This window comes from Hylobates moloch, unplaced genomic scaffold, assembly GCF_009828535.3.
Source record: "Hylobates moloch isolate HMO894 unplaced genomic scaffold, HMol_V3 SCAFFOLD_9, whole genome shotgun sequence".
Lineage (NCBI taxonomy): Eukaryota > Metazoa > Chordata > Mammalia > Primates > Hylobatidae > Hylobates > Hylobates moloch.
Window position 1 is genome coordinate 23,344,267 of NW_026652284.1, and position 63,302 is coordinate 23,407,568.

Consider the following 63,302-nt stretch of genomic DNA (forward strand, 5'->3'; position numbering starts at 1 on the left):
CCAGCCTGGGCAACAGAGCAAGACTCCATCTCAAAAAAAACAATAATAAACAAATAAATCTGTTTCTACTGGCCAGGCACTATGCAGGCAAATCCACAAGTTTTACAGAAATTAAACTAGTTGTTACAAGTTTAGACTCTGGTATCAGACTGACTGGGTTGAGTTCCGGCTTTACCACTTGCTAGACGTCGGACAATTTGCTTAACCTCTTTTGTCTCAGTTCCTTCATCTATAAAATATGGAGGATGATAATGAACCCCATAGGGTTTTGTGAAGATTAAAAGATCCACATGAAATGCTTACGTGCTGGTAACAGAGTCATCACTCAACAAAGGGAAATACTATTATCATAACTGCAACCAGCTTCTGCTTTCGAGGAACTTAGAGGTACGTCACAGACAAAATGATATGCCAGAAATGAAGCAAGCATCCATGAGTGTTTCAAATGAATGAGGGACTCCGTGCAAGATGAAAAGTGCCCTGGTCGTGAGAAAGGGGGAGATGGGTGCTCAAAGGCAGAAGGAGGTTGTGGGTGCCCAAATGAAGGAGAATTACTTCCTGGCTGAGATGCTCGTGGGAGGCCTCCTGGAGGAGGTAGCTTTTGGGCCAGCCAGTGAGGGGTGGAGAGGACCTTAGCGTCTGTGATAGGGAAACCACCCTCTGGGCGGTGGGGATGGAACAGCATGAGCACGCAAACCCAGGCCCTCAGGAGCCCACGTGCACACCGGCTTAGTTGGAGCATTGAGTGTGGGAGGGGAGAGGAGAGACAGAGGTATGGGGCCAGATCATGATTTCATGACTTCCTATGTTTATCTACTTGGTGGAGCCTCCAAGCAGAGCCAGGCATGTAGGCCAGGGAGGCTGTCCAAAAAGGGCCTTCCCGCGGGAGAGGGAATGGCAGAAATCAGGCCCTGGCCCCACCCCTGACTCAGCACCCAGGGGACCAGAGGCCCAGCCAGCCAGGACTGTGGTTCCTTCTTTGTGCTCTCGGTTCATGGTGCTGTGGAGACTGCGTATTGGAGGCACCCCTGGGTATCCATTCCATCTAGCTCCTAGGAGGGCTGGGCACTTGCTGGAGAACCAACGTGGGTTCCACACGCTCATTCCTCCACCTTCCTCGGCACCTACCACTTCTCTGCTTTTGAGGCCACTTTTAAAATATGGCCATCGCCTCTCAACCCCCTAAATCCTCCTTGGAAGACTTCTTTTTTTTTTTTTTTTTTTATACAGCGCCTTGCTCTGTAGCTCAGGCTGGAGTGCAATGGTGCAATCTCGGCTCACTGCAACCTCCACCTCCTGGGTTCTAAGCGATTCTCCTGCCTCAGCCTCCCCAGTAGCTAGAATTATAGGCACCCACCACCATGCCCAGCTAATTTTTGTATTTTTAGTAGATACAGGGTTTCACCATGTTGGCCATACTGCTCTTAAACTCCTGACCTCAAGTGATCCACCCGCCTCAGCCTCCCAAAGTGCTGGGATTACAGGTGTGAGCCACTGCACCCAGCCCCTCCTTGGAAGACTTCTATCAGCTAAAACAGAGACAGTGGGTGATCCTGATTAAGAGGGATGCCCTCCCTACCTCCCACCCAGGCCATGGGGTGACATGGAAGGCACCAGTCCTCCATCCTTCAGTGAGCTGGTTCCCCATGCTCTGCCTCTCTCGACTCACGGAGCCTAGGTTCAGATCCCAGCTCTACCATCTTCTAGCTGTGTGATTCTGGGCAAATCACACCATTTCTCTGGGTCTGTTTCCTGATCTGGAAAATGAGGAGTACAACTTCCCCGATTCTTCTGTAGGGATTGAATGGAAAAATAAAGGTGAAAGCTCAGGACATAATAAATGCACAATAAACATGAGGGATTAGGACCTTCCATAGAGGCTTCCCTCTTCCCTCCTGAGCCCCCTGCCTCACACCTGGAGCCCATCTCTTGCTGTTCTGTCCGGGATCCCTGAGCACACCCTCTCTGATCTCCTGGCCCTGCCTGGCCAGCCCATTGCCCTGGGGGCTGCCTGGCCAAGGGGCCCACTTCTTGCTCGGCTGCCAGAGGGGCCTTGAGTGTTGAAATCCTTCCATTCCACAAGGCCAGAAACTTGATTATGGTATTAATTAAAGCAAGATGCCGAGTCTGGGAGATTTATTTTCTTTTCCATATCTGTGGCTGTAAATGCCACTCAGGGAGCTCAAAGGCCCGTGTCAGCCTGCATCAGGCTCCTGAACAGACGTTCTGTTCCCAGTTTGGTCACCTCGGCCCCTCCTTCTCAGCGCCAGGAAGGAAGGGTGTGTTGTGATACCCGCCCCTCACCCCAATTTCCCCTGCTCCTTCTGCACAAGGCGAAAAGGGGGAAATACCTGGGCAATGTGGGGTGGGGATGAAATTTTCCAAGAAATTTGTTTTAAGTTTCTGCCTCATCATTATAGGACTTTCACGTTTCTATTTTTAGTCGTGCAAACGAGCCAGGCCCACATTCCCCTCATCTCCCCCTGCCCCAACCTTTATTTATACAAAGCACATGCTGGAATCATTATTTAAAAACCTCCAAACCCATAATTGCTCAGGTAGGTGAAGAATGCAGCCTTTATGGCTGTCGCTTGCGGAGAGGGCTGCAGTGTTAGTGGGGGACTATGGCTTATTCATATGTGTACCACCCTGTACCTCACCCACCCTGAACCCCTGGAATGCCCAGAAGAATCAAGTAACTTAGAAGCATTCGTGATAATAGAGTTCGAGCATTTTACAAGAGGAAACAGCCCTAGAGTACAGACGAAACTTGTCCCAAGGCCCCTCCAAGATATTGGTGTCATCACTGGGATTCGAACCCAGAGATGTCTCGACTTCCAGCGTGGTACTAGTCATTCTACCCTACCATGAAAATTAGCGGAAAGCTGGACTGCCTGAGTTTGAACCTCAGAGTGCCACTTTATTTATTTTTATTTTTTTGAGGAGTCTTGCTGTTTCCCAGGCTGGAGTGCAGTGATGTGATCTCGGCTCACTGCAACCTCCGCCTCCCAGGTTCAAGCAATTCTCCTGCCTCAGTCTCCCAAGCAGCTGGGATTACAGCCGTGCCACCACACCCAACAGCGTTTTTTTTTTTTCTTTTTTGAGACGGAGTCTCACACTGTCGCCCAGGCTGGAGTGGTACAATGGCGCGATCTCAGCTCACTGCAACCTCCGTCTCCCGGGTTCAAGTGATTCTCCTGCCTCAGCCTCCCGACTAGCCGGGATTACAGGCGCCTGCCACCACGCCCGGCTAATTTTTTGTACTTTTTGTAGAGATAGGGTTTCACTATGTCGGCCAGCTGGTCTCGAACACCTGACCTTGTGATCTGCCCACCTCAGCCTCCCAAAGTTCTGGGATTACAGGCGTGAGCCACTGCTCCTGGCCTAATTTTTGTATTTTTAGTAGAAACAGGGTTTCATCACGTTGGCCAGGCTGGTCTTGAACTCCTGACCTCAGGTGATGTGGCCGCCTCGGCCTCCCAAAGTGCTGGGATTACAGGCGTGAGCCACCGCATCCAGCCAGAGTGCCACTTATTAACTGTGAGACTTTGAGCAACTTTTATCAAAGCCTTCTGTATCTCAGTTTCCTTATCTATCAAGTGTGGATTACAAAAATACCCACCTGATAAGATTGCGTAAGGATTTAATGAGTGCCTTGAAGACAGTAAGCCTGAGGTCCTAGCTCGGATTTCCCCAGAAAGCAGAGCCAAGCCATTAGCCACGCCCAGGAGTCATGCGTTCCCACACAGGGAGTTGCTTTTCTCTCTGTGCAGTGGGGACCGTGGAGTATCGCTACCACAGCTCCGTTCCTCTAGGAGGATTTACCTTCACCATTGTCTTCCAGGGTCACCCCAGGGGGTGATAACTGTCCATGTTTTGCCAGTGGTATATACGGCTCCAACCTACCTGTGAACCAGCCGAGTTCTTTTCTTCAGCTGATCCTAAAGGACCCTCTGAGGTCACACTTGTGGGCTGAGTTAGAGCTATCAGTTTGGCCAGGTGCAGTGGCTCATGCCCGTAATCCCAGCACTTTGGGAGGCCAAGGCAGGAGGATTGCTCGAGCCAGAAGTTTGAGACCAGCCTGGGCAACATAACAATACCTCGTCTCTACAAAAAATAATAATAATAAAAATTAGCTGGGCGTGGTGGCACACACCTATGGTCCCAGCTACTCAGGAGGCTGAGGTGGGAGGATCTCTTGAGTCCAGGAGTTTGAGACCAGCCTGGGCAACATAGTAAGACCCTGGCTGGGCACAGTGACTCATACCTGTAATCCCAGCACTTTGGGAGGCTTAGGCAGGCGGATCCCCTGAGGTCAGGAGTTTGAGACCAGCCTGGCCAACATGGCAAAACACTGTCTCAACTAAAAATACAAAAATTAGCATGGTAGTGCATGCCTGTAATCCCAGCTACTCGGGAGGCTGAGGCAGGAGAATTGCTTGAACCCAGGAGACGGAGGTTGCAGTGACCCGCGATCGTGCCACTGCACTCCAGCCTGGGAGACAGAGCAAGACTCTGTCTCAAAAAAACAAAACAAATAAACAACAACAACAACAACAAAAAAAAAACCATAGCGAGACCCATCTCTATTAAAAAAAAAGAGAGAGAGAGAGGTGTCAGTTTGGAAAAGGTAGTTATATGGGTTCTGCCCCTGCTATCTGCTCATATAATTTATTTGTGCCTCCTGAACCTGCTTGGACCCAACCCCAAATAAGCCGTTTCCATCATATAACTCGAAGCATTACAACGAGCATTTGTATTTGGAAGCTCTGACAATACACAGCTCACAACAGACAGCCAGCTCTGCCATGTGGTCACCTGCATCCCACAGTGAAGTACTCCACATCTACTGTGGTTCAGTGTCATGCCAGGAGCTGCTTTTCCAATGGAGAGTCCTCTCTGCCAGAGAGGGCCTGGCCTTGATACAGAACTCTAGGGATCTGTGCTCTGACCCTCCCCATGGAATTCACAAGTTGCTCTGCACGGTGTGCCAATCTAGCAGCGACACCTCTGACACTTTCAGATCGGCTAGATCGTATGGTCTAAGGGGCACAGCAGCTTGTACCTAGGGCTGCATTATGACTTTCACGGACACTAGGCATTCCTGCCTTGGCGGGCCTCGTCCTTCATCTAAAAAAAAAAATTTAAGGCCAGGTGCAGTAGCACGCCTGTAATCCCAGCACTTTGGGAGGCCAAGGTGTGGATCACCTGAGGTCAGGAGTTCGAGACCAGCTTGGCCAACACGGTGAAACCCCATCTCTGCTAAAAATACAAAAATTAGCCGGGTGTGGTGGCGCACACCTGTAATCCCAGCTACTCGGAAGGCTGAACAGGAGAATGGCTTCAACCCAGGAGTCGGAGGTTGCAGTAAGCCAAGATTGCACCACGGCACTCCAGCCTGGATGACACAGTGAGACTCCATCTCAAAAAAAAAAAACTAAAATTCTATTTTGTGACTCCATTGGTGGTATAAAAATGAGCATAATCTAGAATGGATCATTATTATTATTATATTCATTTTTCTTTTGATTTTAAAATAAATTAAAATCTTTTTGTGGGCCCATGAAAATATCTGGAGGCCTCATCCCTGTGGATAAGCAGGCCCCACTTGCACTGCAGTCTGGACACACTGCAGAACCCTCTCTTGCTGTCTGCCCACTCAAAACTGGCAGCGTTCTAGGTCATCTAAGGAATGAGTCAGAGCAGTATTAGCAAGTACGCTAAAAGCTGCCTCCAAACTCCAAAGGGACCCACCAGGCATTGTGTCTATTGCTTAGCAGTAAGATGTGTAAGGTACAACAACTTGTCTTTTACTTTAGAGGAAATGTACTAGCACTCCCCAGACCACCATATCCCCACAAACTTCACCGATGTGGCAGGTCTGCAAATCTTTGTAGGGCTTATATGTCTTTCCAGGGTATTTAAGGTACTCACTGCAGCCTCTGACTCCTGGGTTCAAGCAATTCTCCTGCCTCAGCCTCCCAAGTAGCTGGGACTACAGGTGCATGCCACCACACCTGGCTAATTTTTGTACTTTCAGTAGAGACAGAGTTTCACCATGTTGGCCAGGCTGGTCTCTAACTCTTGAGCTCAGGTGATCCATCCGCCTTGGCCTCCCAAAGTGCTGGGATTACAGGCATGAGCCACTGCACCTGGCCAGATTGTTTTAATCTTCAGTATATGAGGGAAAACACCCACTATCATTTACCATCTAGGACTAATGGAACACTCTTTTTTTTTTTTTTTTTTTTTCTGAGATGGAGTCTTATTCTCTCGCCCTGGCTGTAGTACAGTGGCACGATCTCGGCTCACTGCAAGCTCCGCCTCCCGGGTTCACACCATTCTTCTGCCTCAGCCTCCCAAGTAGCTGTCCAAGTAGGTGTCCGCCACCACACCTGGCTAATTTTTGTAATTTTAGTAGAGACAGGGTTTCACCTTGTGAGCCAGGATGGTCTCGATCTCCTGACCTCGTGATATGGAACATTCTTAAATATTTTAAATCTTTTTAAAAAAAAACTTACAAAAATAAAAACAAAGGGAGAGTGAAGAACAACTTCATTATATATTCTAAAAAGAATTTAAACATAACAAACCTAAATTTTTATTTCCTATTTTCCTGGTTTGGAAGGTACATACTTTAAATGGACAACAGTCTCTGAATACACCTAAATTCTCATCAACTGCTATGCTGGACCAGGAACACATGCATCTTATAAATACAGATTTCAGATTCAAAATGCATCTCTATTGGATTCTAGCTTCTCATCATTTCTGATTTTCCTTCTTGCACTTGCAAACTCAAAGTGCAATACTTTAAGAATTTTTTTTAAGCAGGAACACGTGTACTTTATTGAATGCCATTGTAGAAAAGTGTGTGAGGTTAAAGGGCTGCTACAGGACTCGGCTCTGGGGGCAAGTCGAGGAATGGAAGGTGAAGTGTGTGGGTGACAGGTCGTGGGCAGAGCTCCTGGCCTGGATGCTGCCTCCTGTTCTATTGATAGACTTGGAAGATCACCACTGGGATGATGATGAGCAGAATGCCCATGAGGATGCACAGAACCAGGGCCCAGACGTTCGGGCACTTGGCAGTGGAGGCATAGGCCTGGCCCCCGGTTAGGTCGCCAACCACCTTCCTGTCCCTAGACTTCATGGAGTAGGTGACTGCCATGAAGCCCAGGCAGCAGGAGTTCATGAAGAGGGTGTTGAACGGGGACCAGACAACATGGTTGGGCACAGAGGTCTCACTGTGGATGTGGATCACGGTGGACCTTGGGGGAGCAGAGTTGTGGGGTGCCCCCAGCACAGCCACCTCATGCTCCTCCTTGAGCATCTGATAGTCTGGGGGGCAGCCAGTGTTGGCGGGAGTGAAGAAGGTTTGGGCAGTGTGGTTCATGGTCACTTGAAGAAATTTTTGAAATTGTTAATGGCTTATAATTTTGTTGAAGAAAACACAATAAGAAAACCGTAGACTGGGTTGGGCATGGTGGCTCACGCCTGTAATTCCAGAACTTTGGGAGGCCAAGATGGGCAGATTACTTGAGCCCAGGAGTTCAAGACCAGCCTGGACAACATAGTGAGACTCCATCTATACAAATAATTTTAAAAATTAGCTGGCCATGGTGGTATGCGCCTGTAGTCCAAGCTACCCAAAAGGCTGAAGCAGGAGGATCACCTGAGCCCAGGAGGTCGAGGCTGCAGCAAGCTGTGATCACGCCACCACACTCCAGCCTGGGTGACAGAGTGAGGCCTTGTCTCAAAAAGACAAAAAAAAGAGAAGAAAGAAAACTGTAGGGTGATACTACACTGATGATTTCTATTATTTTTCCATCATCCTCCTAGGCAATTCCATCATCATTCCACTTTCTTATTATTTTAGTCTTTTCAGCATAGCTTAGAATAGTTAATAAGTGATGATGAAGTAATTTCTAGGCTGAGGAAATGGCAAAATTTTTCAAGAGATAGGAAAAATGAGATCATACAATCCCATGATATATCTTAGATTTAAGAAGGTGTCCAATGGGCCCGTGTGGTAATTGCAAGATAAAGTAATATTTTTCTGTTTAAAAATAACAGGCAATTTCTCTTTTTTTCTTTGGAAGATCTCTAAGGAAGAATAAAAGCCATGAAATGTCAATCCTTACAACAGAACTGCTCAAAAAAGAAACTAAACTAGAAACCTGATTCCATCCTGAGAATCAGGATACACTAAGCAAAAGCTCTACTCTCAAATAAGAGCCTTAGTGCAGTGGCGTAAAGCTAAGTCTTGAATTCTGAACCTTGAGGTAAAATGTATTAGGAGAAAGTGACTGGGACTGTTGGTGCCATATTAGTTGGGGTAAGACAAGCTGCTATAATATGAGAAGACCCTTAAATGCAGTGTCTTTAAGAGCAAAAAAGGCAAGCATATTCCTGCTCTCATTCATATCCAAGGTGAATGTTTACAGTTGGCAGGTATCTCAACTGCATGTAGAGATTCAGGGATTCAGGTTTCTTCCATCTGGTGGCTCTGACATCTGTTGGGAACATGTTATCACCCTCATGGTTGAGGACTCAGCTGTAGGGAATGGGCAGAGCTCACAGAGAAGACCCAGCCACTTTCTCAAGGCTTAGCCCAGAGAGATATGCATCACATTCTATTAGTAAGAACACGGTCACATGACCACTCTCAGCCCCAAGGGAGGCTGGGACTTGTGGTCGGGCTATATGCCCATGAAGGGGAGGACAATGAACTTTGGTGCACAGCAAGCAGTCTCTGCCCCAGGGAATGACACGATCCTTTGATCATAGCAGACAAGTCCATTTCATCTCCTAGAGGCAAGAAATAATTGGACTACATTACAAAGCAGTAACTCTGGCCAGGCACGTTAGCTCACGCATGTAGTCCCAGCATTTTGGGAGGCCGAGGTGGGCAGATTACTTGAGGCCAGGAGTTCGAGACCAGCCCGGCCAACGTGGTAAAACGCCGTCTCTACTAAAAATACAAAAAAATTAGCCAGATGTGGTGGTGCACGCCTGTAATCCCAGCTATTTGGGAGGCTGAGACATGAGAGTTGCTTGAAACCGGGAAGCAGAGGTTACAGTGAGCCGAGATCATGCCACTGCACGCCAGCCTGGGCGACAGAGCAAGATTCTATCTCAAAACAGTAAAAAATAAGGCCAGGCAGAGTGGCTCACACCTGTAATCCCAGCACTTTGGGAGGCTGAGGCGGGCGGATCACCTGAGGTCGGGAGTTCAAGACCAGCCTGAACAACATGGTGAAACCCAGTCTCTACTAAAAATACAAAATTAGCCAGGCATGGTGGTGCATGCCTGTAATTCCAGCTACTCGGGAGGCTGAGGCAGGAGAATCGCTTGAACCCAGGAAGGAGACAGAGGTTGAAGTGAGCTGAGATCACACCATTGCACTCCAGCCTGGTGACAGAGCAAGACTCTGTCTCAAAAAATATATATAATTAATTAATTTAATTTAATTTAATTAAAAATCAGAAATAAATAGAAAGCGGTAATTCTTAGTGGGTCAAAGTTGAGAATCAAAATCACCATGGAAGCTCTTTCTCATTTAGTTTCACTGAATCAGATGCTCTGGGAGATGACCCAGGCAAATACATTTTTTTTTTTTTTTTTTAGATGGAGCCTTGCTCTGTTGCAAAGGTTGGAGTGCAGTGGCGAGAAATCTGGGCTCACTGCAACCTCCGCCTCCTGGGTTCAAGCAATTCTGCCTCAGCCTCCCGAAGAGCTGGGATTACAGACACCTGCCACGATGCCCGGCTAATTTTTTTGTATTTTTATCAGAGACAGGGTTTCACCATGTTGGCCAGGCTGGTTTCGAACTCTTGACCTCAAGTGATCCACCCCCCACTCGGCCTCCCAAAGTGCTGGGATTACAAGGCATGAGCCACCGTGCCTGGCTGGCAAATACAATTTGAATAAATTCTCTAGGCAGTTCCTCTATGATTAAGATCTTCTGTTCATTCGAGTAAGAAAGGTAAATCCAGTGTCTAAGGAGTCCCTTGCTGTAGTTAGAGGACTTGTGTGGGGATTTGCCTGGCTATGGGGGTTCCTGAGATTGTATCATATCCCAGCCTGCGATCCCCTCCCCAAGCCCAGATCTGGCCCTTAGCAGGCTCTGAGTAATTGTTGAATGTATTATTTTTACTCTCACAACCGAAAGAGTGGGGAAGTCCTCTGAAATGCCATTAAACTAACAGACAGAAACTCTGTATGTCCCTTGACTCAATCTGGTTTCAAAAATAAGCATAAATAAACCATCTCAGAGAAAAGGCATTTCAAAAGTGTCCCCTCCCATGAAGTGAAACCATCACTGTGAGGCCAGAGACTCCTGAATGAGCTGAATGATGCAAAACTGTAACACCACTCTGCAACAGCCCTGTGCACAGCAACATACCTCCACCCCGTCCCCAATGGGTGGGACTCTCTGGAGCAGAGCTCCCCCAGCTTGAATGTGAAATTGCAGATCCTGCTTCAGTAGACGTGGGAGCGGGTGCTGAGATGCTGCACTTCTAACAGACTCCCAGACATGGCCAATGTCACTGGTCCATAGACCAGGCTTTGAGTACTGAAGTCCTAGAATGCAAATGAGCAGGCAAAGGTAAGACGTCTTAGAGCAAATGCAGAGACTCCCACCTGGCAGCTGAATCCATAGTTTACTCCTTCCCATTGGGTCATCTTTCCTCCCTATTTTCGGCCTCTTGTCTTTGGGGACTGCAAAGATTTCTGTTCCAAACTTGAGGGTCTTATAGCACCCAAAGATGTGGCCTAAGGTGAAAGGTGAAATCTGGAGCTTGGAGTCCTTTTCTCTAAGAGAATTATCTTCAAACATCCTCTGGATGGAACAGAGACCTAATGAAGTATTTTCTCAATGACCCCAAGGCCAAGAACGTCAGAACAGGCAGAAGGAGGTTGTTCTCTCCAGCATAAAGAAAGGAACTGTGGTGGATTTCCTGGGTCCTGTTCATTTTTGACATTTAACAGACTTTATGTCTGGACCATACGTATTCCCAAGTTCAAGCTGAATGCACTGAATCTCTCAGCTGGGAAGAACCGTGGTGTCCTGGTTCAAGGATCTATTTTCCCGATTGAGACAGACAGGCAAAAAATAACCTAAGGCCACAAAGTTAATACTATTTCCATGTTTCTGGGCTTCTAGCCTAGGCCTAGAGGTTTCCCCAAGAAGTCACACTGCCTACCAGACTTGTAGGAATGGAGGACAAGCTCACATCTCACTGCCTGGCAGCCAGGCAGAAAGGACTATTGGCCACGGGCCATCCTGGGTCCCCTGACTTGACCCCCAAGCTGCTTGCCTTGCAGAACGCCCTGTTTAATGCTTTATTCCTCCCATTGTTTCATTATTGATTCAGCCCCTCGCTGCCGGGTCTGACCAAGTAAGCTGTGAGCGTTTGTCTAATGTCAGCTTCATCAAAAATGCAGGAGTTGGGGTTTTACTCGTCTGCGCGCTACCTAGACGGTTTAAGTCGATGATTAGTGGTTTCTGTGAGCCAAAGAGGGCGCTGGCAGCCCACACGCTGGCTTCTGGCTTCTGTGAAGCGATGCTGGGTCCCCAAAGTTCTGGGGAACCCAGCAGCCTCCATCTTGTTAAGGTGGGGATGAGGCCTGGGATGAGGGGATTGACTGACGTGGAGAGTTAGGAGGTTGGGAGTGGTTTTTTCAAACAATTACCAGCCAAGTTTAAAAACAAATTCAGCAATGCATTATTATGTTGTCATTAAATATTACAGATGCAAATCTAACGAGATAGAAAAATGTTTATTCTTTCATCTATTTAAAAATGTTTATTGAGCACCTATTATGTGCTAAGCACTAGATTAACAGAGGTTAATGAGGCATGCAAGGTTCTAATTCTCATCGAGCCGAAATTCCATTTAAGAGAGAAAAATCAGGCTATAAAATAGAAATAATAGTAGTAACAGTAAAGGTTTATTGAGTACTCACTATGTGCTGGGTAATATGCTAAGCACTTCACATAGAGAATGCTTCTATTTTCAAGGTATATTTTTAAAGCCTGTATGTATATCTGCTCATAGAAAAAAGACAAGAAGGAAAAAACATTAAAAGACATTATCCTCAGATTATAAGTTTATGGAGGACTTTTATTTTCTTCTTTTTGCTAACCTGAATTCTCTAAATTTTCTTGGAGGAAAGGCGTGTTCATGTGTTGCAACCTTAAGGAATCAGTCATGAGAACTTGGACCAGAGGTAAGAAAAAATTTTAAATTAAAAAATTAATTAACTAATTAATTAAAAAAGAAAATAGTCAGAGAACCTTAAAATGCTTCTCATTTGCTGCCTGATGTCTCCGGGCTCCAAGTATATGAGGCGAGGTGCTGGCCTGCTCCAGCCACTCTGGGTTCTGTCCCAGCTCGGAAATTCACCGCCTCTTCCTCCCTGGAGGATGGAGTCGCTGGAGAACCCTGATACTGTGGCCCAGCGCCGTTTGGCTTGTGGTCAGGGCTCGGGGAGGGCTGAGGCATCTGAAGATTGAGCCTGTGGAAAGGAACCCTTTAATGCAATGTCCCCAGATGGGCATTGGGAGCCACACTCCCTCCTGGAGATGTGCAGGTGCCAGGATCCAGCCTTTCCTGCTAATGAAACTCCAATCAGATCCTGACAGCAGGTGCTGCCGGCCAGCCCCACTGGACCCCTGCCCTGGTCAGAGAAATGGAGGATGACAGCTATGCCACTGTCTGAAAATCCTGGTGCCCCTGAAGGCCCTGCTGGGCTGCTCTCTGGCTCTGGTGTACCCAGAGGGGAGACAGGGGATGGCTGCCCCACAGTGATCACGGTAACCCTAACAACAATGTTACACTTAGGGAAATCCAACTCTGAGTTCTTGACACACAGGGAGGCCTGACACCAAACACTTGACATTTCTTCATTCATTCATTCAATCCTCAGTATTATCATTACCATCCTCCTTTTACCTATATGGAAACAGAGACCCAGAGAGGTCAAGTCACTTGCCCAAAGTCACACAGCCAGGGAGCATAAGGCTGGAAGGTGGACTCCAGATCCCACACCCTAACCACTCAGCAACACTATCTCCCATTATCTGAGATCTCTGGGGACAGTGCCGTAGAAGGCTGTCCCCCTAGGACTGGACACGTGAGGAGGAGAGCAGCTCTGGTCCCCGAGGAGGCATCAGAACACTGAGTAAAGGGGAACAGGCAATGGGTGTCAGGCAGTCCTGGCTTTGAATCCTAGCCTAGACACCTACTCACTGTGTGGCTTTAGACAAGTCATTTTACCTCTCTGGGGCTCTGTTTTCTCAACTCTGCAACGGAGATGTAATACCTAACTTTTCAGATTGCAGGCAGGTTATTTTCAACACAGAAAATTACTAGTATTGATTGAACACCTGCTACATATGCCAGAAGCTGTGCAAAGCACATCACATGTGTTATTTAACCTTTTTAATACCCTAGGACGCTATGATTATCTCCACTTTACAGATGAGAAAACTGAGGCTTAAATAGGTTAAGAACTTCAGAAGGTTACGAGAAAGAAGCAAAGCCAAGATGTGAACCCATGTCCTCTAAGGCCACAAGCCCTAGGCTCAGCCCATCTGCCATATGTGCCACCTCTGCATCAAATGAAATGATGCTTGCCAAGGACTCACGTCAAGTACCCAGAGCTGTCACTGCATGGCCACAATGCGGACAGAGACAATGCATTTGCACCTAGCCCAGCACCTGGCACGTTGGAAGCCCCCAGTAACTGTGTGTATTAATGGTTCCAGTTGTCTCAGGCACGGCAAGGCTACCTGCAGCAGCCAAGACCTCTTCGGCTCTTTGTTCAGCCCAGTGAGGGCTCCTGGGGAAGCAAGCAGGTCCCGTCTCCCCAAAACTCTACAGTTGACTTGGGAAGTGAAGAAAGACACAGCTGCAGCAGTTACATAACTGCTTCCTCCTCCACAAACCAATCAGAGCAGATAGGAGCCCCCTGAACCCCTTCCAGCCCTAATGCACCTCCAATCCTGCACAGGATTGGCATGAGGTGAAACATAAAGAATGTGGTTCAAGTGCTGTTTTATCAAAAATGTTCCTAGGCCCGGGCTGCCCACAAAACTTTTTCTGTACAAACATCACCAGGGGGCCCAACATCCCTCCCAGGACAGGAGTAGATCTTTAGGAGGCCCCAGATCCTGGTGTCCCAGCGTGCAAGAAGTGCGTGTTTGTGCTCTCCATCCATCCTGCACTGACCCTACATTTGAAGGCCAGTTGCTTCCCTGTGTCCATCAGAGGCTTCCAGAGCTCCTGCCTGACTCCAGGTGGACTAAATTCATTGTCAAGTTCTCCCAGCCCCCAAGACCTGCATAAAAGACAGATTTGTTACAATTGGAAGGGACCCTACCAACATCTCATTGTGAACTATTCACTTTACAGATGACCAAACCAAGGCCCAGAGAAGTTAAGTGACTTGGCCAAGGCCACACAACTAGTGAGTGATGTCACTGGAATTAGAACCCATATCTCTTGGCACCTAATTCAATACTGCTTCTGTCACTGACGTGTTTCCTGAGCACCCAATAAATGGTAATTATGTATTGCCTGATAAATGATAACTCCAGACTTTGGGTCTTGGTGATGTTTCTTGACGCTGAATCTGAGAGGTCTTACACAGTCCACAGAGGATTCTTGGGTAGTAGCACTGCACAAAGCAGAAGGGAAACTTCTGGAAGAAGGCCATACCTCTTACCTCCACCCTCAGGATAGAGCCACATGCTCAGTGCATTCCAATCCAGGATCCAGTTCTTGCTCCGCCATCTTAGGCTAGTCATTTCCTATGTGAGCCCCCAGTTCATCTGCAAAGTGAAGAGGAAAATTCTTTATGGGCTCGTTGAGAGGTGATATAGTTTGGATGTTTGTCCTCCATATCTCATGTTGAAATTTGATCCCCCATGTTGGAGATGGGGCCTAGTGGGAAGGGTTTGGATCATGGGGATGGATCCTTCATGAACGGCTTCGTGCCATCCTGCAAGGATGAGTGAATTTTTGCTCTACTAGTTCACAGGAAAACCGATTGTTAAAAATAACCTGGCACCTTCCTCCCCTTTCTCTTTTGCTCCCTTCCTCTCTCATTATGGGACACTCTATCTCCCCTTCCCCTTCTGCCATGATTAGAAGCTTCTGAGGTCCTCACCAGAAGCAAACATTGGTGCCACGCTTCTTGTACAGCCTGCAGAATTGTGAGCCAAATAAACCTTTTTTCTTGGTAAATTACCCAGTCTCAGGTATTCCTTTATAGCAATCCAAATGGACTAAGACAGGAGGAATAAGTGAAATACCACGTAAAATGTAGAGTACAGTGCCAGACTCAGGACACGCTCAGAACAGGCAGGGCCAACATCCTCTTGGTCCCAATGTAGACAGGTTTGTGTGAGAAGATGAAAAATAGGATCAAAAGTAAGTCATCAGATCTAAGACAACATTGATCATAAAACACACCATGAATGTCTGCACCACTCAGAATGGAAAACACTGCAAAATAAACTATGACTCAATGCTTTCTCATCACTTAGAATTTTGATTACATGCTTAGAGAAAGCTTTTTCAACTTAGGTGTGGGTTTTCGTCTATCCCTCTTGCATATACATAAAATGAAATAAGGCACCTAAATTTGTTACCATCTCCCTAAAACTGCTTCACATTCAAAGCCAGGCTCTTCTAAATTCCTTTCAACTTAGAGTCATTGGAGTTCCTGTTTTCCCACACAATATTGTCCTCTTACCTTCAAGAGCACTGGTGACGTGGCATTTTCCAAACGATTCCGTGAAAGAAGAAAAAGCGAGGAGTGCTGGGCTCTTACCCCAGCTTTGTCATCGCGTGGCATTGCGCTGGCTCACTTTTGTGTTTTTTTGGTTTGGGGGGTTATTTTTTGTTTGTTTGTGGGGAGTTTCTTGTTTTATCTTTTTTTTTGTCTTTTTAAATAATAGAGATGGGATCTTGCCAAGTTGCCCAGACAGGCTGGTCTTGAACTCCGGGGCTTAAGCGATCCATTGGCTCACTTTTGACTCCTGTGTTGGGCAACGCTGCTAAACATGTCAGTGTCATCATTTTCCCACATCCCTCCCACAACCATTTTGTTCCTAATTTCCCCTCGGATTTTCTACCAAGCCACTCCCTCCCATTCTGCAAGTGTTGATACGAAAGCTTTTCATGTTTGCCCAGGCAACAGCAACTGTAAGACACCGCTAATCGTAAGACGCATGAAACTCCAGAGGTGTAAATACCTGGAAATATTTGCTTTATAGAATGACTGATTTTGATAACAATATTTATTAAGGCCCCACTATGAGCCAGGCCCCATGCAACATTTCGTTTGTTTGAGTTTATTATCATTCCTTTATAGATGAAGACACAGAAGCTCAGAGAGGTAAAGCAATTTGTCCAACGTCACACAGCTAATAAGTGACAAAGCCAGGAGCTGAGGTCTCTTTGGCCTTGTCACCATAGAAGAGATGGATCCTTTCCCAGGTATTTCCTCCAACCTGACTTCTGAGTCCAAGGGGTTCCTGCAAAATTAAATCAGTCCTGACCTTGGGAAGCCCTTCCCATCTTTTGACTTCCTTATTTTAGCGAGTAATAACAATAGTTCTCTGTGCCAGGTGTTATTCTAGCCGCTTTAGGTGCCCTAGCACACATAATGTTCCCAAGTCCCTAATGGAGTGGGTTCTATCCTTAGCCCCATTTCACAGATTAAAAAACTGAGGGGGTGTGGAGAGGTAATGCCAGGTACACAGCTAGGAAAGGGAAGGGCTGGGATTCAAACGCAGGCAGTTGGGCTCCACACCTCCCTCTCCTAGCCCACCCCACCCACCATGTCCCCAGACTGGCACAGGAAACCCTCTGCAACCCCAAGCCCCCTCCCCATCCCCGCTGCCCTGAATCCTGTTGACTTTCGTGGTGGCCAGGCTCCGCTCCCGCTGGGCTGTCAGGCTCAAGGCAGATGGATGGCCTTCTCTGGCTAGGCTTGGCTTCCCAGTTTCTTCACATTGGACCCAAACACAACACAATCTAGCAGCTCTGGCTGCTCTTCAGAAAAATACGCAAGGCGGGTGTGGAAAGAAATCTAATTAGAATTCCTTAGAGCCCCAGCAATTCCTCTTATTAAATTAGCCCCCTTTGAAGTGGAACTCAGCTCATTATAATAATTTGAATGCTGAGGAATTGTCTTATATTTTCCTTTCTGAGAAAAATTGCTTTTATAATTGCATTTATGCATGTCCTGGTCTCTCTCCGTTGGGACAAAGGACAGCTGTCGATGCTAAGTGGTTCCTGCTTTGGAGAAGAGCTTGGGGAGGGTCCAGGGGATCTGCTCCCCTGCGGACTAGAGCTGCTGAGGTGCAAGTGGTGGGAGTTCTACATACATGAGGGGGACAGGCTGCGTAGGTTTCCTCCAACATCCCAGCCATGGCCCACATCAGAAAGCTATACCAGGACACGGAGGCTGGTGGGGAACTTTAGAAAGTCCAGGCCAACATTTTTGCATGGACTGAATGACCCAGAAAAAGAGATGTTCAAATACAGACCTCCTGGCCTGCATCAGCCTCTCCTAGCTACAGATACCAGCGCCCCACCCCCAGAGATTCTGATTCTTCAGGCCAGCAGAGGGGTACTAGAATCTGTGCTCTTTTAAGCTCCCCAGGGTAATTCTGAGATGCAGCCAGGTTTGGGCCCCAGTAGTCTGGGGTGACTGGGGACCCTGCTGCAGTGCCTTAGCCCTGATGCCCATCCACTGCTCCTGAATCTCCGAAGGGAGCCACTGAACAAAACAGCATTCTCTACTGTTACAGAAGGGGATTCAAGGACTCCCCGTGTTACAGAAGGGGATTGAAGGACCCCCCCCAACCCCCTTTATAAACGGATTCAAGGACCTATGGGCCAGCAAAATGCTGCAGGATCTGTTTGGTGGCTGATTGTCTTTGTTGCCCTGGAGTCTAGGAGAACCGTCCCCCCAGAGTCCCTGGGGACTCCTGTCTCATACTGGCCTGCTTCCAGACACCTTTGGTTCAGTGATCACATTTTTGTGCCCTTTATTGAGGACATAAACAGGAGGTAATATTTGCCCTGAAAGTCCTAAAAGAAATGTGGTTTTTGGGATTCTGACATCTGCCCATCCTTTTTGACCTAGTTCAAGCCTCACCTCCTATTAAAAAAAAAAAAAAAAAGGCTGGGTGCGATGGCTCATGCCTGTAATCCCAGCACTTTGGGAGGCCAAGACAGGTGGATCACTTGAGGTCAGGAGTTCAAGACCAGCCTGGCCACATGGTAAAACCCCATCTCTACTAAAAATACAAAAATTAGCCAGGCATGGTGGCAGACGCCTGTAGTCCCAGCTATTTGGGAGGCTGAGGCAGGACAGTCACTTGAACTCGGGAGGCAGAGGTGCAGTGAGCCAAGATTGCACCACTGCACTCCAGCCTGGGTGACAGAGGGAGACTCCATCTCAAAAAAAATAAAAAAACCCTTTGTCAAATACCCCAGCCCCATACCTGCCCCACGCCTGCCCCATGCCTGCCCCATGCCTGCTATCCCTTTTCTGGCCCCTACAACCCCTATTCTCCATATTGACCCCCAGGCCACCACCTGACCACGTCCCTGGCTCCCTGTGGCTTCTCACTCTCCCTGATCTCTACACATTATTGGTGCTATGGGGATTCGAAGGCAGCAGTTCAATTTTATTGCGTGCTGTCTGTAGTAAATGGAGCCCCAAAATGGATCTTCACAAAAGCCAGCCTGGACCAGGGTCTTCATCGGAGATCTGATCTATTGTCCCTTAGGAGATCCCGGTGGGCCACTGGAAGCTCAAGGACCAGGGCCCATCATTCCCTCTGTATAGATGAGGAGACTGAGCCCCAACCAAGGTCACACATGCCAGAGTCCCTACTCTTGTCCTCATCCTTCATCCACCCAGGCGGCTTCTTGTTCCCTCTGAGTAAGCAGATTAATGCAGGGGGGTTCCTTCCTCCTGAGCAACTATTTCCCACCCAACAGATCTTCTGATAAGATTCCACATGTGCCCCCCACCCCACCCCCTTCATGCAGCGGAAGGAGCTGTGGAGTCCGAGGCAGCTCAACCCCCTGGGCTGGTCCCAGAGAGTGTGGCCTGGACAAAGCTCTGTGCAGTGGCAGATCATAAGAAGAAGGGAACATGATGTTCTTGAAAAGAATCATGGTCAGAAAAATGACTTAGTCTCAAGGGTCCTTTGTGCTCAATAGAGCTTCTCTCCAAGTCACACCCGCTTCCCTTCCTGACCCAGGTAGGGACTCCACAGCTTGGGGTGTAATGAGCTCCCAACAACAGTGTTTTTCCAGTGACTCTTGTTCCTATGCATTCCCTTGAATATGAGACCCTAAAAAGAACAGATCCAAATATCCAATTTCTGAAGATGTTTTCACCAATGATCATTAGTCTAACCCTGACGTGGAAGAAATCCAACCCTTGCACTGGTTTGCAAAGAATACTCCTGCTGTGACATTCCAGATGATGTCAAAGGCTAGCAAACCCAAAGCTTGCAACAAAACAACCACAGGGTGCAGCCTTTCAGACTACTCTGCTTCCTTCTTCTGGTCTCTCATCCAAACCCTTAATTACTATCTATCCACACTGCACTCTACTGTGAGACACACATACTGCAAAACCAGAGACTCAAGACTCAGAAGGCATTTTCCAAAGTCTTCTGAATCCCTTCCATTACCTTTAACTGTGAGATTGCCAAAGCACATTCGATCACTTGTGACCACTTTATCCTTGCAACAACCCTAGGGCAGATTCCATATGAGCTTGGCATCACGTAGGCCTGGGTTCCAGTCTTGGCTCTGCTACTCTATGACTTTGGACAAGTCATATAATCTCTAAGCCTCAGTTTCTGTATCTGTAAAATGGGAATGATAACGCCAGCAGGTTTACTCTAAGGGTTTACTGAGATTGATATGTAAATGTCTTATCTCAGTGCCTGGTGGAGATTGAGTACAATGAATGTTAAGCATTATTATTATCCATCATCATCATCATCATCATCAATCATCATCATCGTTATCTTCCATTTTACAGATGAGAAAACTGAGGCTCAGAGGGAAAGTGGTTTCCCAAGAGACACACAAGTACATGAGGAGTCCCAGAGGCAAATACATCTCTCTGATTCTACCTTCTGAGCCCTTTTTATTCAATGATGCTGCAGAGTTCAGCCTTTAGGGTGAATTTAGGAAACAAGGCCCCTAACAAAACAAAGGCTCAGAAAAGATCAAGATCAAATAAGACAAAGTGACAAGAGGACACCACAAAGGATCCAGGTGAAGAGGGAGATCCCCATTGATTCTGCCATAGCTCCTTATTGACACAAAAACACAAAGGAACATTAGGAAAAAAAAAAGATTGGATGAGAGAGTGGAGGTGGAACAGGAACCTCAGAGACTGAGGAAGGGAGCTGGAACATTAAACCCCAAACCCGTCCCAAATCCACGGGTCCCGCTCAACACTCCCTAAGGTAGGTAGACCCCCAGCGCCGGCCCCTCTGTGGATGGAGAAATAGCTGATGATCAACGCAAAAGACTAAGCACTGCTGCCAGAAGCCGCCAGCCCCAGAGACAACAGAGGCTCCCAAATCTCTAGCCTCTGATCTCTGCCTCGGGACATTCTTGGGCCAAAATAAATGTGGGAACCCTATGGTGGAGTCTTGAAGCTGGAAAAAAAAATCCAACATGTCGCCCAATGCAGCCCAGTCCTTCCAGGCAAAACCACACCAAAACTATTCCCGACAGATGCTAATTAGATGAATGGTTTTAAATTAAATAATAGGGAATGGGCAGAGCGAAGGGTGCCAAGGATCACTGAAACAGAAATGCTGTCCAGGGAAAATAGTGGTAAAGACCAGAATTCCTTATGCACACACAAAGGAAGCGCGATGCAGGTCGGGACTTGTTTAGACCCCAGGGACTGATGATGGAGCAGAAGCTACTCATCCCCAGGCAGCCAGGCGAGAGCTTTCACCTGGGCCCCTCCGATTCTCAGCCAAGCTGCTGGTGTCTTTCTCCCCTGAAGGTTCACCAACTACAGGAGAAGGAAGAGGCCTTGAAGCCCTGCAGGGGCCATCTCTCCAGCTTCATCTCCTCCCCTCCAGCCTCCCTCTTCTCTAAGGCCAACACATAGTACTGCTTCCAGTTCTTAGAATGCGTCACACTTTCCCTCCTTTGCAACTGCAGTTCCCTTTGCCTGGAACATCATTCCCTCGGCCACCTCTCACTCCCGGTCCTCTTGCTAACTCCTACCCTTCCTGCATGCCTAGGCTTAATCCTGGGAAACCATGTGCCACCCCCTTCCGCAAAAAGGCACAGGCTCCCCAGTGCCTGGGGAGCTCCCTGTGTCCCACCCCAGCCCAGAGTATGTCAAAGAGAAGAGATGAATGTCAGTTTCCCACAGTGTGGTCCACCGCTTCCATTTTTGAGGCAGAAAATAATGAGCAGTGGGTATCTAATGTGCCCTTAAAGATTTTTTTTTTTTTCTGAGACAGGATCTAGCTCCATTACTCAGCCCAGATCTAGCTCTGTCCACCGAATGGTGTGATCACAGCTCACTGCAGCCTCAGCTTCAACTCCCTGGATTAAGCGATCCTCCCACCTCAGCCTCCTGAGAAGCTAGGACCAGAGCCATGCACCCATGCCAAGCTAATTTTTAAAGTTTTTGCAGAAATGAGGTCTCACTAAGTTGCCCAGGCTAGTCTTGAACTCCTGGGCTCAAGCGATCGTCCCACCTCAGCCTCCCAAAGTGTTGGGATTACAGGCATGAGCCACCGTGCCTGACCAAGATCTTTAAATAGCAATAAAACAGACATTTATTAAGTGCATCTCATGTGCTGTGAGCTGTGCCAAGTGCCTACACTCCCCATCTCAGTTAAGCACACACCACCCCATGGGCAGGCAGCTGCCATCATTATCCCTTTCTCATGGGTGGGGAAATGAAGATCAGAGAGGTTGAGTAACTTGCTCAAGATCACAAGTCTGGACTTGACTGCAGGCCTGGCTGATCCCAGAGCCCAGATCAAGAGCTTCTCCCCTGGTGCCTCTCCCCTAAAACCACCTCAGAAACCCCCTGGTATGTAACTCTAAACCGTGCCTGTGGCAAACTCAGCCCATTTCCTCTTCTCCCATCTTAAGCCCAGATGGGGTCTGAGTGACACTTATCTCATCCCCTGTCATAGAGCTGGAGCCCCACAGAGCCCTAGGAATGTGGAACTCCCCGTGGACAGAGAGCAGGAGGAAGTGACCACCGGTCCGAAGGGGGCTTGGTCCCCTGGGTCGGAAGGTGCCATCTGGCCCTGGCTGCCACATGCCTCGTGTCCACAAAGCAGAAGTCATAGGGACAGGGAAGGAAGCCCGGCAGGCAGACTGTCATCACAGGTGGTGTGTCCTCCTATCCAGGGACAAGCAGAACTAGCCAAGATTGCCTTCTCCATGCAGCCTCTCCTGATTCCACACTTGTGACCTCATGTTACCAGAGCGCTCTGCTGGCACATGTGCTATGATCTCGACTCTGTATGCACCCCAACACCCAGCTACAAGCAGCTCTGCCCTTACCTAACCTTTAAATTGCTTGATTGCCTCATCTGTAAAAACAGGGATGTCAATAGCACCTGTTTCACAGGGTTATTGGAAGGTGTGTGTACATACACACACACACACACACACACACACATCAATATAGATGAGTATAAATTGTGTGTATGTACACATGCTTAGAACAATTCCTGGCATATAGTAAGTGCTTAACAAACATTACCTATTCTTATTCATGTTAAGTGGCTATGACAATGTGCCAGGGAAGGACATCACTTGTAATGCCGGGGGATAACACCTTCTACAAAATCAAGCTGAGGTTCCCAAAAACTAGTCTGTGAAGCAGCCTCCAGGGGGCTGTTTGTTAAAGAGACAGATTCTCAGGTCCCACTCCTAGATCTAATGATTTTAAGTCTCTGAGACGGAGCCCAAGAATTAATATTCTTACAACCTGTCTAGGTGATTAGAACAATCAGCCAGGGGCTGGGCACGGTGGCTCACGCCTGTAATCCCAGCACTTTGGGAGGCCAAGGCGGGCGGATCACGAGGTCAGGAGATCGAGACCATCCTGGTTAACAAGGTGAAACCCCGTCTCTACTAAAAGTACAAAAAATTAGCTGGGCGTGGTGGCGGGCGCCCGTAGTCCCAGCTACTTGGGAGGCTGAGGCAGGAGAATGGCATGAACCCGGGAGGCAGAGCTTGCAGTGAGCCGAGATCATGCCACTGCACTCCAGACTGGGCGACAGAGCCAGACTCTGCCTCAAAAAAAAAAAAAAAAAAAAGAACAATCAGCCAGGTTTGGGACCCACTGGGCCAGACCAAGTGTTTCCCCAGCAAATGAGGGTGTGGACTCTGCTGCCATTCCAAAGCCAAGAGGGGTGCTTTCTTTCCCACCATCCATCTCTCCTTTCTTCCTCCCTTGCTTCCTTTTTTCATCAGCATCTTGAACTTCTCTCTGCGCTGTTCTTTTGCTAGAAGAACTCCAAGTGGACCCTGTCCTAACCATGTGAACCCTAAGTACACGGAGTCTTGTTTTCCATCCACTAGATGTCGTTGACCAGTTTACTTTTCATTCCCTGTACAAATAAACGTTTGCTACAAACGTGACTTGTCCATGGCCCCTTGATGGCAGGGGCCATGTCTGATCTACTAGAAAGATGTCTTGGAGACCACGTATTCCAACCTCTGTCTTTACACCTGAAGAAGCTAAGGTCCAGAGAGGATAAGTGATTTTTACAAGGTCACACAGCAAGCAGAGCGGAGATGACAGCTCAGGTCTCTGGCTTCTTAGCCGCTGCCCTTTCCATTGTCACAGGCTCCTATTCAAAATACCCCAGAACCACTCATTTATATATCGATTGTGAGTATATGCGTTACAAAGTTTTATTTATTGAATACTCCATGTACTAGGCATGGTGCCAACTGCTTTACCTGCATTCTCTCATTTCCGTTTCATAAACAGTTCATAAATGAGAACATTATTATCCTCACTTCATCTCTGGGACAATTGAGCCTCCAGGAGGTGAAGTGACCTGCTCCAAACCACAGAGCTGGAAAGAGCCAGGATTGCAACCCAGGCCTGTCTGATTGCAGAGCCCAAACTCCTGGCTGTTATGCCGGTCCTTGAGCTCTTGCTTCTCACCTCAAAACCTGCCCTTCCATGTCTACTCTGTGATGCTGAGGCAGGGACCCCACAAACCAGGTTTCTGTTAACCAGCTAGTTTGTCTCCGCCTGCAGGGGACTAATGGGAGGCTGGAAAGGCTGGAGGAGGAAGGGACTCACTCCGTTCGCTTCCTGTTCCTGAAAGGGTCACCCTCGGAATGCTCCTTCACCCCAGCAGGAGCAAGTCCTTCCTAAGCAGCAGCTGAATCTGCTTGCAGTTTTTCCAGCAATTGCAGAACCAGCTTCATTGCCTGTCTTCCTTAAAAGTTTGGGTCCAGGGCCCATGGGGCCTCTCCTCTGAGATTAGGAATACCAGCCCCAGCTGCGAAGTACCCGCTCCTCAGAAGGCCGAGTTTCTCTGTCTAATTCCCACTTCTTCCTTTTGTTCTCCCAGCTCTAGGGGCTATTACTTCTATGATACCTCAGCGTTCTGTTTTGACCCTTTTGGTTACTTAATTAATAACTTCAGAGGCCCGGCCTGGTGGCTCACGCCTGTAATCTCAGCACTTTGGGAGGCCAAGGCGGGCGGATCACGAGGTCAGGAGTTCAAGACCAGCCTGACCAACATGATGAAACCCCATCTCTACTAAAAATACAAAAATTAGCCAGGCATGGTGATGCGTGCCTGTAATCCCAGCTACTCAAGAGGCTGAGGCAGGAGAATCGCTTGAACCAGGGAGGCAGAGGTTGCAGTGAGCCAAGATTGTGCTACTGCACTCCAGCCTGAGCGACAGAGTGAGACTCCATCTCAAAACAAAACCAACAAACAAAAAAAACCAACTTCATACCTAGTTAACAATTCTTTGTATTAAATTCTGTCTCCTTCACCTTGGCAGCCAGAGGGCTTTCTGGGAGCAGCAGCTGAATCCACTTTATAGTTTTTCCAACAATTGCAGAACAGCTTTATTGCCCCCACCCTCACCCACCCAGATCCCCACACTAACCTGCCAGTGCCTCCTCCTCAGAGGTCTGGGTTCCAGTCCCATGGGCCTGTGGAGCCAGAGACATGGGCACCAGCCAAGTGCACCTGATGGATGTGACCAATACATTACATGGCACAGTATAAGTCACTAAAGATGTTTCAAATGGGCAGAGGGCTCAGCAGGAAGCACTTTTTTTTTTTTTTTTGAGATGGAGTCTTACTCTGTCACTCAGGCTGGAGTGCAGTGGCACAATCTCGGCTCACTGCAATCTCTGCCTCCCGGGTTCAAGCAATTCTCCCTGCCTCAGCCTCCCAAGTAGCTGGGATTACAGGTGCGTGCCACCACGCCCAGCTAATTTTTTGTATTTTTTTTAAGTAGAGATGGGATTTCATCGTGTTAGCCAGGATGGTCTCGATCTCCTGACCTTGTGATCCTCCTGCCTCGGCCTCCCAAAGTGCTGTGATTACAGGTGTGAGCTCTCTCTCTGTCTCTCTCTCTCTCCATATATATGTCTCTGTGTCTGTCTGTATATATATGTGTATATATATACGTATACACATATATATGTATACACATACGTGTATATATATATACGTATACACATATATATACGTGTATATATATGTGTATACACATATATATACGTGTATATATATATGTATACACATATATATACGTATATATATATGGGATTCACCCACCTCAGCCTCTCAAAGTTCAGGGATTGTGAGGGAGTGAGTCACAGCGGCCAGCCAATACCCTACTATAGTTTTGCAAGATGTTACCATTGGGAGAAACGAGGCAAAGAGAATGAAGGATTTCTCTGTATTATTTCTTACAACTACATGTGAATTTACAATTATTTCAAAATTAGAAGTTTAATTAAAAAGGAAAACCCACCTGAGAGCCCTTTCAAAATACCACTTGAGTTGGGAGACTGGGGTGGGGCCCAGATAGGTGGTTTTTTTTTTTTTTTGAAGTCTCCCCAAGAGTTGAAAACCACACAATGAAATTATTTCTAAAGTCCCTTCCACTAAAAAGCTGACATTTTTATGTGGAAATATATCAAAATTCAAACGTCTTGTGGATTCAGGCTAGAACTGTTCCCTCCCAGGCTGCCCGGCAGAAGGAGAGAGAAAGGCCTGAGAGACAGAATCAGGATGTGACGGGGGTGGCGCGAGGCGGGGGTGCAGCTCTCTCCTTCACGGTCCAAGGACTTCCAACCTGAAGACTCTTAGTGAAGCATAGCTAATAGCCACAGTGGCCGAGGGTGGGATTAGAACCCACTTTCTGGCTCTGCCTTCTGCAGCTTGGTCAGGGCTCTGGGCAGGCCCCCTACCAACACTCCCCCTGTAAGTGTCAGAACAGCTAGAAATGGTTCTAATTATAACCAGGAAGTTTTCAAGCATGTGGGTGGAAAGGAATGCCTGTCCACGTAAGAGCCGTTCCTGCCGCACAATAACCCCTCACCAAGTGTTCCTGGGCCAGTTTTTGAGAGTGACAAATGGTGCACGCACAGGCACAGATATCACACGGGTGAGAAACCCCAAGTTTCTGGAACGAGAACAATACGACAAAGGTCTCGAGGAGGCCGCGTTTTATGTTACAGGCTACCTCGGGGTTTTCTTGTGTTTTTTCCTTCCCCCTTCATAATTAGCCAACTCAGTAGCCTCTTCTCCATGCTAAGGAGTCGCTGAAGACTATGTAAGGGAGAGGAGTCATCAGAGAAGATGCTTTACTGCTGAGGGGCCCCACAGCCTCCCACTCTCTCCCTCCCTTGGCTCTGGCCACCAGACGAGGTTCCTTTTGCCACCCTGAACAGAGAGCGGTGAACTTGTGATCCGCAGCCAGTTAACTTCACAGCTAATGTGCTGAGCAGCATTCCAGCCAGCGTCTGGAGCCAGAGCAGGGAGGCGGACGGGCTCCAGGAGTTCGAGGTCCGGGAAGCCGAAGCACCACCAAACTGAGCGAGGTTCCAACTCTCCCTCCCAGGAGGGCCGGCTGCCTCCCACCAGCAGCCCAACTACAGGGTCCTGCTCCAGACGTTACTGTTTCCTCTTTTTCGGTGTGTGCGGCAGCAACCTCGACTGCCAACGACAACGTGAAAAATAACTGCAGGGCCGGGCGCGGGGGCTCACGCCTGTAATCCCAGCACTTTGGGAGGCCGAGGCAGGCAGATCACCTGAGGTCAAGAGATCGAGACCAGCCTGGCCAATTGGTGAAACCCCCGTCTCTACTAAAAATACAAAAATTAGCTGGGAGTGGTGGCACAGGTCTGTAATCCCAGCTACTCAGGAGGCTGAGGTAGGAGAATTGCTTGAACCCGGGGGGCGCAGGTTGCAGTGAGCCAATATCGCGCCATTGCGCTCCAGCCTGGCGAAAGAGCAAGACTCCGTCTAATAAATAAATAAATAAATAAATAAATAACTGCAGGAGGCTTGGGAATAGGCGTCTTCCTCTACTGTGTGTGCTGGCCACTTCCAGTGAGTCACTTCGTCTCTCTGAGCTTTCCAGAGGCTCTGTATAGAGCCTTCCTTGCCGTCATTTAGGAGAGTTAGAGGAGATACCGCACAGTTCCTGAGAACAGAGTGGGAGCTCTGAGAGCAGAGGTGATGGAGATGGTCTGCTTCCAGCCTCCAAGGACCCCACAAGCCTCTCACTACTGAGCTCAGGTCCTCTGGGCAGCTGAGCTCTTCACAGCTCCGACCTTAATAGGTTTGAAACACCCGACAGCCATTAAATATCATGTTCTCAAAGAACATTTAAGGCTATGAGGAAAGGCTTCCAACAACTCCTGAGTAATAAGCACAGAGAAGCAAACTCTATATGTAGTAAGTGGCCAGGACTGTTACGTGTAGAAAAAAGACTAGAATGAAATCCACCAAAACATTAGCAATGGCATTCCCTGGGTGATCAGAGGACGGGAGAGGGGGTGCGTGGGGATGGTTATTTTCATCATTACTTTTTTTTAACCTTTATTAAATTTCCACCATGAACATTTGTAATCCATAGAAATACTATTTTATGTTTATGTGCTATATAAAATGTGTTTACAATATATATATAGAATATAGAAGAGCTACCTATTTTTAAATCTGGGGCTACCCATAGACTTGTTTGAGGAAAAAAAAAGCTGGATCTTCTTGCATTCATGCACTTACCTGGCATTGCTCTGGATGCTGTGGGGGGTGTGGGGATGCAAGAGACCCAGCCCTGACCCTCAAGAAGCTCAACAGTCTAGCAAGAAAGGAAAGACAGGTGTTATGGAAGAAGTCTGGCCAAAGTGTTCTGGGAATCCCAAAACAGGAGGATCAAGGAGGGCCTCTTAGAAGAGATGTCATTGAGGCTGGTTTGGGAAGGAGTTGTAGGAATTCCAGGAATTGCAAGATTGGGACATGTGGCACTATTTCACTTCACTGTAGCCAAACTGGGACAGTGGTTGGGGGCAGGAAAAGCTAGGGCTCCTGCTCCCTAACTTTCTACCCCCTGCTCTTCCCTGGGCACAGAATAGAAAATGGTCCCTCTCTGGGCATCACACAAAATCACAGAAGCACAGAGTGCTGGAGGTGGAAGGGTCCTTTAGAGAACATAGAGTCCGATGTCCTTGTTATATATATGAGGAAATTGAGTTCCACTGATGGGAAGGATCTTGCCACCAAGATCTCCTGATTTTTCATCCAGGAAACCAGCTAGCCTCACATTCAAGGACAGGGTTGGCTTCTGACACTGTTGCTCTGCAGGGTGCATATTCTAGAAGTAAGCAGCAACAACAGCACCATGACCCCACGGTACCGCTCTGGATGCTACTGAGTCCTTCTTCCTGGTTGTCTTCCATGAGCACAGGCAAGTATCTAGGAATGGTGTTATGGTGTCACACAAATAGCTACTGACGTCTGGAAAATGAGCCGTCGTCTGCCTCAGTCCTGTACCTTGGAGCTCTACACTCTGATGGTGGGTTGGCCTGACCTGTCACCGAAATTTATCCTAAGAAAATTAACAATGGCTTCTACAGGCAAATTCCTTCACACATATAAAAAAGAAAGCACCCTCTCTTCCTGGCATACTCAACAGTGCCCTCTCCTGGCACAACCAAGAGCATAACCGTTAAGGACAAAGACTGTAGAGCAGAGCGACCTGAGTTTGAGTTCCTGATCCGTCTCTTGCAAGTTGTCTGATCGTGGGTAATTTACATAGTCTTTCTGTGCCTTCTCTTCCTAATCTAGAAAGGATTGTACCTAACCCATAGGGTTGTAATGAGGATTAAATTAAACAAGGATGTAAAGTGCTTAGTACTGTACTGTAAATTCAAGTCATTAGACTGTCAGCCTCAGGAGGGCAGATAGGAGTTGAGTCTGCCTTGTCCATCCTGAATCCCCAGGACCCAACAAAAACCCTGGATAAAATTTGATGAATGAATGAATTTGCTAGCCCAAATTAAAGATTCAATGCTGTGACTGACGTATCTTACAGTGTCCTCTACTTGGACTCCAAAAACAAATTAAGAACACTCAGAAGCTGATCTTACAGGTTTTCACTAAAGAATTACTAGCAGGAGAAAAGGAGGTCTTATTTCCAGCAGGATGGTGTACTAGATATTCTTTAGACACTCCCACCAGAAACAACCAAATATGCCAGCTAGAAGAAAAAAAAAAAAGCTTTAATTGCATCAATTAATTCTCAAAAACATAAGGCATATTCAGAACCAAAAACTAAGTGAAGACTGGAACTCAGAGATGTTAATGATGCCCTTAAGCTATGTGGAGTGGAGATCGGAGACAAAGCCCAGAGCCCACCCAAGGTGAGGACTGCAACAGAAAATCCCCTCTGCATAAAGCCAAGACCCCAAAAAGTTATACATTGGTGTCAAGGTGAACTAGAACCAAACCACCCTACTCTCTACTCCCTAGGGACTACAAGGCAAATTGCTTATACTGACCCTTGGCAATGATGATAGAGGGGAAAGCCCTCCTTTAGAATGTGTAGCTACAAGCCAATCCCAATAAGAGGATTTACAGCCTAAATTCACTCTACTTGGGTGGTCCAAAAATACCATGCCAAGAATTTAGTTTAAAGTGGTCTCAAATTGGTATCGACCACAGGCTTCTGGCAGAAGTCAATGCAAATCCCCTGTAGGAATCCACCTTCAACACAGTCTCAGAGATTGCCCAGAGGTAACATTCTGATAGATGAACTCACTGTCACAATTCCATAACACACAAGGTAACCAGGAATCAGCAGAAACAACAGGTAGTAGATTTAGACCCACGAAGACCTCAAACACTGGAATCATTAGACATAGGATTTTAAAAGATTTCAACATGTTTAATGATGTTTTCAAAGGGTATTCGAAATTATGAGTAAAGAGTGGGCATCGGCTGGGCACAGTGGCTCACGCCTGTAATCCCAGCACTTTGGGAGGCTGAGGCAGGCAGATCACTTGAAGTCAGGAGTTTGAGACCAGCCTGGCCAATGCGGTAAAACCCCGTCTCTACTAAAAAATACAAAAATTAGCCAGGCATGGTGGTAGGCACCTGTAATCCCAGCTACTTTGGAGGCTGAGGCAGGAGAATCGCTTGAACCCAAGAGGTTGAGGCTGCAGTGAGCCAAGTGCCACTGCACTCCAACCTGGGCAACAGAGTATGACTCCATCTCAAAAATGCAAAATAAAAAAACAGTAAGCATCTAGAAAAGTGACTTCATAGATTTTTTAAAAAGAACTTCTAGAAATGAAAAAACAGAATGACTGAAATTTATAACTCGGTAGATTAGTTTAACAGTAAATTAGACACAGTTGAAGAAGAATGAAGCAGAAATCACAGAAGTGGAAAATAAAGAAGAGAGAGTGAGATACATGGAGAATAGTGTGAAAAATTGTTACATATACCTAATCATGATTACAAAAGAAAAGGAGAAAAAGAATGGGGCAGAGGCAATATTTGAAGAGACAATGGTCATGAAATCACCCAGCATCTCTAGAAATGTCCATGAATTTCATAAATATTGCATAAATAATGAAAGTAAATAGCCACACATTTAAGAACCTAAAAAAAAAGCCCAAGCAGATAAATAATCAGAAATCAATACCTAATAGGGTTATGATATTTAGCAAATAAAAATACAAAACTCCCAGTTAAATCTGAATTTCAGATAAGCAATGAAGAATTTTTCTCAGTATAAATATGCCTTATGCAATAATTAGAACATACTGATACTAAAAATGTATTTGTTGTTTGTCTGAAATTCAAAGTTAGCTGAGCATTCTGTATTTTTTCTGGCAACTCTAATACCTAGACATAGCATAGTGAAACTGCAAGACACCAAAGAAAAAAGAGAAATTTATAAAAGCAGCCAAGGAGATGAGACAGATGGCCTCTAAGTCAATGACAATTAGATTAACAGCTGACTTCTCAACAGCAATAAGAGTTGCCAAAACACAGTGGAATAATGTCTTCAATGTGTTGGAAAAAACATAACTAGTATTCTATAGCTAGAAAAAATATATTTTTAAATGGGACTGAAACAAAGACATTTTCAAACAAATAAAAACTGAGCAAGTCTGCCATAAACAGATCTCCCCTGCCATTTTTTTTCATGCTAAAGTACTCCTTCAGCAGGAGAAAAATGATCCCAGATGGAAGTCAAAGAGGCAAAAGGAACAGACAGCAAGGAAGATGGTGACTATGTAAGTAGATCCAAGCAATAGAATTGACCAAACCATTAATATTATAAGGATTAAAAACCCAAGGTGGTGGCCAGGCACAGTGGCTCACACCTATAATCCCAACACTTTAGGAGGCCAAGGTGGGAGAATCACTTGAGCCCAGGAGTTCATAACCAGAAGCAACACAGAGAGACCCTCGCCTCTACAAAAAAAACTTTTAAAAAAATTAGCCAGGCATAGTGGGGCATGCCTGTAATCCCAGCTACTCAGGAGGCTGAAGCAGGAGGACTGCTTGAGCCCAGGAGATAGAGGCTGCAGTGAACCATGATTACACCACTGCACTCTAGCCTGGGTGACAGAGTGAGACCCTGTCTATTAAAATAAAATTTTTAAAAAGTAGAATTTCAATACATGACAACAATAGAATGGAAGAGGGATGATGGAGTTTTAGAAGATGCTTGTATTTGTGGGGAGAGGATAATGGTGATTAATTTTAGAATCTGATTAAGTAAGTGGGTATAGAATAATGACTAAAAGAACTGCAATAAAGTATATAACTTTCAAGGCAATAATTAGGATGGAATTAAAAAAATAATCACTCTCCCCAAAATGGCTAGAAAAGATAGTGGGAAAAAAACAGAAGCAGCAAAATACAAAGAAAAAAATACAAATAAATTGTAGATTACCTAAAATCTCAGTTATCAGGGTAGGTTTTTTAAAAACGAGGTACGTACCATTTATGAGAGTCACAATGAAAACATAAGTAGCCAGAGAGGCTAAAAGGTAAAGAATAGAAAAATATACTCTAGGCAAATACTAACAAGATGAGAAAAGATTGGGTAGTTATATCAACATCAGTTAATTTAACACAAAAGGTGTCTTTAAGGATAGAGAAGGTCACTAAGTAATAATAAAAGGTTCATTTTACCAGGAAGATACAATAATTCTAAACCTATATGCAAGTGATAATATAACCTAAAAACATTTAGGGGAAATTTGACAGAAATTGACAAATCCACCATCATAGTAGAGATTTTAACACACTTTTTTCAGTAATTGAAAAACTAAAAACACAAACCAAAAGTAGTCAGTTAGGCATGCAAAAAATTTGACTGAAGTGATTAAGAAGCTTGATGTGATGAATATGTATATAGACTATTGCACTCAGCATACTTTCAAGCATAAATGAAACAATTTTCATAAATATTTCAAAGATTTGGTGTCATGCAGATCAGATTCTCTAAGCACAATACAAATGAATTAGAAAATCAATGACAAAAACCTAACTGAAGGCCGGGCGCGGTGGCTCACGCCTGTAATCTCAGCACTTTGGGAGGTGGGCGAATCACGAGGTCAGGAGATCGAGACCATCCTGGCTAACACGGTGAAACCCCGTCTCTACTAAAAATACAAAAAATTAGCCGGGCATGGTGGCAGGTGCCTGTAGTCCCAGCTTCTCGGGATGCTGAGGCAGAAGAATCGCTTGAACCCGGGAGGCGGAGGTTGCAGTGAGCCAAGGTCATGCCACTGCACTCCAGCCTGGGTGACAGAGCGAGTCTCGAAAAACAAACAAACAAACAAACAAAAAACTAACTGGAGAAGCTCCATATGTTTCCTAATTTATAATAAAAAAAATTTCTAATTGACTCCTGGACCAAAAACAAAATCACAGTAGAAATTAAAAGATATTTAGAATGTAAATATATAAAAACTTGTAAGATGCAGGCCAGGCACAGTGGCTCACACCAGTAATGCCAGCTCTTAGGGAGATAGAGGTGAGGGCATAGCTTGAGCCCAGAAGTTCGAGTCCTGCCTGGGCAATATAGAGAGACCTGGTTCTCCACAAAAAGGGAAAAAAAGAAAAAAACAAAAACAAAAAAACTTGTAGGATGAGCTGTAGCAACACTTAGAAGAAAATGTATAGCCTTACATGGTTATATCACAAAGAATGAAGGATGAAAACTGAGTTAAATATCTGCTTAAATAACTCCAAAGAAAGTGGAATGAAGGAAATGATAGAGTAGAAATTAATGAAATCGAGAACATACATTTTAGAGGATTAATATATCTAAAAGCGAATTAGTTGAAAAAAACCAATAAACCTGAATCTAAACCATGAAGAAGCAATCAGACAAATTCGAATTTAAGGATGCATTAATTTTCTATTGCTGCTTTAACAAATTACCACAAATTTAGTGGATGAAAACGACACAAATATATTATTTTACAGTTCTGTAGGTCAGTAGTCTGAGATGGATCTCACCAGGCTAAAGACAAGGTGTCAGCAGGGCTGTATGCCTTTCTGTAGGCCCCAGGGGAGGATCCGTTTTCTTCTTCATTCTGGTTATTAGCAGAATTCAGCTCCTTGTGGTTGCAAGACTGAAATCCCCATTTCCTTACTGGCTGTCAGCTTAGGGCCATTTCCAGCTTCAAGAGTCCACCTCCATTTCTTGGCTCACATCCCCTCTTCCATCTTCAAAGTCAGCAACAGCAGGTTGAGTCCCTCTCATGCTTTGAAACTCTCCTCCTTCCACCTCATCTCTCTGACCCAGCCCATAAAGGTTCTCTACTTTGAAGGACCCATGTGATTAGATGGAGCCCACCTTGATAATCTAGAATTCTCTTACCATCTCAAGGGCCCTTAATCACATTTCCAAAGTCTCTTTTGCCATATAAGGTAACATAACCACAGGTTCCTGAGATTAGGGCATGGATATCTTTGCAAGGCCATTTTTCTGCCTATAGAGGGGCATTCTGTTAACTGTTCTGAACCTTTCAAAAATGCCAATGTTATAAAAGATTTAAAAAAAAACAAAAAGGCTGGTAACCTGTTGTAGATTAAAGGAGAGCAAAGAAGCATGACAGTTGAATGCAATATGCAATACCTGATTAAATCCTGGATTAAAAGAGATAAAACAACTATAAAGTTCATTATTTTGACATTGGAGAAATTTGATTTTGGACTATATATTAGATCATAGTATTTTACCAATGTTAAAGTTCCCAGGTGTGATCATCGTATTGTGTTGTGTAGGAGAATGTCTTTTCTTTTAGGAAATATATGATTAATTGTTTCTGGGTAGAGTGTCATGAGATCTCTAACTTACCCTAAAATAACTCTGAAATCAATGAGCGAAACAGAGAGGGCAGAGGGAGAGAGAAGAGAGAAAGAGGAGAGAGAGAAAAAAAAGAGAAGAGAGAGAGAGAAAGTGGGCATAGATACAGCAAAATGTTAACACTTGGTGAATCTACGTAAATAATGAATAAGTCTTGCAACTTTTGATAGGTTTGAAACTTTTCAAAATATGTTGTGGCAAAATTTATGCTGAAAGAGACAAGATTAACAAAACTGAAAGATGTTCTGACAAAATTGATTTTTAAAAACTGAAAATTCAAATAATAATAGAAATGAAAAAGAGGTCATAACTGCAGATGCTATGGAGAATGAAAAGATGAGCAGATATTACAAATAATTTGAATGCTTAGACAAACTGGACAAATTCCAAGGAAGAAGTATAAATTACCAAAACTGACTCAGGAAGAAATAGAAATTCTGAATAACCCTAAAACTATTTAAAATTTTTGCTTCCATATAAACCTCACAAAGAAAAGATCAACAAAGATGATTTTATCCAAAAAAATTGGGAGTAAATATTTCCAAATTCACACAAACTATTTCAGAATCATAGAAAAGACAGAACACTCCCCAGCTCATTTCATTATGCTTACCCTTGATTCTAAAACCTATTAAGGGCAGTATGATGAAGAAAAATTACATGCCAATCTCACTCATGAACATAGACGTAAAAATCCTAAGTAAAATACTAGAAAACCAACCCCAATCTCACTCATGAACATAGATGCAAAAATTCTAAGTAAAATACTAGAAAACCAGCCCTAGCATAGGTAACAAAAAGGGTAATAAATACACCATAACCAAGCTGTGGTTATTATTTCAGAACCCAAGATTAGTTTATCATTACAAAACCACTTAATATACTTCACCACATTAACAAATTAAAGAAGAAAAACAGTCTGGGTGCAGTGGCTCACGCCTGTAATCCCAACACTTTGAGAGGTCGAGGTGGGCGGATCACGAGGTCAGGAGTTCGAGACCAGCCTGGTCAATACAGTGAAACCCCATCTCTACTAAAAATACAAAAAATTAGCCAGGCATGGTGATGGGCGCCTATAATCCCAGCTACTCGGAAAGCCGAGGCAGGAGAATCGCTTGAACCCAGGAGGCGGAGGTTGCAGTGAGCCAAGATTGTGCCATTGCACTCCAGCCTGGGCAAGAAGAGCAAAATTCCATCTCAAAAAAAAAGAAAAATAGGCCAGGAATGGTGGCTCATGCCTGTAATCCCAGCACTTTGGGAGGCTGAGGCGGGCGGATCCCTTGAGTCCAGGAGTTCCTGGGCAACATGGTGAAACACAGTCTCTACAAAAAATACAAAACTTAGCCAGGCCATGGTGATGCGTGCTTGTGATCCCATTTACTTGGGAGTCTGAGGTAGGTGGATTTCTTGAACCCAGGAAGAGGAAGTCAAGGCTCCAGTGAGCTGAGATTGCACCACTGCAGTCCAGCGTGGGCGAGAGAGTAAGACCCTGTTTCAAAAGAAGAAGGAAGAAGAAGAAGAAGAAGAAGGAGAAGGAGAAGGAGAGGGAGAGGGAGAGGGAGAGGGAGAGGGAGAGGAAGAAAGTAGAAGAAGAAGAAGAAGAAGAAGAAGAAGAAGAAGAAGAAGAAGAAGAAGAAGAAGAAGAAGGAGGAGGAGGAGGAGGAGGAGGAGGAGAAGAAGAAGAAGAAGAAGAAGAAGAAGAAGAAGAAGAAGAAGAAGAAGAAGAAGAAGAAGAAGAAGAAGAAGAAGAAGAAGAAGAAGAAGAAGAAGAAGAAGAAAAAGAAGAAGAAGAAGAAGGATGTGATCATTTCAGTTATGCAGAAAAATCATTTGGTATAATTCAATACCCGTTCATGATAACAAAAATAAAAGTTTGCAAAGTAGAAGTAAAAGGGTGATTCTGCTAAAAGCATTTGAGAAAAAAAAGTAAAAAGGAAATCTCTTAACTTGTTGAAAGGTACCTGAGAGAAAGAGAAGAAATAAACCTACCTTAAACAAACATCATACTCAATTATGAACACTGAAAGCATTCTCTTTAAGATCATGAGCTGGTTAGGGGTCTCATTATGGAGACCCTATCAATGGCTCTACTTCTCACTATACTGAAGTTCTTAGCTAATGTAGCTACAGAATACTTACGAACAAGAGGTATACACATGAAAAACGAAGAAAAATAATGCCATTATTATGTATAGAAACAAAATTTACACACGAATTATTAGAATTAATAAAAATATGAAGAATGATTATAGAATACAGAATAAGTCTATAGGAATCCATTGCGTTTCTTTTTTAAAATTTCTTGTTTTAACTTTTTTTTGTTATTTGTTTGGTTTGGTTTTTTTGGTTTTTTTTGAGACAGTCTCACTGTTGCCCAGGCTGGAGTGCAGTGGTGCGATCTCGGCCCACTGCAACCTCCGCCTCCCAGGTTCAGGCGATTCTCCTGCCTCAGCCGCCTGAGCAGCTGGGACTACAGGGACCCACCACCATGCCCAGCTAATTTTTATGTTTTTAGTAGAGACGGGGTTTCACCAGGTTGGCCAGGCTGGTCTCGAACTCCTGACCTCAAGTGATCCCCCTGCCTCGGCCTCCCAAAGTGCTGGAATTACAGGTGTGAGCCACTGCCCCCAGCCTGTTTTAACTTTTGTATTTTAATCTTTTAAAAAAATTTTTGTAAATATTTTCTTGTCTTTATTTTAATCTACAAACCCTTGTGTCGAGAGCTGACTTTCAATAGACTGCAGCAAGGCAGCTGCTCTGCTAAGTACAAAACCCCGACCCAGAAGCAGGTCGTCTCCGAGTAGTTGAGCTCCAAGAATCCATTGCATTTTTAAACACCAGCAATAAAATTTGAAAATGACAGTTTAAAAATACAATGTAGTATAAACAAAATTTGCAGTAACATCAAAAAAATATAAAGTACCCAGAATCAAATCAAACAAAAATTGTGCAAGGCCTTTGTAGAGAAAATAAACATCTCTCTTTAAATAAATGCAGAAAGATACCATCAATCAAAAGACACAACAAAATAAACACAACAGTTTTCCCTCCACTGCTCTATAAATTCAATTTAATTCCATTCAATTCCAATAAAACCCCCAGCAGTATTTATTTTGTGGAACATTCAGCCTAATTCTACAATATATGCCACAGTACAAAACACAAAAATACTTCAAAAGAGAAACAAAATGGGATTTGTCTTTAAAAATATCAAAGATTATTTTAAAGCTGTTAATTATTAAGACAATGAAATACTGGCTTGGGATAGTCAAATTGATCAATAGAAAGAATAGAGGCTAGAAAGAGAAATATATCAACACAAGAGTTATGACCTGGCCGGGCACGGTGGCTCACGCCTGTAATCCCAGCACTTGGGGAGGCCAAGGTGGGCAGATTACCTGAGGTCAGGAGTTCCAGACCACCCTGGCCAACATGGCAAAACTCTCTCTCTACTAAAAATACAAAAATTAGCCAGGCATGGTGGCAGGCACCTGTAATCCCAGCTACTCAGGAGGCTGAGGCAGCAGAATCATTTGAACCTGGGAGGCAGAGGTTGCAGTGAGCCGAGATCACACCACTGCACTTCAGCCTGGGTGACAGAGTGAGACTCTGTCACAAAAAAAATAAAAATAAAAATAAAAAATAAAAGTTATGACCAACTTGGCATTAAAGATAAATGAGAAAAGGATGGATTCCTCAAAGATGGCTGCAAGACAATTGGTTATATATAGGGGAAAGAGGTGACATTAGATCCTTACCTCACACCATACACTGAAATCAGCCAAAGTAGATTAAGGACTTAAAAAGCTTTTTAGTAGATAAAAGAGAATAATTTTTTATGACTTTGGGGTAGAAGAAGGACTTCTTAAACAAGAGATAAAAGAACTTACCACAATTGAAAAGAATGATAAAATTGATTCATTAAAATGTGAACTCCTTTTTTAAAAATTTTTATTTCCATAGGTTATTGGGGAACAGGTGGTGTTTGCTTACATGAGTAAGTTCTTTAGTGGTGATTTGTGAGATTTTGGTGCACCTATCACACAAGAAGTATACATTGCACCCAGTTTTTAGTCTTTTATCTCTCACCCCCTTCTCACCCTTTCCCCCTGAGTCCCCAAAGTCCATTGTGTCATTCTTATGCCTTTGCATCCTCATAGCTTAGCTCTCACTTATGAGTGAGAACACACAATGTTTTGTTTTCCATTCCTAAGTTACTTTACTTAAAATAATGGTCTCCAATCTCATCCAGGTTGCTGCAAATGCCATTAGTTCATTCCTTTTTATGGCTGAGTAGTATTCCATCATATATATATATATGCCACATAAAATGTGAATTTCTTTTATCAAAATGCATTATAAACAAAGTGAGCAAACAAGCCACAAACTTGGAAAAGACATTTACCATCCATAATAAGATTAACATCTGATATAGAACTCTTATAAACCAAGAAGTAAAAAATAAAACAATCTAATAGAAGACTTAAAGCAAGCAGTTCACAGAAGAGAAAACCCAAATAACTAACAGACATGTAAAGACACCCAACCTCATTAGTATTCAGAAAATGCAAATTAAAACTGTAATGTGTTACCACATTTGCAGAACCACAAAATCTAATCATATTGAGTGTAATCAAGGATCGTGGAACAGTACATTGTTGAACAAAGTCGGTCATAGTGCTTAATTCTGATCTTACAGGGAATATATATACTGCTGGTGGGAGTGTAAATTGAATCAAGCCCCTTAGAAAACAATTTTATGTTATATGGAAAAGCTGACAATGTACCTTCTCTTCCCTTCCTAGGTATCTACTCTGGAGAAATTCTGTACACACACACTAGAAAATGTAGACAAAATGCTCATAGTAGCACTGTTTGTAACAGCAAAAACTGGAAACAATTAGAAAGTCAACCAACTAGAGAATGCATAAAATAAATGGGGAGCATAAATAAACGCATGTAGAATGTGAGATAATATGGCAGAGAAAATAAATAATGAATTACAACTATGTACAGCAACATGGATGTATCTCAGAAACAAAACGCTGACTATTAAAAGCAAGTCATGGAAGAATATAAGATTATATGCTTATAAACTTCAAAAATGCAAAAACTAGACAATATTTATTCTCAGAAAGACAGTCATACAGTTAAAATACCTCTGAGGTGGGAAGGTTAGGGGATAAGATTGAAAAGGAGGCACACAAAGGACCTCAAATGTAATGGTAAAGTTGTTTTCTTACAAAAGGTGGTGAGTGATGGGGAGGAAGAGAGGAGTCAATGTTAATTTATTGAGGGAGGTTTTCCAAGTCAGTCTTCACTGAAAGGAGGGAAGATGGGCCCCGTGTACCCTTTACTGAGTGTGTTGGAAAGCAGAGATGAGGAAAATTGGGAGAGACAAGCAAGTAAGAGAGATAGGAGAGTCTGGTGGGGACAATGGAAAGGACAGACCACAAGTCGGGGGAGGATGGAAAGGTCCCCATTAAGGCCTTTACTACGTATCAACTCATTAATCCTTATGATCCAATGAGAGAGGTATTATACTCATTTTACAGATGAGGAAACTGACATACTCAGGACACTTGGCTGACTCCTCTTCTAACTCTCAAGTACCCCAAGGTTCATCTCTTAGGCTTCTAGGAACTCACCCAATCCACAGCTTTAAATGTCACCTGTCCACCGAAGACCCTCACATTGATTATCTCTAACCGAACGTCCCCTGTTAGCTCTAGCAGCCTGCTCAACTTCCACAGTTGGATGTCTAATCAGCATCCCAAATCTAACACATCGAATGGAAATGCTTGCTTTTTCTCAGGGGCAAAGCATCAGGCCCCAAGCATAGTGAGGAGGACGTGTGTACAGGAGGTCAGCCCTCAGTAGGGTGAAATAAATAGAAAAGTAATGAGATACCTGGGAGCAGCTGCCACCACCCCCACCCACAACAGCAACCAGCACACCTAGTGCCCAGATCTTGGTTTCTAAATACATTCTTTCCTGAAAAGAACCACACATCCTTAGAGAAATGGCTTGTTCCAGGGCTGGGGCATGGAAAGTGTAAGATGGGCCTGGAACATCTTGTTGTACCAGAAAGAAAGGAAACACTGTCCTTTCAAAAGGACAGAAAGCAGCCTAAAAGGGCTCCCACTGGCTAAATCAGCGACACTTTGAGTCTTAAAAATAATAATAATAATTTAAATGTAATCCATCACATCAACAGGCTAAAGAAGAAAAATCTCATGATCGTATCAATCGATGCAGAAAAAGCATTAGACAAAATCCAATACCAATTCATCATAAAAAAATAAGTAAGGCCGGGCGCGGTGGCTCATGCTTGTAATCCCAGCACTTTGGGAGGCCGAGGCGGGCAGATCACGAGGTCAGGAGATCGAGACCACGGTGAAACCCCGTCTCTACTAAAAATACAAAAAAATTAGCCGGGCGTGGTGGCGGGCGCCTGTAGTCCCAGCTACTCGGAGAGGCTGAGGCAGGAGAATGGCGTGAACCCGGGAGGCGGAGCTTGCAGTGAGCCGAGATAGCGCCACTGCACTCCAGCCTGGGTGACAGAGGGAGACTCCGTCTCAAAAAAAAAATAAAATAAAATAAAATAAGTAAAAACTCTCAGCAAACTAGGAATAGAGAGGAACTGCCTCAACTTCACAAAGAGCATCTACCAAATAAACCCACAGATAACATCATACTTCACTTGATCTTAGCCAAAAGGCTGTGAGGCTATAGACAACATCATACTTAATGGTGAGAAACTAGAAGCTTTTCTACGATCAGGAAAAAGGCAAGGATGTCCCTTCACACCACTCCTTTTCAACATACTGGAAGTCCTAGCTAATGCAATAAGAAAAGAAAAGAAAAAAGAAAAGACATACAAGTTGGGATGGAAGAAATAAAACTGTCTTTGTTCACAGATGACAGGAATATCTATGTAGAAAATCTGAAAGAATCAAGAAAAAAGAAACTTCTGGGATGAATAGCAATTACAGCAATGTCACAGAATACAAGGTTAATATATAAAAGTCAATCACTTTCCTATGTACCAGCAATGAACAAGTGGAATGTGACATTAAAAACACAATACCGGCCAGGCACAGTGGCTCACGCCCATAATCCCAGCACTTTGGGATGCCAAGGTGGGCGGATCATTTGAGGTCAGGAGTTCAAAACCAGCCTGGCCAACATGGTGAAACCCCATCTCTACTAAAAATACAAAAATTAGCTGGGCGTGGTGGTGGGCACCTATAATCCAAGCTACTTGGGAGTCTGAGGCAGGAGAATCGCTTGAGCTCCAGAGGCGGAGGCTGCAGTGAGCCAAGATCATACCACTGCACTCCAGCCTGGGAGACAGAGCGAGACTCCATCTCAAAAAAACAAAACAATCAAACAAAAAAATGCCATTACTACCCCAAAAATGAAATACCTAATTATAAATCTAACAAAATAAGTACAAGATCTATATACGGAAAACTACAAAACTCTGATTAATTAAATCAAAAACTAAATAAATGGAGAGATAGTCCATGTTCATGGAATATGAACTGGACAGATGCCAGTTCTCAACTTGATCTATAGATTCAATACAATCTCAATCAAAATCCTACAATTATTTTGTAGATAGTGACAAACTGATTTCATATGGAGCGGCATATGACCCAGGATACCCAACACAACAATGAAAGAGAGCAAAGTTAGAGGACTAACACTATTCAACTTCAACACTCACTATAGAGCTACGCTAATCGAGACAGTGTTGCATTGGCAAAAGGGGAAGCAAATAGATCAATAGAGCATAATAGATAATCCAGAAATAGACCCACATAAATATAGTCAACTGATCTTTGACAAAGGACCAGGGGCAATACAGTGGACCCAAAATAGTTTTTTAATCAACAGAAACTATTTTGTTGATTAAAAATGGTGCTAGAATAGCTGGACATTCACATACAAAAAAAAAATGAATCTAGACACAGGCTTTACACCCTTCACAAAAATTAACTCAAAATGAATCAGAGACCTAAATGTAAACCACAACATTATAAAATTCCTAGAAGATAATATAGGAGAAAAACTAGTTAGCCCTGTGTGAGGCAATGACATTTTAGATACAACATCAAAGGCACAATCCATGAAAGAAATAATTCATAAGCTGGACTTCAATAAAATTGAAAATATCTGCTCTGGGAAAAACGTTGCCAAGAGAATGGGAAAACAACCCACAGAATGGGAGAAAGTATTTGCAAAAGTCATATCCAATAAAATAGTGTTATCCAAAATATACAGCCAGGCACCATGGAACACACCTGTGGTCCCAGCTACTCGGGAGCCTGGGGCAGGAGAATTACTTGAGGCTAGGAGTTTAAGGCTGTAGTGTGCTACGATCATTCCTGTGAATAGCCACTGCGCTCCAGCCTGGGCAACATAGCAAGACCCCAACTCAGGAAGAAAAAAATACAAATAACTCATAAAGTTCAACAATAAGAAAATGAACAACCTGATTAAAAAATGGGCAAAAGACCTGAACAGACCCTTTCTTCACTAAATGATATACAGACGGCAAATAAGTATATGAAAAAATGCTCAATATCATATGTCATTATGGAATTGCAAATTAAAACAACAATGAGATATCACTACATACCTGTTAGAATGTCCAAAATCCAACAGGAACTCTCATTCATTGCTGGTGGGAGTGCAAAATGGTACAGCCACTTTGGAAAATAGTTTGTTTCTTACTAAGCATAATATACTCAAAACTAAACATATGATCTAGCAATCGTGTTCCTTGGTATTTATCCAAATCAGTTGAAAACATGTCCACAAAAAACCCTACACACAATGTTTATAACATTTTTGTTGCCAGAACTTGGAAGCAACCAAGTTGTCCTTCAGTAGGTGAATGAATAACTAAACTGTGGCACATCCAGACAATGGAATATTATTCAGCACTAAAAACAAACTATCAAGCTATGAACATTTGAATGCACATTATTAAGTGAAAGAAGACAATCTGAAAAGGCTACATACTTAATAATTCCAACTCTATGACATTCCAGAAAAGGCAAAAATATGGATGGGGAGGGATGAATAGGAAGGGTGCAGAGGATTTTTAGGACAGCGAAACTATCCTATATGATACTATAATGGTGGATACATTCATCGTACATTTTTCAAAACCCATAGAACGTACAGCACCAAGAGTGAATCCTAATGTAAACTATAGACTTTGGGTGATTCACTAATTATAAAAAATGGACCACTCTTTCATGGAACGTTGATAGTGGAGAGGCTCTGTATATGTAGGGGGAGGTGGTAGATGGCAAATCTCTGTAACTCCCACTCAATTTTTCTGTGAACCAAAAACTGTCCTGAAAAATAAAGCCTATTAAAAAAAATAGGCCAGGTGCAGTGGCTCACACCTGTAATCCCAGCACTTTGGGAGGCCGAGATAGGTGGATTGTTTGAGCTCAGGAGGCAAACTACAAAAACACTAGCCTGTAATCTTCAAAAGCATCAAGCTCACGGAAATCAAAGACAGGCTGAGGAGCTGTTCCAGAGTGAAGGGAACTAAAGAGACATGACAGCTGTCTGATTCTGAATCATGTCCTTTGCTATAAAGCACACTATGGGGACAACTGGAGGACCTTGAATGGGGTCTGAAGATTAGACGGCAGTGACAAATCCATGCTCATGTCCTGATTTCGACGGTTCTGTAGACCTACCTTGATTGTGAGAAATGCACACTCAAGTTTCAATGGTGCCTGATACTAAAGTATCAGATGGCTTCACTATTTTCATCCGAATGCCATCCTGGGTCAGAAACAGCCCAAGAGGGCCAGACCAGAGCCCTGTCACAGCAAAGGTGTGGTAACGACATCAGTGGGCTTGGTGGCTGGAAAAAATTCATCCAGCCTACTAACCCAGCCATGATCTGCCCATTGCCCATTAAGTCCAAGGCCAAGGGTAAGCAGAGAGCGACCACATTCCTCTAACTTGTAGGCCAAGGGCTGGCTAGGCAGGGGGTTTTGAGGGGATAACCCCTCTTCCAGGACCACCCTGAGGAGTAAGGGCAGACAAGCAGGTGAGGGTGTGACACCCAGAGACTGTGCTCTTCCTGCCCTCACCCTGCCCCACTCCCACAACATTGGGCCTACCCTTGGGAGCTGGCATTCACCGATCCTCTGTCAGCAGGGCCTACTACCAGTGCCAGACTCCTATTTACAGCCATGGTCAGATATGACCAGGCTCCTTCTGGTCCTGGAGACCAGAGTCACTTGTTGACTGTCTCTATGGACCGAAGTGCTTGAGGCATCTCAGGCAGCCTAAACCTGAGCTTCTACCTGCCTCTGACTTGCTGTTAGGCATGTTCTGGGCCAAGCAGGTGGGGAATGAGGGATGGAGGTGTGGAGAGGATGAAATATTTTCATGTAAAATTTTTTTAAAAAGAACCTCTTAAAAAAAAACAGTAGGTTGCACCATGTTGACAACCTGCTGTCAAACGATACGAGAAGAAAAGGGTTTTTGTACCATTCTTGCAACTTTGAGATTGTTTCAATTTTTTTTAACCTTTTAAAGTTTATTTTATGGGATATTCACATGCTAAAAAATGAATTTGGATTCCAACCTCATACCATACAAATAAATTAACTCAAAATGGATCAACAACTTAAATATAAGAGCTAAAACCATAAAACTCTTAAAAGAAAACATAAGGGCAAATCTAACCTCCTTGAATTTAGAAATGAAATCTTAAATATGACACCAAAAGTACAGGCAGCAAAAGAAAAAATGGATAAGTAGGACTTCATCAAATTAAAAACTTTTCTGCAGCAAAAAAAGTGAAAAGACAACCTACCGAATGTGATAAAATATTTGCAAATCACATATCTTATAAGGGTCTAGTAGCCAGGATACATAAGGAACTCTTGCAACCAACAACAGAAAGACAAATAGCTCCATTAAAAATGGGCAAAGGATTTGAATAAACATTTATCAAAAGAAGATACACAAATGGCTAACAAGCATAGGGAAATAAAAGTCAAAACCACAGTGAGGGGTGGAGAGGTGGCAGGTGTTGGTTAAAATATATAAAATTTCAGTTAGATGGGAGGAATAAGTTCAAGAGATCTATTGTACAATATGGCACCTGTAATTAATAACAATGTATTATATACTTGAAAATGGTGAAAAGACTAGATTTTAAGTGTTCTTGCCAGAAAAAATAAGTATGCGAGGTAATGTACATGCTAGTTAGCTCAACTGAGCCATTCTACAATGTATGCATATTTCAAAACATCATATTGTGCACATAAATATGTACAATTTTTGTCAATTAAAGAATTTTTTTAAAAATCACAATGAGATACCACTTCACACTCACTGGCATGACTGTAATTTAAAATAAATAAATAAATAAAATAATAAGTGTCGACAAGGGTGAGGGAGATTGGAAACTTCATATGTTGCTGGTGGGAATGTAAAATGGTGCAGCCACTTTTTTTTCTTTTTTTGAGACAAAGTCTCGCTCTGTCACCCAGGCTCTCTCAGCTCACTGCAGCCTCTACCTCTCGGCTTCAATTGATTGTCCTGCCTCAGCCTCCCAAGTAGCTGGAATTATAGGCATGAGCTATCACACCCAGCTAATTTTCTTTTTTTTTTTTTTAGTGGAGATGGGGTTTCACCATGTTGACCAGGCTGATCTCAAACTCCTGACCGCAAGTGATCCACCCACCTCTATCTCCCAAAGTTCTGGGATTACAGGCATGAGCCACCACTCCCAGCCAGTGCAGCCACTTTGGAAAGCAGTTTGGCAGTTCTTCAAAATGATACCATATGGCCCAGCAATTCCACTCCTAGATATATACCCAAAAAAAATTGCAGCTACTCAAACAAATACATGTATGTTCATAGCAGCACTATACAAAACAGCCAAAAGACATTGTGAAACAATGGTCCAGCAATGGATGAATGGATAAACAAATTGTGATATATACCTACAATGAAACATTCTTCAACTACAAAAAGGAATAAAGTGCTTGAGACATGCTACAACACGGGTGAACCTCGAAAACATCATGCTAAGTGAAGAAAATAAGACACAAAATGTCACATATTGTATGGTTTCATTTACATGAAATATCCAGAATAGGCAAATTCATAGAGACAGAAAGCAGATTGTGGGGGAAAGGATTGGAGGAGAGGAAGAATGAGGAGTAACTGCCTAATGGGATGCTGAAAACGTCCTGGAACTAGGCGAAAGCAGTAGTTGCATAACATCATAAATAGACTAAATCCCACTGAATTGTCCACTTTAAATTGGTTAACTTTATATTTTGTGAATTTTACCTTAATTTTTAAAAAAGCAAACTACTAGTTTCCTTCCCTGACTTAATCTACTCCCTATATTAAAAAGTCCCTATAGATGGAGATCATCCTGGCTAACACGGTGAAACCCCATCTCTACTAAAAATACAAAAAAAAAAAAATTAGCCAGGCATGGTGGCAGGCGTCTGTAGTCCCAGCTGCTCGGGAGGCTGAGGCAGGAGAATGGCGTGAACCCAGGAGGTGGAGCTTGCAGTGAGCCAAGATCACGCTACTGCACTCCAGCCTGGGCAACAGAGCGAGACACCTTCAAATTGCAAGAAAAAAACTAAAAAGTCCCTACAGGTCGGGCACGGTGGCTCACGCCTGTAATCCCAGCACTTTGGGAGGCCGAGACGGGTGGATCACGAGGTCAGGAGATCAAGACCATCCTGGCTAACACGGTGAAACCTGCGTCTCTACTAAAAATACAAAAAATTAGCCGGGCCTGGTGGCGGGCGCCTGTAGTCCCAGCTATTCGGGAGGCTGAGGAAGGAGAATGGTGTGAACCTGGGAGGTGGAGCTTGCAGTGAGCAGAGATCGCGCCACTGCCCTCCAGCCTGGGCGACAGAGTGAGATTCTGTCTCAAAAAAAAAAAAAAAAAAGTCCCTATAAACTTTTAGATTACAACCCAAAGTATAAAATAAATACCGTATGTCCATACTGACACAAATAGATGGGGGAAGGGACGGAGGGAGGGAGGGGGGAAGGGAGGGGGGAGGGAAGGGAGGGGGGAAGGGAGGGAGGGAGGGAGGGAGGAAGTATGCACAGAATGTCTCAGAAAGCGCACTCTAGAATGATGGCATCAGAGGCCTCTGAGAGGGACTAGGTGCTTGCAGGTTCATGGAGGGAGGATGCGGCATATCCTTTTCTACACGGTGAATTTTGAATAAAAATAGTTTAAAAAGCAGTATTCTGAAGCAAAAGTGACAAAATGTTCATATCTGTCCAGATATAGGCACCCAGATGTATATGGATAATTATGTTCTGTAATTTTCTGCATATTTGAAAGTTTAAAATCTCGAGCAAAGGCCCTATATGCACCAAGGCCCTGAGGCAGGACGAAGTGCCGCCACTGTGGGCTGGAGAGTGGGGCCAAGGGACAAGGTGGCACAGGATGAGAGAAGTAGGTGGGGACTCGATCCTGGAGCCACAGAAGACCACACCCTTCCCACACATTCCAGAGGCTCCCATCCCTGCCAGCCTAATGCCATGTCTTTCTCAAGTGCTAACAGGGCCCCAGAGTCTGCCTCCTAAATCACCCAGTACCAGCCCTGGCCCGGGCTCCGCTGGCTCCTCAACATGACAAGTTCATTGTTCCCCTTCTTCCGAAGGCTGCTTTTCCCCAAGAGGCAGTTCTGAGCGGGCAGGTTTCTGTGGGCAGATGCCCCGAGGCAGGGTTCACAAAGGCAGTATTGTCTGGCTCCACAGAGCAGGATCCTCGCCCCATCCTCCAGCCCCCACATCAAAGAGGAGAGAAATCAAAGCTGCAGCGGCAGGAGAACACAGCCCATCCCTGATCCCAGAGGGAGCTCTCGTGTGGTACATTTCATCCCTGGCAGATGAGGAGGTAGATGGAGGCAGGATACTAGCAGTATGTGGCCAGCACCGGCTGAACTGAATGACCATCAGCAGATGGGCCAAGTCGACGGGCAGCCTCATCTCCAGGGTGCACAGCACTTTACAGTTTGCAGCACAGCACGTGGAAGGCAGGGCTGGAACTGAGAGGCTCACAGCAGATGAGAAAATCAAATCAGAGCGTACCAAGGTCACACAGCTAGCTAGAGAGCCCAGGCCCTCAGGTCCCCTGCCCAGTGTGTTTCCCGGGAGTACAAGGTGGTTTCCACACCAGCAGCTGCAGACCAACTAATGAAGACCCAAGGGCTAGACCTCCCACCTGCACCACTTAGTAGCTGGGATCTCTGGGTAGTCAATGACCTCCCTGACCTTGACCCCTCAAGGGTGCCAAGTGCAGTGTCTGGTGCATGGTAAATATTCAACAAATGGTAGCTCTTCTTACCGTGATGCCCTAGAAAAAACCCAGTGGAGAGGTGTCACCTAACAGCAAAGTCACCTACGCCAGGTGGCCTGGACTGAAACACTAGGAGGTGAGGGCAGCAGGGGGCGGGGTGTTGGGGTTCAATCAGGCTGGTGGGAAAAATATTAAAGATAGTTATAGTAATAGCCAAAAACTATCTTGGAAGCTCTGAGAGTTTGCATAGCTTCAGATTGCTTGGCTGAAGGCAGCCAGGGTCTCTTTGCAGGAGCCAGAATGATTAGGGTGCAAGTACAAAGGAAGGTGGGAAGTTTATCTTACTAACCTGTTTACTGATATGGGCTTAAGACTGACCTTTTACTTTACTGCCTCCAACTCAGGGAGGTCCGCAGAAGTTTATTACTCACAAATGGTGTTTGCTTTAGGCCTCAGAACCTGGCCTTTAATCTTTACCCTCTAGTGGTGTTTACTTGCAACTTTTGTTAATTAGTGTTACTGAATAAATGCCAGCCTCACCAGCTGATCAGGGCTGAGTCACAACTGTTTACAGAACTCAGCTCGGAGCCTGTAAGTGGACCCTCAGCTGGACTGGCAGAGCAGAATATCTGTGTGCCGGTGTACTTTATTCATCTGTCGCCGAATCAGGGGTCTGCAGGAACAGACCCCCGCAGCTAGTGCCCCGCAAAAGGAGCGATGCCTCAGCAGGGCACCTTAGGGGCAGCCCCAGGTATGGCAGGCTGCATCAGGCCTCAGAGAGGACCCTGGCAGAGAGACCTCCAGCCTCACCCCGAGGCTTGCCAGCTGTGTGGTGACTGAGAGCAATCACAGCCGCAGGACGGGTAAGGGGATTCAGGAGACCTGGGGGCTAATCCCTGCTCTGCCGCAGGAGACGTGTTACTCTGGGAAAGTCACTTTGCTCTCTGAGCAGTAAAATGGAGTCTGGATTCCATGAAATTAAAAGCCCCTTCAAAACGAAGGTCCTGTGAATGTATTTTATCCCCAAAATCCTCCTGAAAGGGATAGATAGGTAGATAGAGATGGTTGGATGGATGGATGGATGGATGGATGGATGGATGGATAGATGGATGGATGATGGTGGTATAGATAGAAAGATGATAAAGAGAGAGATACATACATACATATACATAAAAATTCGTTAGTTATTATCTTCTTTTAAGGCTAACAGAAAAGAAGGAGGAGAAAAGGAAGGAAGAAAGGAAAGAAGGAGGGAAGGAATATTGTCCTTTGGGCATCCAGGGGCCAGCTGTTGGAAAGGTAAGTCCAGCTCCCTGTGGGGCTGGTGCTCCAGGAATCACTACAAGTCTCAGAGACTCAGATCTCCAAAAAGCATAGAATGGAGGCCCCAGAAGGAAGGCCTGTCTCTTGCCTCTCCCAACAAGGACAAGCCCCGCCCTGTGACTCCCTAAGAAGAACGTTACTCCTGCCAGACCATGGGCAGCCTGTCCACAAATCCTGGCCTTGTACTGTGTTTGCGTTGGAATCTTCTAGAAGCCCCAGGCCTAAGGGAGAAAGCTAGGCCTAGAGAGTCAGGAGATTTCCTGCTAACTAAACAGACTACTGTTTATAAGACTGAATACATGACCAGCGAAACACAATACAACTTAGTGAACTAAGGATTCTGCAGGTTCAAGTGAGCAAAGTAACACCTCCGTGTTGGTGTTCGGCCTCTGCTGTGAGCCACTAACTTGTACACCGAACTTGAGCCCCTCCACCTAAGTGACAATAGGCATCTCAAACTCATCTAAAATTCATCTCCATGATTCCTCCAGATATTAGATCTAAAACTTTGAAACCATCTTTGACCCTCTTTCTCTATCCCATTTAATTGCTAGCCAGACTCGCTGGTTCCACCGCTGCATATTAGCTAGCACATGTAAGACATGCTGCATGCTAGGGGCTGTTCTAAACACCTTCTGTATTAAATTATTCAACCTTTGGCCAGGCGGGTGGCTCATACCTGTAATCCCAGCACTTTGGAAGCCTGAGGCTGGAGGATCGCTTGAGGCCAAGAGTTCAAAACCAGCCTGCACAACAGAGCGAGATCCTGTCTCCATAAAAAATAAGTTTAAAAATTAGCCAGGTGTAGTGTCATGCACCTATGGTCCCAGATACTCGGGAGGCTAAGATAGAGGATCGCTTGAGACTGAGAGGTCAAGACTGCAGTGAGCCACGATCATCCCACTGCACTCCAGCCTGGGCAACAGAGAGAGACCCTGTCTCAAAAAAAAAAAAAAAAAAAAAAAGTTGTTCAGTCTTCGTGGTGGCTGTATGGAGTAGGTACTCGCATCCCCATTTTACAGATGAGGAAGCTAAGTCACACAGAGGGTAAGTAGCTGTGAAGCGATGGGGCTGAGGTCGAAGGCAGGACAGGTGGCTCCAGTGCCTGGGTGTTCACCACTCCCAAACTGCCCTCCAGGGATTTCCAATCACCCCCATCTCCATGGCTGCAGCCCCCGCACCTCCCTCTCTCACCAGCCTCCTCACTAGACACCCTGCTGACCCCTCCCTGCACACCTTACAATATTTTCCTCAACAGAAAGCAACAGAGAGAGCTTTAAAAGGAAAGGCAGCTCAAAAAAACAAAAGGCCAGGCGCAGTGGCTCATGCCTGTAATCCCAGCACTTTGGGAGGCCGAGGCGGGCAGATCACCTCAGGTTAGGAATTTGCGACCAGCCTGGCCAAAATGGCAAAACATGTCTCTACTAAAAATACAAAAAAATTAGCTGGGCATGGTGGTGGTCACCTGTAGTCCCAGCTACTCGGGAGGCTGATGCAGGAGAATCGCTTGAATCTGGGAGGCGGAGATTGCAGTGAGCCAAGATCGCACCACTGCACTCCAGCCTGGGCAACAGTGCAGACTCTGTCTCTAAAACAAAGCAAAACAAAACAAAACAAAACAAAACAAAATAAAATAAAATGGAAGGCAGTTCAGATAACACCTTTTTCAAAGACTCCAGTAGCTACCATGTCACTCAGAGCCTACGCCAAAGTATTCACCCTGCCGTACAAGATCCTGCATGGTCCGACCTCATCTTCTCCCAGGGTCCCTTTGTTCACTCTCTTTCAGACTCCTTGTTCAATACTCCCAGAGGCCTCTGCGCTTGCCGCTCCGTCCCCACGGCCTGAAACATCCTTCCCCCCAGCTACCTACAAGGCTCACGCCACCGCTTATCAGTGAAGTCTTCCTGAAAGCCCTATTGAAAGTATTGACTGCCCATCCCTCACTCTTCCTATTCCCCATACGGGCGTCTCTCCACAGCATGGCCATCATCAGATATGTGACCTATCTACCCTACCTCCCTATCTGAAAAAAACCTCCATGAGGGCAGGACCTGGGCTCGTTTTATTTCCTGCTATATCCCCTATGCTTAGAATAGTTACTTGGACCAGGCACTTAACAAATACTTGTTGAATAGATGAATGAAGGCATGACTAAATAAAGTTCCTCCGGGTACAACTGCAGTCTGGTGGGAGTTCAGAGGTGACAGATTAGTCACAGCTGGAAATGGGGGCATTGTGGGGTTAGAGGGGACAGCTGGGAAGGCTTCTTGGGGAGGTTAGGGTGTGAACGGGGCCAGTTGGCTTTGCTGAGAGAGATGAGCACAGCCACGCAAAACGCCAGCACCACCACGAGTAAGGAGCAAAGTCACGATGGGCCCCAGACAGGGCACAGGGGCTCACGCCTGTAATCCCAGCACTTTGGGAGGCCAAGGCAGGAGGATCGTTTGAGCCCAGGGTTCAAGACCAGCCTGAGCAACAGAGCAAGACCCTGTCTCTACAAAATATTAAAAACTTAGCAAGGTATGGTGGCATGCACCTGCAGTCCCAGCTACTCAGGAGGCTGAGGCAGGAGGATCACTTGAGCTCAGGAGTCTGGGGCTGCAGTGAGCTAGAATGGCACCACAGCAGTCCAGCCTGGGGGGCAGAGTGAGACCCTGTCTCTAAAAACTAAAAATAAACATATGAATAAATAAATAAAAATAAGGAATATGGATAAATAAATTGGGGTGTGTTTACAAAATGGAAAGCTCACAGCAATTAAAAAAAGAATAAAGCATTGCTACCATTAACAACATAAGTGACTCTCGCAGTCATAATGTGCAGCAAAAGATGCACAAATGAAGACATTATGAGTGATTTCATTTATGTAAAGTTCAGGAGCAAACAAACTAATCTATGGTGATAAAAGGTTAGTGGCAGTTAGAAGAATGATTACCTCTGGTAGGAGCTATTGACCGGGATGGGGCAGGAGGGAGCCTTCTGGGGTGCTGGAAATGGCTTACACCTTGATCTGGGTAGCATATATGCATGGGCATAATGGTTACTTGGGTATACATAGATGCAAAAACTCATTGAGATGTATGCATTTCATCTAAATTTTATTTTAAATCAAAGATCCAGAAGAGAGAGAAAGGAAGAACAGTGTATTTGCTATCTGAGCCTCTCCTATCAGGCCAAAAATGTTCCCAAATGCCCCAGCAACTTTCCCCAACCATCTCTTGGGCCACAGCTGGATCACATACCCACCAGAGACCCATCACCAGCAAAGAGAGGTAAAAGTACTATGACTGGCCAAGACCAGTCATGACCCAGCCCCTGGAGCTGAGCACTCTATTGCTGGAACAAAACCAGGGTTCGATTTATTTATTTATAAGAAGAAAGGTGAAGGCTCAGTGGGCAGCCAACGGTGACCACAACTTCAGAGAGCTCAAACGAAACTGAAAAGTCATCCCAGGTAGGGAGCAATAATAGTGGAACTGGCTAATGCTCACTGGGCACTCACCATGTGCCAGGCTTTGTGCAAAGTGCTGACATGGGGCTCTCCCATTCAAGATGGTGGCCAGTGAAAAAGGATGCTGAGAAATGATGAGGGAAAGAGCTCCAAAAATTATTGCCAGGAGCCGGCTGTATTAGTCAGGGTGCTCCAGAGAAATAGAACCAATAGGATGGATAGGTGGATGAATGAATGGGTGGATGGATGGATGGATGGATGGGTGGATGGATGGATGGATGGACAGGTAGATGCATGGATGAATAGATGGATGGATGAGTGGATAAATGGGTGGATGGGTGGTGGATGGATGGGCAGATGGATGGATGGATGGATGGATGGATGGATGGATGGATGGATGGATGGGCAAATGGTTGGATGGGTGGATGGATTTTTAAGGAATTGACTTAGGATTCTGGAGACCAACAAGTCCAAAATCTGCAGAGCAGGCCAGCAGTCTGGAAATTCAGGCAGGGGTTGATGCTGAAGTCTTAAGCAGAATTTCTTCTACTCTAGGAAACTTGAGTTTCTGTTCTTAAGGCCTTCAACTGACTGGATGAAACCCACCCATATTATCTAGGGTAATCTCCTTAAAATCAACTGATTGCAGATGTAAGCCACATCTACAAAATACCTTCACAACAACATCTAGGTTAGTTTGGTTGAATAACTGGGTCCTATGGCCTAGCCAAGTTGACACATAAAACAAACCATCAAACCAGCTGACCCAACCTTAATGTACTTCCATTACTATCTCTCTCACTTCCCTAATTAACTCTACCCCAACCAATTCCCTATCCCCAGCTCCCCAGGATTAACCTCCAGACGTGGTCATTTCCACCGTCAAGTCTTCTAGGGCCCTCACCAGGTAGGGCTCCACATTGAAGTGGGAGCAAAAGGAACCAGAAAGGTGTTCTAGCAGGAACCTGGAACAAGAGTCCTGGACTAGGCCAAGTAAGCCACAAAAACCTGAGAAAGAAAAACAAAAGCCTACTCCCCAGACCAGCTGATCTTTCCCTGAGTTCTTGACTTGTTCTGCTCCATGGATTCCTTGGTATTTGCTGTCTCTCAGAAACATATTTCTGTGATATATACTGTAAATCTGCTTCATTTGAAATTCATAGTTAATGACCTATTCCCTTGTATTCAGGAAACAGAGAAAGGTTCCGGCTTTTAAAGGCCAGGAGTTTACTAGCCAGAATATGACAAGTATTACAAAGTATAGGCCTACTCTAAAAGCACTTAAGAAACAGTCTCCATCAGAAATTTCAAGAATACCTTCAAATAACATCATTTATCTGCCAAGAGGCCAAGGGGATGGGGAGTGGTGGTGGGCAGAGAGTAAATGAGTATTTGATCAAATCCATACTTTCGACTCCCAGTGGGAGGGGAGGTAAATCCCTTCTCACCCTGGAAAGGTTTGTTTGCATGCTTATATGGACAAGGGGGCATGTGCATGGGTGCAAGCGTGTGCAAGCCTATGTGTGCACCAAAACCCCCTCTCCTCCATCCACCAGCCCCCAAGGCTAACATAAAAACAAACTCTACCATATTCTGAACTCTATAATCAAAGAGGTAATTTAATAAAACGAGTATCCCTGTTTTCGGGTGGACCCACTTAACTGAAACCCAAAGCCAGCCCTGGAGTAAATTGGGCTGTGGACGAATCGATTAGGCCCATCCACACTTTCTCATTTTCTATAGAGTCAGGGCTTAACCAGGTTAATTTTTGTTAAACGCATTACCCAGGTACTCTCCTCTTACCAGCCCAATGATTTTGTGTCGGGCCTGAAGGATTGTAATTGCAATCCAGCAAGACGCCAACTGAGTGCTGTGATTTACTGAGGGCCACGGAGCGCAGGCCATGTCCTACCTGCCGGCTGATGGATGGTAACTTTCTTCCTTGAATCTTGGCATGGCTAATGGATGAGGGTCCAGAGCAAGGCGCCATGCGAGAGTTCATCCCCAGGGAGAACAGACTGCTGCCTCTTTTGGGCACCCAACTCTGTGGTTCTCTCTAGGCCTGTGAGGGAGAGCAAAGGCCTCTTTGTTCCATGGAACAGAAACTCAGGAGGGCCTGGGCTCCCGGGCACTGGCCTTGGGAATTGCTGGTCATTCCCAGTCATGCCCATTCCCTGGGAAGTATGACCTTCCTAACTGTTGTCCAGGGAACATTTCCTGGCCTCATTTTCCCATCTCCTCCAGGCCCCAGACCTCAGGCTTCTCCGAGACAGGCCCAGTGCCTCTCTGCTCCACTTCAGATGCACCTTCTGCTCCCCTCTGCTCTCATTGGGCCTGACACGCACACACTCAGCTTTTCATCCTGCTTTGCAGACACCTCACGTCTCCACATCCCAGTCCCCTTGTCTGCTGAATGGGTGTACGAGGGCACCTTCTCATAGGATTGTGAGGACAAAGCCTGAGGAACAGCCACCTGTGCCTGACACACAGTAAGTCTTCAACAAGTGTCAACTGTATAGCCAGCATGATGGCACATGCCTGTGGTCCCCACTACTCGGGAGGCTGAGGTAGGAGGATCGCTTGAGCTGGGGAGGTAGAGGCTGCAGTGAGCTGTGATCATGCCCACTGCACTCCAGCCTGGGTGACAAAGTGAGACCCTGTCTCAAAAAAAATAAAATAAAAAATAAAACAAAATCAACTGTAGTCATTTACCTTAAGAAGAGAGGCTGGCAAGGACACAGAAGAACCAATGCTAGCGAGGATGGGGAGAAACGGAAACCCTTATATGATGCTGGCAGGGATATAAGGATGGGGCAGACACTTTGGAAACAGTTTGGCAGTTTCTTAAAAAGTTAAATAAGCATCTGCCATATGACCCAGCAATTTCACTCCTATGTATTTACCCAAGAGAAATGAAAGCATGTGCCCACACAAAGACTTGTACACGAATGTTCCTAGCTGTTTTATCATAATACTTGAAAACTAGAAACAACCCAGATGGCTGTGGACAGGTGAATGGATAAACAAAGTATGGCATGTCCACGCAATGGAATATTAGGTAGCGATAAAAAAGAATGAAACACTGATACCTGCTACAATGTGGATGAAGCTCAAACCATTATGCTAAGTGAAAGAAGGCAGACACAAAAAACCATGATTCTATAACAAAAAAATACATGATTCCATGTATATGAAATGTCCAGAACAGGCAAATCTATAGAGTTAGAATGTAGATCTGTGGTTACCTTGGGCTGAGAATTGAATCAAGGATGATAAATAGGCACAAGGGATCTTATTGGTGTGGTAAAAATGTTCTAAACTGGATTGTGATGATGGTTGCATGATTCAGTAAATTTACTAAAAAGCATTGAAGTGTAATGAGTAAATTTTATGGAATATAAATTTTGCCTCAATAAAATTGCTTAAAAAGAGAAAAGAGAGGCTGGAAGCTACCACTTACAGAGACGGTGACTACCTGACAGGGTTTGGCTCTGTGTCCCCACCCAAACCTCATCTTGTAGCCCCATAATTCCCACATATTGTGGGAGAGACCCAGTGGGAGATAAGTGAATAATGGGGGTGGGTCTTTCCCATACTATTCTCATGATAGTGAATAAGTCTCACGAGATCTGATGGTTTTAAGAATGGGAGTTTCCCTGCACACGCTCTCTCTTTGCCTGCTGCCATCCACATAAGATGTGACTTGTGCCTCCTTGCCTTCCACCATGACTGTGAGGCCTCCCCAGCCATGTGGAACTGTAAGTCCAATAAACCTTTTTCTTTTGTAAATTACCCAGTCTCAGGTATGTCTTTATCAGCAGCATGAAAATGGACTGATACACTACCTTAGTGGATTTGGGTTTGTTAGTTTTGCCAATGTAGGGTTACAAGTTGTATTAGTCCATTCTCAAATCGCTATAAAGAACTACCTTAGACTGAGTAATTTCTAAAGAAAAGAGGTTTAATTTGATTCCTAGTTCCACAGATTGTACAGGAAGCATGGCTGGGGAGGCCTCAGGAAACTTACAATCATGGCAGAAGACAAAGGGGAAGCAGGCACATCTTACATGGCCAGAGAAGGGGGAAGAGAGCAAAGCAGGAGGTGCTACACACTTTTCTTTTCTTTCTTTTTTTTTTTTTTTTTGAGATGGAGTCTCGCTCTGTCGCCAGGCTGGAGTGCAGTGGCGCCATCCTGGCTTACTGCAACCTCTGCCTCCCAGGTTCAAGCGATTCTCTTGCCTCAGCCTCCCGAGTAGCTGGGACTACAGGCATGTGCCACTATGCCCAGCTAATTTTTGTATTTCTAGGAGATGGAGTTTCACTATGTTGGCCAGGATGGTCTCAATTTCTTGACCTCGTGATCTGCCCACCTCAGCTTCCCAATGTGCTGGGATTACAGGCATGAGCCACCATGCCTGGCCGGTGCTACACATTTTTAAACAACCAGATCTCATGAGAACTCTATCATGAGACAGCACCAGGGGGATGGGGTTAAACCATTAGAAACCACCTCCATGATCCAATCACCTTCCACCAGACCCCACCTCCACCACTGGGGATTAAAATTCAACACGAGATTTGGGTGGGACCACAGAGCCAAACCATATCACAGGTTTTTGTTGAGACTGAAAAGTCATGTAATATACATGTCTGTGTCATTGTATGAGATACCAGTATAAATTACCCAGTACAGGGCCCAGTATGAAGTTGGGAATGACAGCAGGCATAGTTTCATTCGTTTTCTTTCATTGGGAAAGTTCTCCTGGAAGAGGAAAGACATCAGAGGTGTGTTAGTCCATTTTGCATCACTATAAAGGAATACTCAGGGCTGGGTAATTTATAAAGAAAAGAGGTTCAATTGGCTCATGGTTCTGCAGGCTGTATAGAAAGCATGGTGATGGCTGGGCACAGTGGCTCACGTCTATAATCCCAGCACTTTGGGAGGCTGAGGCAGGCAGATCACCCTGAGGTCAGGAGTTTGAGACCAGCCTGGCCAACATAGTGAAACCTCCGTCTCTACTAAAAATACAAAAATTAGCCAGGCATGGTGGTGTGCACCTGTAGTCCCAGCTACTCAGGATATGAGGCAGGAGAATCACTTGAATCCAGGAGGCAGAAGTTGCAGTGAGCTGAGATTGCACCACTGCACTCCAGCGTGGGTGACAGCACGAGACTCCATCTCAAAAAAACAATAATAAAATAAAAAGAAAGCATGGTGCTGGCATCTGCTTGGCTCCTGGTGAGGCTTCAGGGAGCTTTTACTCATGGTAGAAGGTGAAGCAGGAGCAGGCATGTCACCAGCAAGAAAGGGAGCAAGAGAGCAGGGAGGTTCCAAGCCCTTTTAATTAACAACCAGCTCTTACATGAACTACCAGAGGGAGAACTCATTCATTACCATGGAGACAGCACCAAGGCATTCCTGAGGGATCCGCCCTCATGACCCAGATACCTCCCACCGGGCCCCACCTGCAACACTGGGATCATCTCTCAACATGAGATTTGGAGGGGACAGACATCCAAACTACATCAAGGGGGTTACAATGGGCCTTTTACAATCACCACCTACTCTCAGGATGTTCAGCACATGAAATACCTATAAAATTGTATTGTCAGTGGGAACTGATTGGAAATTCAACTACGCATCAATTTTTGAGTATCTTCCATGTGAATGACATTTGCTAGGTGAGGAGGGAGACAGAAAGGCCTAGAAAACTCTGCCTCTGCCTTCAAGGCGCTTACAGGCTCCATTCCAGGCCTTCTTGGAATGTTACAATGTGCTCAGTATTCTCTCTGGCTATGACAGCCGCCCTCCCACTTCTGCCTGCATAGCTACACTTTCTAGCATCCTCACTCTGGAATCTCACCTTTTCTCCATCACCAACCCACCCCCAACTCTGGGTGTGAAATCTACAGGCAGGAGGCAGCCTACGTAGTAGTCACAAGCACCGACCCTGACACTCTCATATCTGTGTTTGCCTCTGAGCTCTGCTATTTGCTGGCTGTGAGAATAAGTTGCTGAATGCAGGCCTCAGTTTCTTCACCTGTAAAATGGGCATGATAATCTCAGGAATCTCATAAGCTTGATGTAAGGACTACGTAAGTTAATATACAGAAACTGCTTAGTTAATATACAGAGCTGGGCACATGGCCAAGGGCCCGCTCTGATCATTGCTCTGTAAGCCAGGCCTTCTCCCCAGCATAGCCTCCAGCACGGCCTGGCTGTTGCTGCCAGCTTCCAAGCCGTATGCCTCACCCCTTTGGTAAGCAGAGAATTGGCAGGGAGGGGACTCTCACCATCCCCCACATGTGTCATTGACGGCAGCCCTGCATCTGTGATGTCACTGCCGTTGTGTGATTGTTAAAACAATGTCACTGCCATTGTGTGATTGTTAAAACAATGCTGGCCGGGAGCAGTGGCTCACATCTATAATCCCAGCACTTTGGGAGGCTGAGGTGGGTGGATCACGAGGTCAGGAGTTCAAGACCAGCTTGGCCAAGATGGTGAAACCCTGTGTCTACTAAAAATACAAAAATTAGCCGGGCATGGTGGCAGGCACCTGTAATCCCAGCTACTCGGGAGACTGAGGCAGGAGAATTGCTTGAACCCAGGAGGTGGAGGTTGCAGTGAGCCAAGATCACACCACTGCACTCCAGCCTGGGCGACAGAGCAAGACTCCAGCTCAGAAAAAAAAAGGGCTCTCCCTCCTGCTGGAATGCAAGCTCCTTCAGCCAGGGACCAAGCCAGTTTCTCTTCACTGCTGTGTACCCAGCTCCTTATGCAGGGCCTAACAAGCACTCACTAAATTTTTATGGAAGGAAGAAAAAGAGGAAGAGCCAGGTTCGGTGGCTCACACCTGTAATCTCAGCACTTTGGGAGGCTGAGGTGGGCAAATCACCTGAGGTCAGGAGTTCAAGACCAGTCTGGCCAACATGGTGAAACCCTGTCTCTACTAAAAATACAAAAATTCACCGGGCGTGGTGGCATGCGTCTGTAATCCCAGCTACTCGGGAAGCTGAGGCAGGAGAGTTGCTTGAACCCGGGAGGCAGAGGTTGCAGTGAGCTGAGATCACACCATTGCACTCCAGCCTGGATGACAGAGCGAGACTTTATCTCAAAAAAAAAAAAAAAAAAGGAAAAAGAGGAAGATGAAGATGGGAGGATGGGAAGGGAGAGGGAGGCACTGGCAAGAAGCGCCTTCCCAAGATAAATGTTACTGTGACCAAGCAGACCTCTAACCCCGAGACCAGAGTCTTCAAGTCTGAAAGCGTTAGGGTAAAAATAGGAATTTTAATTATGATAGGGCAAATGACCCACAAACTGGTACCATATTTCTCTGTGTTTCAGCTTACGCAGACAGTGTAATTATAAGCCACCATGTATTACTCTGAATACTGCGAGGCCCTTCTCTAAGCACTTTATACATATTTTTAACTCTTCAAAGCAGCCCTCAAAGGAAGGTACTATTATTATCCCAATTTTACAGATAAGAAACCTGGGGCGCAGAGGGTTTTAATAACTCGTCTGAAGCCACACAGCTAGTAAATGGCAGAGCCAGGTTTGGACCCACACACTTTGATTCTTTTTTTTTTTTTTTTTTTTTTTTTGAGACAGAGTCTCTCTGTGTCGCCCAGGCTGGAGTGCAGTGGTGCGATCTCGGCTCACTGCAAGCTCTGCCTCCCGGGTTCATGCCATTCTCCTGCCTCAGCCTCCTGAGTAGCTGGGACTACAGGCGCCCGCCACCACGCCCAGCTAATTTTTTCTATTTTTAGTGGAGAAAGGGTTTCATCATGTTAGCCAGGATGGTCTCTATCTCCCGACCTCGTGATCCGCCCGCCTCGGCCTCCCAAAGTGCTGGGATTACAGGCATGAGCCACCACGCCCGGCCATACTTTGATTCTAGAAACTGTGCCCTTAACTCTTACATGATGCTTCCAGAAGAGAGGGGACCGTTTAAGGAATCAATAAGCAGCATTTCTTTTCTGACATTACGGAGCTTGGAAACTCATGCTAGGAAAAAGGATCATCTCAAACAATTGCCACTAGTACTATAAGGCTAGCAGATCCCTCCGAGACTCTGTCATTCACTCAACAAACGTTTATTGAGCACCTAACCCCTCTGCGCCTTAGTTTCCTCATCTGTACAGTGGGAATAATTATAATAGAACATGCCTTTTAGGATAAAGCACTTAGACTACAGCCTGGCACACAGCAGGGGCTCAGTAGGTGTTTTTGTTTTGTTTTGTTTTGTTTGTTTTGTTTTGTTTTTGAAATGGAGATTGGCTCTTGTCACCCAGTCTGGAGTGTAATGGCGCAGTCTCAGCTCCCTGCAACCTCTGCCTCCCAGGTTCAAGTGGTTCTCCTGCCTCAGCCTCCAGAGTAGCTGGGATTACAGGTACCCGCCATCATGCCTGGCTAATTTCAGTATTTTTAGTAGAGACAGGGTTTCACCATGTTGGCCAGGATGGTCTCAAACTCCTGACCTCAGGTGATCCATCCACCTTGGCCTCCCAAAGTGCTGGGATTACAGGCGTGAGCCACCGTGCCTGGCCAATAGGTGTTTTCTGTATTATCGTAGATTTGCGGCAGGCCCTAGCTAACTTGTGGGAATAAAAGGAGGCAGAAGACAGAAGCTTTCCCCGAAGGAGCTGGCCGGCTGGTAGGAAAAATGGACAAATAAACCATCACAACCTAGTAATTCTTTAAAAAATTAAAAAGTGCCAACTTGACCAAAATGTAAGATTTAAGCACTATTTACAATACAAAATACTGTTGAAATTAAATACACTTGCTAAAAGGCAGCAATGTTCTGTGGACTAAAACACAGTCCTTCCCTCCACTTGCATGAGAGCAAGGTTCTCGTTACTTGCTTTGTAAAAGCAACTTCCAGGGTAAAGCACTGGTACAATGTACCAAACCTCCCAGCTGCTCATCACCTACCATCCAAATCAAGATTCAGGGTGACACTTAAATGCTATCAAGAAGAGAATCGGTCCTGTTCCACCAAGGATATCCATATTGAGCCTGGAAAGGAAATTTGCATCTCTTAGAAATATTTAGGGACATTAGAAACAAATTTTTGAAATATCTGGAAACTACACTTTTCTAAATTATATTTGAATTAGAATTATACAAGCTTTTGGGAAGCAGAGGCAGGCAGATCATTTGACCCCAGGAGTTTGAGACCAGCCTGAGCAACATGGTGAAACCCCATCTCCACAAAAAAAAAAAAAAAA

General features: G+C 45.2%; 1 protein-coding gene and 1 long non-coding RNA gene across 3 annotated transcripts; both read right to left on the reverse strand.

The window, feature by feature from the left end:
- Positions 1-6,991: 6,991 nt before the first annotated feature.
- Positions 6,992-7,393, reverse strand: LOC116813934 (interferon-induced transmembrane protein 3-like). The gene has a single exon (XM_032761008.1). It carries the CDS (start codon positions 7,391-7,393, stop codon positions 6,992-6,994), a length of 402 nt encoding a protein of 133 aa, XP_032616899.1.
- A 5,084-nt stretch (positions 7,394-12,477) lies between these two features.
- Positions 12,478-59,776, reverse strand: LOC131384244 (uncharacterized). Of its 2 annotated transcripts, none has more exons than XR_009214908.1 (4): positions 59,662-59,776; positions 58,753-58,830; positions 14,735-14,840; positions 12,478-12,523 (listed from the first exon to the last, which is right to left on the reverse strand). It is a non-coding gene; the product is annotated as an uncharacterized LOC131384244 (long non-coding RNA). The 2 variants fall into 2 exon arrangements; XR_009214907.1 differs by having other exon boundaries at positions 59,635-59,731.
- Between the last annotated feature and the right edge of the window lie 3,526 nt (positions 59,777-63,302).

Excerpts from the sequence above, each read along its gene's own strand:
- LOC116813934 (XM_032761008.1), bottom strand. The coding sequence starts at position 7,393 with ATGAACCACACTGCCCAAACCTTCTTCACTCCCGCCAACACTGGCTGC.